The 66,415-nt window shown below is 36.3% G+C and overlaps 4 protein-coding genes, 1 non-coding gene and 2 pseudogenes across 7 annotated transcripts; 4 read left to right on the top strand and 3 right to left on the bottom strand.

Moving 5' to 3' along the window:
• Window positions 1-827: 827 nt before the first annotated feature.
• Window positions 828-2,347, bottom strand: LOC103322658 (protein RALF-like 24). 3 transcript variants are annotated; one of them, XM_089046489.1, is made up of 3 exons: window positions 1,838-2,347; window positions 1,361-1,440; window positions 828-1,250 (listed from the first exon to the last, which is right to left on the bottom strand). In XM_089046489.1, the coding sequence occupies exons 1-2, from the start codon at window positions 2,319-2,321 to the stop codon at window positions 1,394-1,396; spliced, it is 531 nt and encodes a 176-aa protein (XP_088902615.1). In that variant the 5' UTR covers window positions 2,322-2,347; the 3' UTR covers window positions 828-1,250; window positions 1,361-1,393. The 3 variants fall into 3 exon arrangements, with proteins under 3 accessions (XP_088902615.1, XP_088902616.1, XP_008222806.2); XM_089046490.1 differs by lacking the exon at window positions 1,361-1,440 and having other exon boundaries at window positions 828-1,185; XM_008224584.3 differs by lacking the exon at window positions 1,361-1,440 and having other exon boundaries at window positions 1,838-2,345.
• Window positions 2,348-11,657: 9,310 nt separating this feature from the next.
• LOC148920299 (uncharacterized) lies at window positions 11,658-13,052 on the bottom strand. The gene is made up of 2 exons (XM_089044588.1): window positions 12,536-13,052; window positions 11,658-12,004 (listed from the first exon to the last, which is right to left on the bottom strand). The coding sequence occupies exons 1-2, from the start codon at window positions 13,050-13,052 to the stop codon at window positions 11,658-11,660; spliced, it is 864 nt and encodes a 287-aa protein (XP_088900714.1).
• Window positions 13,053-18,855: 5,803 nt separating this feature from the next.
• Window positions 18,856-18,962, top strand: LOC148920300 (small nucleolar RNA R71). Its single transcript, XR_016124813.1, has one exon. It is a non-coding gene; the product is annotated as a small nucleolar RNA R71 (small nucleolar RNA).
• Window positions 18,963-24,786: 5,824 nt separating this feature from the next.
• On the bottom strand, window positions 24,787-30,011 carry AT-HSFA5 (winged-helix DNA-binding transcription factor family protein). Its single transcript, XM_008224583.3, has 2 exons — window positions 29,557-30,011; window positions 24,787-26,390 (listed from the first exon to the last, which is right to left on the bottom strand). Exons 1-2 carry the CDS (start codon window positions 29,776-29,778, stop codon window positions 25,161-25,163), a joined length of 1,452 nt encoding a protein of 483 aa, XP_008222805.1. The 5' UTR covers window positions 29,779-30,011; the 3' UTR covers window positions 24,787-25,160.
• Window positions 30,012-35,894: 5,883 nt separating this feature from the next.
• On the top strand, window positions 35,895-36,503 carry LOC148920301 (uncharacterized). The gene is made up of 2 exons (XM_089044589.1): window positions 35,895-36,138; window positions 36,286-36,503. Exons 1-2 carry the CDS (start codon window positions 35,895-35,897, stop codon window positions 36,501-36,503), a joined length of 462 nt encoding a protein of 153 aa, XP_088900715.1.
• An 18,848-nt stretch (window positions 36,504-55,351) lies between these two features.
• On the top strand, window positions 55,352-57,338 carry LOC103322656 (putative xyloglucan galactosyltransferase GT14 pseudogene; annotated as a pseudogene).
• Window positions 57,339-58,274: 936 nt separating this feature from the next.
• Window positions 58,275-60,008, top strand: LOC103322705 (putative xyloglucan galactosyltransferase GT14 pseudogene; annotated as a pseudogene).
• The last annotated feature ends 6,407 nt before the right edge of the window (window positions 60,009-66,415 follow it).

Here is a 66,415-nt window from a genome sequence, read left to right on the forward strand (position 1 = left end):
TGAAACGAAGCTTCAGCTTGCGGAACTTCGTGACTCGATCGAAAGAAATTTAGTGAATTCTGATTTGAGCTGTTGCATCATCCAATGCTAATATGTCCTCCCTAGTGTTGGAAGGTGTTTTTATGTCATCATGTACCACTAGAGAATCGGATGAACATATGTAAGAAGTTTTTGCAAATTTTTGAAAAGGAAAGGATCAAATTGAAGGAGATTTCTAGTTTGACGAGCATTCTTCCGGGGCAAATTCATGTTTTTGTTGTTCTTGCAGCACCGAGACATTAGGCCAGACATTTGGGGAGGACATTAGTTTTTGCCTGGATATGAAGCTACTGCTTCGGAAGCTATCATCCGTCTTCCAGATGCTACAAAGTACATCTGCTACTAAGGATATTTTGTAGGCTACCTGAAGTTTAGAGTGACTATTTTCGCAGGCATAGATTTTTACAGCAGATACTGATGCGGTGTCGAAAAGGTAGAAGTGGAGGGCTGAAGGGTGCGTAGAACGATCAGGCTCCGTTCCGATCACTGGACATTTAAGGACTATACTATTGCATTAGCTCTCACTTTTTGGATCCATGTAGATGTATATCGATTGCATACGGCCTACGCAAGTCAATGTTGCTCAACATTTGTTTATTGTATTCCACAACATATGAATCACATTATCAAGTTTGAGGCAACAGATTAGCTTGCACATTCAGACTTCGATTCGGACTTTGTAGCGCCAGTGCTGCTGTTGCCTGCGTGTAGGGCCGTCCGTCCCCCACTCCCGTCCCGGGGCGCTAAGGGGCTTTTGTGTGCTGGATGCGAGTGATAGGAGTTCCAAGTTTAAAATGAAAAATGCAACACGAGTTCTTCTTTCTTTCTTTTTATGTTTACAAAGCAACATTGTGGATTTTCTTTCACAGCAGAAAATTACGTCTTCAAAGTTTGCATTTACAACTAAATCCCATTACAAAATGGTGGTTTAATAAGTCATGTTCTACTACGCACTACCAAAGGGGATTGAAGCCAGTTTGACCTGCAAAAATGTGGACAATCCATCCAATATATCACAATAACCTTCTGTCCACTGATGATATCCTTCTGTCATCCACTCAGAATAACTGTCTTCCTCACACAAGTCACAAAAGAATATCCAACACTATGCACTGTTAAGCACCGACCCAAGCTTTTGGCAGAACTCTGTTGCATATTTCCATTTCTCATCTTCTCATATTCCATCAACACAAAGGGGCTTTTTCAGAAACCTAACAACAACAACTAGTAAACATTTGAACCATTTCTCTAATTAACCCAAACTCTCTTTTTTGCTTTTCTTTTTCAAACAATAAGCAAATTGCATTAGAAAAATGATTACATGAGTGTCATGAGTGGCCAATCAGGCATAATTCTATCCCACAGACAAGAACAGCTGCCTCTGGAAACAAAAGAAGCTACCTAGTAGAATTGCATCAAGAATTTTTTTTAAAAAATTTTATATTAATAAAAAATCCTAAAATCTCCTCCAAAATGAAAACATGTAATCATTGATCCCAAAATTTACCCAAAAATATAAAAAGAAAAGAAAAGAGGAAAATCCCCAGAATTCATGTAATGAGCATCAATTCCAGATTCATATGAAAAGAAACCATAGATCTCTCTAAAATTGAGGCTAGTGATACATTAGTATAGCAATTCAGAACATGGGTCTCAAATATACAATCATAACCAGAAACCCCCATCAAATACACCATCAAAATAAGAAGGAAAAAAGGAAAAGAAAATGAAATTGCTGCTTCCATTTCTCCATACTTGGTCCATGCACTGTAATTAAGTCAAGTTTTGATGTCATTACCTCTTGCACATCTTGTAATGACCTCACAGCCTCTACTGTAAGGATTTGCCGCAACAGCATGACAATTGTAATATGAAGCCCCTGGTTTTCCACATGGAACCAAGTCCCTCCTCAGTGTCTCATAGCTTATGTACTTCTTCTGCATTGCTAGAACTCTCCTGCTGGTCTCTGACTCCATTTCTGGCTCTGTCAAGCACTCCCCAATCTTCTGGTTGCAGGCCCTTCCAGCTCCCACCATACCATCAATTCCACTTCCTTTCAGTGAATTGAGGTCAAAAGCTGAAACCCCATTGCAGATTGAGAAATGGGTATGGATCAAAAGGAGGGAGAGGTAGGAGATTAGCATGGGATTGGGTCTTCTGGGTTTGGACATTTTTTTTGTTTTTGTTTTTGTTTTTGTGCCTTCTTGTTTTGTGTGTGGTGTTTTGGACTGTGGAAGAAGTGAGATTCTTAGTGGTTGGTGGTTCATAAATGGATGGACCATGAGAAATGATCATGACTTACCATACAGTTCCAAATGATATATATGTAAATGTAGGTGGCTATGATTATAGACATGTCATGTGCGATGAAGGAATAAGTGGGAACCCAACATCCCGTGAACCCTGTCAACATATTAAAAGAACGTTACTAGGAAAAGAAAGAGAATAAACTTGATCTAGAATAAGTTAATTGTTTGTCTTGACCAAAAAAATGAAAGAACATTGTTCGTTTACCATTGATATTCATATCGAATTTATACGGGGATGACAATTTCTGCTCCTAGGTTATTTTCTTATCGTATTAATATCAAATGAGTAATGCTAGGGACACTAAATTTATGCACCAAATTTAAGTTCCAAATGATATGTTGCATGACATATCACCACTTTAACTTAATAAAATTGCCGGCATGTATTATTCTAACCGTGTAACTTAGTTGATTAATCCAAAGTTCCAGTCTTTTTGGCCCTATCTCACCAAAAAAAAGATTGTCGCAAACTTAATTACCACCATATTCCACAAAAACCAGTCCCCGCCGTCGCTGCAGCTTTACCAACAACTCAGCCTACCCCAAGTCAACCTTCATAGATTCATTTCGTCCAAAAAAACCTTAATAGATTCATTTAATCAGCAAAAGAGTTAAACAAATTTTTTGTCCAGCCATTCGCTTCCCATTTAATTTTGATAAACAATAAACTCTTCCAAATCTTCTCTTTATATAAAAATTTTGATGATGGAATTTCAACCTTTTAGATTGTCTAGGATGATGGGGCGCTGTAGGTGGTTGGGGGGATATGGTGGTGGTCAATTTTGGGATTTTATTCGGTTAATTGAAGTTAACATTTATGCTTTAATTTTTTCAAAAGAAATTAATTGCTGGTAATACTAAATACATATTGGCAATTAATTGATGATGTGTCACTTGTCACATTAGTTGAGACTCAAATTTGATGTCCCTAGCAATATGAATATTAGAGCATCTCCAAAGGAGATGCTAAATATCAAAGATCAAATTTAAATTTGATGGCTGATGTGGCAATTTGACATCTTACACAGCTTTACACTCCACTCGATATGTTAAATTAAATTATTATTTTATTACATTTTAGTGTTGATTCATTTTTAATTAAAAAGAAAAGGAAAGAAAAAATAATAAAATATTCATTTGACATCTTGCTTTTGGGATATCAAAAATAACATCTCAACCTTTAGCTTTCATTCCACATCAACTTTGACATATCAGTTGGAGTGATGTGAGATGTTATTTCTAGCTGTTAAATGTCTATGTAGCACATTTGACACATCGGTTGGAGATGCTCTTAGAAATGACTTATGAACTCTAATTCAACTCGTTTATTACACTTGTCGTAACTCGTTTGACACTTATCGTAGATCACATATACAATTATTAAGTTGGAATTTTTAAACTACATTTTTATTTTCATTTTCGCGCACCTTTTTTTCCGCATGACCTTAATGCTTTAGTAACACCATAATGGTAGTCCTATAATTCTAGAAATAGTATTAAGAAATAGGAAAGATATTTTGTTTAAAAATCATATCAGTTACCTCAATGTATGAAGTTGAGTTTTAGTGGAAGTTAATGCTTGGGTATATAGTGTAAAAGAGACGGATAAAATTTTTGAGTTTCTGTTATTTCACTTTTGTTGTTAATTTTGCTGAATTGGCAAAAGGGTGGCAATCCGATATTTTTCCCAAAGAAACCATTGAATAAATTTTAAATTTTACCCATTCCAATTATTTTGCATAGAGTCTTATGAAGAAGACGTACACATTTTTGCTTCAAAAACTACTCAAAGTCTATAGGGGAAAGTGACTGAACGACTAATGCTCAGATATAGAACGCAAGGGTCACAGTCTCACCGACTCTACCGGGCTGGTATGGTCTGGTCTTGTCACTGACTTGGTGGGTATGTATGAAGTTAATGAACGGGACAGCCCATCACCAATTGATTTTTTTTTTAAACAAAGAAAGATTATGATTATTTAGATAGAATTTAAAGTTGAAATTTGTGATTTTAAATTATATGTTTATTTTCATGTGAAATTTCTAAATTTTTAAGGGGTTTTTTTTTATTTTTTTTTTTTATTTTTTTATAATTTTTATTTTTTATTTTTAAAATTTATAAATTTTAGTGACAACTATTTAGATAGAATTTAAGTTGAAATTTATGACTAAATTCTATATTTTTTCTGCTATCTAAATTTCTAAATTTATTTATCAAAACACGAGAATTGATCTATGTCAATTTAGAAATTCTAATTTTGTTCAAATTTCAAATTTATTTCGCTCATCCAAAAACATCAAGAGAACAAGCACATTTTCGTGGCAAACCAGCCTAACACCTACTTTAGTGTATAATATTAATAATTATATAATAACATAGTCGAATTGATTACTTATACAACATGACAGATGTTTTAGAACCACACCATGATAAATTAGCCGAAGGCCCATCCCAGCCTGCTAAAACAAAATTTTAACTTCACGTGTGGGCTTTTCGTGACAAGAATTGCCTGAAAACCATGTAAGTTGATTAATCCTAGTAATCAATTTATTTAATGGTGAAATTACGCCTTAACTAGTTATTTTAGTCACTTTTTGATCTTTTACGTGGTCCAAGAACAAAAATTGATCCCCTAGTTAGTCTGAATCTGTTGGCATAGGTATTGGTCGGTGGTTTGCTAAGTTCAAAATACCCATTTTAGCCGATGATTGTGCTTCGATTTGGCTAGTTTCGACTAGTTTTTGGCCGTGGTCCAAGAACAAAAATTGATCCCCTAGTTAGTCTAAATCTGTATAGGTATTGGTCGGTGGTTTGAAGATTTTGTCTCAAGGCACCCACCGCTGTAGTCGGCAGGTGGTGGTGCGTGGGCCACTGTGTTCCCACTACGTTCTAAAATGTTCCCCTTGTCGTCCTGAATACGACGGTATGCTCGAATTTGGATTTGGTTACCTTTTGACTATCAAGCGGATATTACGCCTATTAGGTGATATATGGGTTCGATAGGTTCAGACTGTCTGATCAGTCTCATTTTTAAATATGTTATTCCTTGTATCTCTAGGATCATATGGAAACCTATGGATAGAGAATCAGAGTACTACGAGTCAATGAATTTGGGGTTAGTTAAACCAGCGATCGCACGGTCGAGACTAAACCCTCGGGACTTGGTTAGTAGACATTGTTGGGCCTATAGGAACCCTCGAGTCCGGTTGACCAAAAATGGGAAGTTTGAACGATCTGTAAAACCTTAAAATTGATCCAAGATACTAGCATAGACAGCTAGAGCACGTGGATGATATGAAGATTCATACCTAGATCGACGACTACAACCTCCAGAATCACTGGGAACAGAGTCGGAAACTTCGAAAATCACTTGAAATTCCAGTCATTCCAGTTTAATTTCCTTGAGTTTTTGAGCTGGGAAAATGGGTGGGTTAGATAGAGGACATCGATATGAAACTTTTACAACCAATTTCGCTTGAATTGGACACCGGACGGCGGCGAAATCTCCGTTTAAAATTTGTTGCCGTGCTCTTAGAGAGAGAGAGAGAGAGAGAGAGAGAGAGAGAGTCGGGAAGAGATAGGGAGGAGAGAGAGAGACTAGTTTGTTTTAAAAATCCAACATCGAAAAATTTACGGTTGTGCCACTACACTTTCGTTGAGCACAACTTCTTCGTTAAAACTCTAATTTGAGCCCACTACATGTCTATGAACTCGTGAGAGCAAGCTCTACGCAGTGGTGCCACTCATTTTTCCCAAAATACTACTGGATCAAAAAGTGACTAAAGTTACCCTATCTTAAGGGCAAAATTTGTAATTTCACCATTAAATAAATAGATTATGATGATTAAATTGGATTGGGATGTTACAGCAGCAAGGTCCAACGTCAATCTATTACGATAATGTTTATGCTATTAAGCTTTCGAAAAATCCACTTTTGCATGGGATAGTCAAATTTGTCATGGAGTCATGGTTAGTGGCTGAACGTGATGGTTTAGTTATGCAGTAATTGTTCCTACTATTTAGCTTAGTTGCTTTGTTAGTTTGCTATTTAAGTTGTATTTAGTATTCAAGTTGAATGTGAAGAGAAGTTTGAATTCACAAATACGTTCTTGGTTCTTCACTTGTTTCCTTATTTGCAACATTTTGTAGCAGAAATAACACCAACAATACCAAAGACAAGTAGCAATGGAGAGCAGAAGAAACCATAGATGGCAACCGTGAAGCTCTCGAAGCTCTCAGAGAACTCAATATCTACCCTATTTTCTATCCACAAGCCCAAGAGATCAGTCTCAAAGTAACTCATAAAAAACACACTTTCTCTTTCTTCTCCTACCTTTACTCTTATATCTAATTAACTGGGTTTTTGGGGTTTCATTCAGTGGCCTCGAGGTTTACTTCTCTATGGTCCACCAAGCACGGGAAAGGTATCGAATCCCTGCTTCCTCTAAGGTTTTTTTTATTGTTACTTATTCGCTCATTGTTAAAGTTGTAACATTAGTTGCTAATTTCATGTTTATATAAAATTTTCTTTTCTTATGCTAGACAAGCTTGGTACGAGTAGTGGTTCGGGAATGTAGTGCACATTTAATTGTCATAAGGTACCCTGTTATTCTTTGATCTATGTATTGAATTTTGAGTACAAATGAAATGATGTCTTTTGCAATGTTGCTATTAACCTCTTCTTGTTTGATGGTATTTTCTTTAATGTTCTGGAAAAAGTGAGAAAGTAGTTTTATAGGAGGCTTTCTCGGAGCCTTCGTCACATGGATTGTCATCAGGCAAGCCATCAGTCATCTTTATTGATGAAATCGACATAATTTGTCCTCTTCGTGATTCTAGGTTAAAACAAAAATGCTAGAGAGAACCCTAATGTAACTCTACTTTCACAATATGATCCTTTAACATTTTACAATTATACCATAATACAAAAACATTATAAAAAAAAAACTACTGGTGTACGATGCCTATTTGCATTTCAGTTTTCTCAAATCTTTGGGCATCCCCAGTTAATAAGTTTAAGTTATGTTTCAATTGCAGAAGAGCGCAAGATCTTCGCCTAACTTCTCATCTTTTTTCTCTGATGGACTCCAACACACCCTCAACATCTGTACCACAAGTTGTTTTTATTGCAGCGACTAACATGTATTATTATTATTTTTTGTTATCTCCTAGAATTTATGATGTGATCTATCTGTGGTGTGTTATTTTGTCATGGTTTTTAACTATCTGATACTTCGTCCTCAGAAAGTTTTATGCATTTTGTTCATCTCATTGCCAGTTTGCTAATTTTCAGAAGAACTCATGGCTTTCTCATCGTTATTAATGTTCTACTTGGGACATATTTGTTACTTGAGACCATTCGTTTAGCTCTTGTATATTATTTCATATTATATTCTAAAGGGATTAATATCTGGTTCCTACATACAAAGAGTCGAAGCAGTTGATCCAAACCTAATACCGCGTTTTGATAAGGAAATTGAAGTTTCTGCACCTTCTAAAGAAGAACGCTTTCAAATTCTCAAGGTGAGAGTATGCTTTCAAAATTTTATAAGCGAGAAACTGGGCTTACTTTTTTTGTAATGTCAATCAATTCTCATCTTGCTCAAATTGACACCCATGATTCCTTTTAAACATCCAATTATTTTTCAGCTAGTTTAATAGAAATCCAAGAGATATGAGCGTATGATACACTTATGACTATGTTTATGATTGCGCAGCTGTACAGGAGAAAGCTTCCTTTGAATTCCAATGTTAACCTACAAGCCTTAGCCGCATCTTGCAATGGATTTGTTGGGTCTGACCTTGAAGCTTTATGTTGTGAGGCTGAGCTTGGTCTGCAAATAAAAGGATCTCAGATGCAAATAAAGAAGCTAGTGTGTTTAGCGTAGCAATAGAAGATTGGGAGCATGCAAGGTCTGAGATTAGCCGAAGTACAAGAAGAGGTGTTACGGTGGAAATCCCCAAAGTGAAATGGAAGATATAGGAGGATTAGAATATGTGAAGGTGTGTGTAAATTTTCTTGTTTATCTTAGTTTGAAGTCTCACAATATTAATTATACTTCACCTTCTCATTGACAGAAAAGCTCAAGCAAGCCATTGAGTGGCCTATTAAGTATCCTACACAGTTTGCAAGGTTGGGAATATCACCCTTGCTAAAGCTGCTGTTGTTAGTGTTTTTGTATTCTTGCTGGGTTATGAAATGTTGAAGAGAAGAAATAGAAGGATGAAGAAAGACAGAGTGATGAAATGCTCTTTTTCTCTCTTGTTGAAATTGCAGAGATGATTATATTTGTCTTTTATCAAAATGAGCACACAAAGCGTGTACTACATACCCGTTAGCCTTAACTGGATTCATACACAACAAAATGAATCTCAGCCACACATCTAGTTATCTAGAATCATTACACGTGGCTTATTTTAGCCATACATTTTGGAGCCTTACACCTGCCATTCTAAGAGACATTACACGTAGTTATCTAGAATCATTACACGTGCATTCACTATTATCATTCTAGGCTTATACTTATGTAATCAGCTTATTACTTATAGTTCTACACTCCCCTTTAAGTTTTGAGCTGATTTCACTCATAATTTATCCCTGAGGTAGCAGAATCGATCCTTAGCCAATGATTTAGTGAAGATGTTTGATGTTTGCTTGTTGCTCATTTGTAGGACAGTAAACCAAGTTGATGATTCCTTCTTGCAGAGAATCCTTGATGAAGTGATACCTTCGATCAATATGCTTAGTTTTCTGGTGAAACATAGGATTCTTTGTTATGGCAATTGCAACAGTATTATCACATTGAAGTGGAGTAGCCTCATCTTGAAATTCACCAAAATCTTCCAACACAAACCTGAGCCAAATTGCCTGTGCAGTTGCCTCTGATGCACTGATTTATTCTGCCTCTACAATAGAGAGAGCAACACAGTTTTGTTTAACTGAGGCCCAAGCAAAGACTCCACTGCCAAAGGAAAAGGCATATCCTGAGGTGCTTTTGATGTCATCAACTGAGCCACCCCAGTCACTATCACAGTAACCAATTAAGACTGCATTTCTTCCTTTCAAATACTCCAAACTGTAGTAAAGTGTTCTTTTGACATACCTGAGAAATCTTTTAGCAATTCCATAGTGCTTATTAGTAGGGCAATGCATAAACCTTGCAAGTAGGCTAGCAGCATACATCACATTGTGTTTTGTGGCTGTGAGATACAACAAACTTCCCACAATCTTCCTATACTATTCTTCATTTGTTGGATCACTACCATCATCTTTGCTCAGCTTTTCAGTTGTAACTAAGGGTATAGAAACAGGTTTACAGTCACTCAAGCCAAACTTACTCAACAAAGATGCAACATACTTTCTTTGATGAATAAAAATACTTGTGTGAGTTTGGATAACCCCTATTCCCAGAAAGTGATGTAGGAGCCCTAAGTATGTCATTTCATACTTTACTATCATATCTCTCTTGAACTCCTCCAATATTGGTTGACTATTCCCTGTATACACAATATCATCCACATATGTATACACAATATCATCCACATATATACACGATTAGAATTTCTGCTTCCCCTCTGGTTTTGGTATAAAGAGTGACCTCACTTTGACTCTTCGCAAATCCACATTGAGCAAAATAGGTGTCAGTTTCACCATACCATGCTCTTGGTGCCTGTTTTAAGCCATACAGAGCTTTATGAAGCTTGTACACTTTGTCTTCACTCCCCTTGACCACAAAACCATCTGGCTAGTCTACATAAACCTCTTCTTCTAACATACCATTTAGGAAAGCAAATTTAACATCCAGCTGATACAATTTCCAACTCTTCTGTGCTGCCAATGCAACTAGTGTTCGAATTGTATCAAGTCTAGCCACTGGTGCAAAGTCTCATTATAGTCAACACCTGGTTTCTGAGCATAACCTTTGGCTACTAGTCTTGCCTTATTCTTCTGTACTGAGCCATCAAGATTTAGCTTGGTCTTGAACACCCATTTAACTCCAATTATGGGCTTGTCAGTTGGTCTGTCCACCAGCTTCCATGTTGCATTTTTCTCAATCGTTGACAGTTCATCTTCCATGGCATTCATCCATGATTCATCTTTAGCAGCTTCATCAAATTTCTTAGGCTCCATGATGCAGAGATTGCATTGTGCTAGAACATCATCCAAGTTTCTCCATTTTAGTGGAGTGTGATCAAAGGCTTGAGAATTCCTCATGCTGCTACTTATGCCACTTGATGGTGCATAAGGAGATATCACTCTTGGTGATTGAATGTGATCATGACCCTCAATAGGTGCCTTTGGTGATGTAACTTCAGGTATCTTGAATTGCTCTTCATGACTGGACACAGATACAAGATTCTTAGGCATTGCCTTCCAATCCCAAGCTGCATTTTCATCAAACACTACATCTCTTGAGAGTAGAAGCTTCTTAGTGACTAGATCATACACTCTATATCCCTTTTCACATGTTGCATAACCCACAAATATCCCCTTGGTACTCTTTACATCTAGCTTCTGTCTCACCTTTCTTCGTATATGCACATAGCTCAAGCAACCAAAGATTTTAAGGGGTGCAATCCTTGGTTTTCTCCCATTGTATGCTTCAAATGGAGTCATGTCTCCAAGTGCTCTTGTAGGACATCTATTAAGTATGTAGACAGCTGTGTGTATAGATTCTGCCCACAAGTAGTAAGGTAATCATTTCTCATGAAGCATGGTTTTTGCCATTTCAACCACAGTCCTATTCTTTCTCTCCACCACTCTATTTTGTTGTGGAGTGTAAGCCATAGAGAGTTGCCTTTGACTACCTTCATCTTCACACAACTTGTTGAACTCACAAGATGTGAATTCACCATTTCTGTCACTTCTCAAACATTTCACTCTAAAGCCATTTTGCAGTTCTACCATGGCCTTGAACTTTCTAAAACAGTTCAATGTATCTAACTTGTATATGAGAAAGTAAACCTAAATCATCCTTGTACAGTCATCTATAAGAAGCATGAAGTACTTGTTACTAACTATAGATTCATTTTGCATAGGCCCACACAAATCCACATGAATTAGCTCAAGTGGGTTGCTTGCTCTCCATGCTTGATTCTTTGGAAACCACTCTTTATGTTGCTTTCCAAGTTGACATCCTTGACAGACTTCATCAACCTATTCTAAGTATGGAAGTCTATGCATCATTTCCTTTTCTTTGAGTTGGTTTAGCCTTTTGTGCCAAGTCCTTTTCAGATGTAGATGGCCTAGCCTTTTGTGCCAAGTCCAAGTAGAGTATGATACACTTGCTTTCAAAGCAATATGATCATTAGGTAATAATTCCAAAAAGATAGCATTTATTCTTCTTCATCTCCACTTTGATGACAAGACTGTCCAATGGGGAACTGTCAAAGATGTTGCACATTTTGCCCATAAATAGCAAATAGTGACTGTGCTCATCCATTTGTCCCACACTCAGCAAGTTCTCCTTCAACCTAGGTAGGTACATCACTTCTTTGATGTACTTTCTACTTGTCCTAGTGTCAATCACTAGAGTTCCTATTCCAGCTACATCCACAAGCTCTCTAGTGGGCATTTCTACCTTGCCAATCACGTTTGTTCTTATATCAACTAGCAGCTTCTTATCTCCAGTCATATGATTGATGTAACCACTGTCTATATACCATTCAACAAGTAACACTTGCTCCAGAAATGATACTATTGACATAAAACATATTTCCTGTCACTTCTACTTGTTTTACACAGTTAGCCTTCTGCACATTCTTACTTGCAGTGTATTCTCTAGCCCAATGTCCAAATTTTTCACAATTGTAACATTTAGGCTTTCCTTTATGCCTGCATTCAACAAAAAACACACTTTGCACTGTGGCTTTGCCCCTTCTTGATTCACTGATGGTGATGAACCCTGTGCAGAGCTAGTATGTTGAAACTTGGACTTTGATTCCCATGGCTTGCCCTTAGGATTCCAATTATTCTGGAATTTAGACGAACTAGACTGAGTGCCACCCTTGTTATGGCCTTTTGGACTTATAGAAAATGAGGCAAATGCCTTCTAAGTTGTATCAAGATTATGTAGCTCAAAACGTTGTTCTTGACTCTTCAATATTGCAATAGCCTCCTGCAGTTCTACAGTTTATAGACTTTTTGTATTCTTAGTCACTAGACAGATAGGATCATAAACCTTACTCGGATTAATCAGAACCTTTGGGACAAGCCTCCCATTAGAGAGAGTCTCACCAAAGGTTTTCATTTGGTTAATCAGCTCATTCAACCGAATAAGATAAACATATAGAGATTCATTGTCACGCATTCTAGTATATTCAAATTCACATGTGAGGTTTTGGAGTTTTATCGATCTCACGTGGTCACCACTGTGATATTTTCCATATAGCAGCTCCCATGCCATCTTAGTAGAATCAGCATTAGCAGTACGAGAGAAGATTTGGTTAGAAATAGAATTTTGAATTTTGCCCATAGCCTTCGCATGCTTCATGAAGATGGCGGCCATTTTTTCATCACCATCATCTTCTGAAGCTTCCTCAGTCTCCTTCTTCTTCTTTGAATCAGGGATTTGAATTCCCTTTTCAACCAGATTCCACAACCCATATGACTTGAATATGGCTACCATCTTGATTCTCCAAAACTTATAGTTCTCACCGGAGAAGATCGGAGTTCTTACTTCTGAACTTCCAGATCCAGCCATCTCTGATCTTAGGTAAGACACGAACAATCTGATTTTAGGTTTTGATAGAACTTTAGCAATTTCACAGAACCTTGATGGAGCTCTGATGTAGCTCGATTACATAGATTGAAAACGCCCAGACTCAATAGAACGAACCTGGCTCTAAGGCCATGTTAGTGTTTTTGTATTCTTGTTGGGTATTATTTATTCCATCTCTGATAGTAAATGGGTAAGTACTATTCAAGTTGTACCTAAGAAATCTGGCATAACTATGGTTGAAAATGATAAAAATGAATTGATACCTACTAGAGTTGTTTCAAGTTGGCACATGTGTACTGATTATAGAAAGCTAAATTCTGTAACCAGAAAAGACCATTTCCCTTTGCTTTTTATTGATCAAATCTTAGAAAAGGTCATGCAGTTTATTGTTTCTTAGATGGATACTCAGGTTAAAATCAAATTGAAATTGCCATTGAAGATCAAGAAAAAGCTACTTTTATAAGTCCTTTTGGTACTTTTGCTTTTCGTAGAATGCCTTTTGGACTATGTAATGCTCCTACTACTTTTCAAAGATGCATGATTAGTATTTTCAGTGATATGGTTGAGAAATTTCTTGAAGTTTTCATGGATGATATTTCTTCTTTCGGTGATTCTTTTGATAATTGCTTGAGTAATTTGGAAAAAGTATTGGTTCGATGCTAGGAGAAAAACTTTGTTTTAAATTGGGAGAAATGTCATTTAATGGTTTCTTTTGGAATTGTTCTTGGTCATATTGTTTCATTCTCTTCCTGCAATATTTGAAGTTGGTGTCGGTTCTTCTCTGCTTTCTTTGCCCTATCCTTTTTCAATCTTTTGATGGCACGCTGATAATCATCAACCAAATTCCTCTCTGCCGCCAATTGAGCTCTCAGTACTTGCACCTCATGAGATTTTTCAATGAGGCGATCCCCCACACTTGTGATAGATGCTGCACTTTGCACGCTCAGTGCCATGGCATCGCTCACTAACTAGTTGTCATCCCTCGTTCCCAGGACGTGCACATCCTTGGGAGTCACCAAACTCCTAGCAACTCCAATAGCAACTTCGTTGTAAAGGAGTAATGAATCATTAACTATCCATTAGACCTCGTGAGGAACCAAAGTAGAGCATCCAGACAGGTGCATCTCCTTGCCCCCATGTCTATATGGGTGGAGCTAGGTTGAGATCTAGAGATGATGGGAACGAAGATGCCATTATATTTCTGATTTCTTCTTCTTCTCTTTTCTCTCCTCTTCTTTTTTCTTTTTCCCCTCTCTTCTCTCTCTTCTTCATGGTTGTGATTTTATCATGCGTTCATTTTTTTTAGACAATTATCATTAGTAGAACTCCCTCAATCACGCGTTTCTCTTCTAACACAATTCCCTCGAGCTTCACACATAACTTTCTCTGGACGAACTTTCAACAAAGTTGTCATGACTTCCCAAGACGCAATTATGTTTGCTTGGGATGCATGCATGTGACTCACCATAAACAAGAAAGTTGTCGCTCTCCTATTGTACTCTCTTGGATTCACTTTGCGTCCCAAAAAGCATCGTTTTTGTCACTAAGGTCAAGGGTAAAGCGAGCATCTGTTCGTAAACAAATTTTAATTTTAATTTAAAAAAAAAAAAAAAAAAAGAGCAAATTTTCCCCACACATTTATTTTATTTGGTTTTTTAAACAATTTGTGTTTCCATTGAGATTTTTATTTTATTATTGAGTCTTTTTTTTTTCCCTTATTCCCCTTGGCAATTCCATATATTATATCTTTTGTGCTTCATGAATGGAATACTTTCAAGGTGAAACTGGAAAAGCATTTTTCAGGTAAGAAGTTTCTTTATCCTTTCTAAAGTTTTGCATTTGTTATGCTTTTATTTTAAATAAACATATTGAGGACAATGTGTCATTCAAGTTGGGGGAGTGGAATTAGTTATCGCAATTTGTTTCCAAGAGAGTCTCCCAAAAGAGAAGTTCAAATAATAATAATAATAATAATAATAATAAATTCTACGCTTGTTGTCATCACAATATATTTGCATTAAATTGAGATTTGATATTCATGCATGAATTTAAAATTAAGAACACTTGAGCGATACAATAACTCATCCAGTCTGTCTACACATTAGTTATTGTTTATTGTATCGCTCAGGTGTTCTAAATTTTAAATTCATGCATGAATATCAAATCTCAATTTAATGCAAATATATTTGGATGACAACAAGCGTAGGATTTTTTTTTGAACTTCTCTTTTGGGAGACTCTCTTGGAAACAAGTTGCGATAACTAATTCCACACCACCCCACACCACCTCCCCCCAAAAAAAAAACCTGAATGAAACATTGTTCTCAATGTGTTTATTTAAAATTAAAGCATAAAAAATGCAAAAATTTAGAAAGGATAAGACAAAGAAACTTCTTACCTGAAAAATGCTTTTCCAGTTTCACCTTGAAATTATTCCATTCATGAAGCACACCAGATATAATATATGAAATTGCCAAGGGAAAAAAAAAAAAAGGAAAAAAAAACAAGACTCAACAATAAAATAAAAATCTCAATAAAAACACACAAACAAATAAAACAAACAAAATCAAAAGGAAACACAAATTGGTTAAAAAAAAACAAATAAAATGAATGTGTGGGGAAAATGTGCTCTTTTTTAAAAAAAAATTAATTAAATTTTTTAAAACAAACAGACGCTCGTTTTACCCCCAACCTTAATGACAAAAATGACGTTTTTTTGGGACGCAAAGCAAATCCAAGAGAGTATAGTAGAAGAGCGACAACTTTCTCATTTTTGGTGAGTCACATGCATGCATCCCAAGCAAACATAATTGCGTCTTGGGAAGTCGTGACAACTTAGTTGAAAGTTCATCCAAAGAAAGTTATGTGTGAAGCTCGAGGGACTTGTGTCAGAAAAGAAACGCGTGATTGGGGGGTTCTACTGATGTTAATTGTCTTAAAAAAATGAACGCATGATAAAATCACAACCACACAGAAGAGAGAAAAGAGAGGAGAAAAAGAACAAAGAAGAAGAGAGAAAACAGAAGAAGAAGAAATAAAAAATATAATGGTGTCTTCCTTCCCATCTTCTCTAGATCTCAACCTAGCTCCGCCCATACAAACATGGGGGCAAGGAGTTACACCTATCTGGATGCCCTACTTTGATTCCCCACGAGGTCTAGTGACAGTTAACGATTCGTTACTCCTTTACAACGAAGTTGCTATTAGAGTTGCGAGGAGTTTGGTGACTCCCAGGGATGTGTGCGTCCTGGGAATGAGGGATGACAACCGGTTAGTAAGCAATGTCATGGCACTGAGCGTGCAAAGTGCAGCATCTATCACAAGTGTGGGGCATCGCCTCATTGAAAAATCTCATGAGGTGCAAGTATTGAGAGCTCAGTTAGGGACGAAGAGGAATTTGGTTGATGATTATCAGCGTGACATCAAAAGACTGAAAAAGGATAGGGCAAAGAAAGTAGAGGAGAACCGACACCAACTTCAAATATTGCAGGAATGGAATTAAAAGCTATCAAAGATGGTTAGTATTTATTCTAAAGACATTCCAAAGCAGTTGGAAGTCTTGGAGAACCGAGGAAAGCGCAAGCGAGATCACAAGAGGAGTTCAAGAGAGAAGCATTTGATCTTAGGAGGCTCAAGTGATGAGCCCCAAGAAGCGATGTGTGAAGACCCAAGAGAGGATCTTGAGAGGGCCAAACTGAAGTCTCCTGCTATGGAAAAATGAAGCTTCGATTTCGATGGTTTGGTGTTTTTTTTAAAATTATAAATAAATAAAAGTTTAAATTTTAGAAACTAAAAATTGCGAGAAATGATTCCACTTCCACCCAACATGAATGAAACATTGTCCTCAATATGAGCATGCATAATTCATTAAAGAGAGACAAATGATTATAATTGAGCAAGAAGAGATCACTTGAAAAAAAAAGAAACTCTTCAAAATATATCCTACATCTTGTTAGTATCCATAAAACATAAATAAATAAATAAAACACAAAAGGAAAAAAATAATAATAATACTAATACTAATAATTAAACTAAATACTCAACTAAAGATAGTTAGAAAATTCAATCATGATAAACAAGATTCTCCAAGTACAATCGTGTTATCCTGCAAAACAAAATTCTCCAAAAATGGTTTAAGGCGTTGACCATTAACTTTAAAACATTACCATTTTTTGGATCCTCAATCTCTACTGCTCCAAAAGGAAAAACTCTTGTAACCACAAATGGACATGTCCATCTGGAATGAAGTTTACCAGAAAAATATGCAATCTCGAATTATATAAGAGAACTTTCTATGATGGTTCAAAGTTTTTCCTTAAAATATTTCTGTCATTAAAAACCTTCATGTTCTCTTTGTAAATTCGAGAGTTTTCATCAGCATCATTCCTTATTTCTGCCAACTCATTCAACTGAAGCTTTCTATTCAAACTTGCATCATTTAAACCAAAATTAAACATTTTAATTGCCCAATATGCCTTATGTTCAAGTTCAATTGGCAAGTGACAAGCCTTACCGTAGACAAGTCTGTATGGTGACATCCCTGTGGGAGATATATATGTTGTACAGTATGCCCATAAAGCATCAATTAATCTCAAAGACCAGTCTTTATGGTTAGGACTCACAGTTTTTTCCAAAATTTGTTTTATCTCCCGATTAGCAAGTTCAACTTGACCACTTGTTTGTCGGTGATATGGGGTAGCGACTTGATGAGTGACACCATATTTTTTCATTAAAGCCTCAAAAGGTTTATTACAAAAGTGTTTCCCCCCATCACTTATAATAGCTCGAGGTGTTCCAAATCTTGCGAAAATGTTTTCTTTTTAAAAATCGCAAAACAGTTTTATGATCATTATGTCAACTTCAAGTTCAGCATGATCTAAAAATGATTTGACATCTTTAACAGTTTTTGGAACTGGCAATTTTGAAATCAACTCAATTTTAGCTTTATCCACTTCGATTCCTTTAGATGAAACAATATGACCAAGAACAATTCTAGAAGAAATCATAAAATGACATTTCTCCCAATTTAAAACAAAGTTTTTCTCCTGGCATTGAACCAATACTTTTCCCAAAATTACTCAAGCAATTATCAAAAGAATCACCAAAAACAGAAATATCATCCATGAAAACTTCAAGAAATTTCCCAACCATATCACTGAAAATACTGATAATGCATCTTTGAAAAGTAGCAAGAGCATTACATAGTCCAAAAGGCATTATACGAAAAGCAAAAGTACCAAAAGGACATGTAAAAGTAGTTTTTTTCTTGATCTTCAATGACAATTTCAATTTGATAATAACATGAGTATCCATCTAAGAAGCAATAAAATTCATGACTGGCTACCCTTTCTAAGATTTGATCAATAAAAGGCAAGGGAAATGGTCTTTTCTAGCTACAGAATTTAGCTTTCTATAATCAATGCACATGCGCCAACTTGAAACAATTGTTGTAGGTATCAATTCATTTTTATCATTTTCAACCATAGTTATTCCAGATTTCTTAGGTACAACTTGAGTAGGACTTACCATTTACTATCAGAGATGGAATAAATAATACATGCATCTATTAATTTCAACACCTCAGTTTTAACAACATCTTTCATGATTGGGTCTCAACTGAACTAGGGACAATCCATTGATGAGCTTTTTCAGCAATTTCATCCAAAAATTATAGGGCATCATCATGGTCTTTTTGCATAAAATTTTCCTTACACATAGGCTCAACAAATTGGCGATCATGAGGGGGAAGTCCCTCATAGATATGACTAGCAAGATGCTAGTTTTCAAAGCCATGGTGTGGGCACAAATTCAAAAGCTCTTTAAAATTTTCCCAAGTTTGATATAAAGTTTCGTTTTCCTTCTTAGAGAAATTGGAGATTCTTTTCTTAAGAGCAATTGTCTTGTGATTAGGAAAATATATGCTAAAAAATGCTTGAGTCATCTCCGCCCAAGAACCTATTGACCTAGCCCTTAATGAATATAGCCAACTTTTCTCTTTTTCTTTTAAAGAAAATGGAAAAAACTTTAACCTTATGAAATTAATCATATCAAGTTGACCATTGTAAAAGTGCCAACAGCCTCTTCAAATTCCCTAACATACACGTAAGGATTTTAACTTTCCATACCATGAAAAATTGGTAGCAATTGGATCATTCCAGGTTTGAAATCATAATTTGGCATTTTATGTGGAAACATGATGCATGAAGGATTTGGTGCACGAGTAGGATGCAATAATGTCTCTAAAGTTCTTGGTGCAACTACTTCTCTCTTATTTTATTATTCACAATATGAGCATTAACCTCTCATTCATTATTCAGAATTTCTTGTTCATTATTTACAATTTATGCCATGCTTTCAGATTTGTCAGATGTTTCAGTTGAAGAAGTTGAAGTAGAATGTTCTAAATTAACAATTTCAATCTTTTTAACAAATCTTCCTAGATGATCTCTAGGTCGCATAAAGAAAATTAAAAAAATTATATATATTAACAATGAGATTAGTTTGGAAAGAGTGTACCAGATGTGAAGAATTTCACATAACCAGCAAACCTCTGACCAAGAGGATATCTGTACTATTTGACAAGCCGCTCCTCGGCAACAACGCCAATTGATTTGTATCACTTTGCCAAGCGAATGTGTCGTATAGCAGTGTAGCTCGAAAGTCCAAGTGTCGTATCCACATAGAGCGGTGTAAATAAAATAACAGAGTTGAAAAAGATCAATTGTGATTGAGAAATAGATTTAAACATGATTTGATTTAAAGAAAATTTAATTCATTAAAACACTAAGGCATTGGGGTTCCACTTTTAACATAAGCATGCAACTCTTATTAACTTGACCCGCAAAATATTTTCCATTGTAGTTGTTCAAAATTGCTAAAGCTCTTTTTAATTTTCTTTAGAAGTATTCTAAGCATAACTTGTACCATTGGCAACAAACTATCAAAAAATAATCTTCATCGAAATTCTATTAATCTTAGTAATTATCTCCTCTTTTAAAAGCATGAAAGTTTTTACTACACAATGGGAAAAACATGATTGAACCCATGAAATAGATTATCAAACATTCATCAATTAATTAAAAAGAAAAAAACTACAAATTCCATTTGAACAAAAACTACAAATTCACATCAAAGCTTAAGTTTGGATCAAACTGTTCTCATATTAAAAGCTTTCTCCCTAGCCTTGGTGTGTGTTTTGAAGCTTAAAGACTTCTCTATTTATAGGGCTAAGAAGGAGAAACATCATGATGGATTCCAGCACCATCATTCCTATTTTAATGTAATACCTAACTCCCCCTTCATCTTGCCTATGTTGGTGTGGTTGGCCACAATTCCATTGTTGAATTTTTTCTCTTTTTCTTCCTTTCCTTATGGCTTTCATCCTCTTTTTAGTTAATTGGCATTGAATTTGAGCTTCTTTGGAGTGGATGACACCTCACAAGCATGTGAATTCAATTTCTTCTTTCTTGCTTCCATACTTCTTTTGGCAGTGTGGCACGTCATGCATTCTTTTCAATTCTTTTCTTCTTGTGCTAGTTGCACTTCTTCCTTCATCATCATTGCTTCATAGATATGTTGAAGTTATTTAATTCGCCACTAGCATATTATCTTTGGGTGACACACTTCTTGGCATGCAAATTGAGTTGGTTTTCATAGCACACAAGCCTACATAGGAAGTCATTGATCAAAGTTAATAAACTAACATTAAACCAATTTGACCAAGTACAAATATAAATGCATAAGATTATTTAATTACCCATTATAATTGCTTTTAAAATTAAATGTTAAGGGAAATAAACATGTATTATTGTAATATTATCATGAATCTTAGCCACATATCTATCTATTCTAGGATCACTACACGTGGCTTATTTCAGCCTTACATTTTGGAGCCTTACACTTGCCATTCTAAGAGATTAAGTGCATTCACTATTATCATTCTAGGCTTATACTTATGCAATTTGCTTATTACTTACAGTTTTATAGCTGTACATGCTGCCCAAGCTTTTTTTTTTTCTTTGGGATTATAACTTCTTTGAATCAGTCTATTTCAGGGGCGGTCCTATACCTAGGGCAAGGTAGGCTGCTGCCTACCTCAAAATTTTCAAAAATAAAAAAATGCCCCTATAGAATAGGCCAACCCATGTGAAACATTCAAACCATTGCCCACTCAAAAAGTAAGCCATATGTATGCATAACCTAAAATTTCTCTTCTCTTTAATTATCTCCTCTTTAATTATCTTCTCTTTAATTTCCTACCCCCAAATTTTAAGATTTTGTATATGACAACATTGAATTTAATATATTCTAAATAGGTTAGAAAATGTGTTCTAATCTATTCTAGAGTTTACTTAATAATGAATTATAATTTGCTGACTTTGTTGAAATTAATTAGGTCTTTGGTTTTTGGAATTTTATTGAGATGTTTGATTTGACATTGGTATTGTTGAGATGTTTTGATTTGCTGTTGGTATGTTGATGTTTGATTAAAGGCATTGATGTTATTATGAGAATTTATTTGATTTTTTGTTGGGATGTTGGATTAAATAGGTTATCTTTTTGTTATGTCAGATCACAATCCGAACCCCAAGAAAATAAAAAATTTGTTGGAGATTTTTTTTAAAGAAAAAGAAGGTTTTTTTCTTTTTTCGCTATACTTTTATTTATATATATAGAGATGCATTTGAGGGTAAGACTTATTATGCCCTCCTACTAGGTGTATATTTTTATGTTTATTAATGAGTTCACTTATAACCTCGAGTTTTTAATGTAAGTTTCGCCCAGTTGGATTTCAAATCTTGGATCAGCCACTGGTCTATTTAAGCCTAAAGTACATTGAAAGTTCTACAATTATAATTAATCTGTTTGACAAAGTAGAAGAGATGCATGCCTGAATTTCATAAACTTTGAAACAGTTATACAGATTTGTTTTCAATGTATGTTGGAGAGGGTGAAGCTTTCCTGCGCAATACCTTTCATATTGCTCGCGTTGCAGCACCCAGCATAATATTCATTGATGAGTTTGACGTTGTTGGTGCCAAAAGGTTAGTAACTTAGCATGTTGCAGTTTGGGATTAATCCGCATATTGATGATTTGTTAATTTTGTGTATTGGAACAAGTACACTTAATCTAATGAGAATTTCCATGATGAACTCCTACTTACATACAAGTCCCATAACTTTTTCGCTTAACTTAAATGGGCAGAGGTGGGAGTTTAACAACAGCAGTATCGTCGTTGGAGAAAGGATTTGTGGTTGTGAGTCTTGGGCAAGTGTGGAATTTGCACTACTTTGAGAAGCAATTTTCCGAAACTTGGAAAATATTGTCTCTCTACAAGGACTTCTCATGCACAAAATGCAGAACAAACCCAACACCAATGTATACCAGCCAGTAGCTACTACTGTTGGAAAAACAACAATCAGTGACTAATTAAAACAATTATATAAATAGAATTTATAATAAACCGTAATACAGAATACAATATAGACAATAAATGAAACTGACTTGAATTCGAGATAGAGACTTGCAGATTTGATGCAATGTCCTAAAGACAGTAATTTCCCCATTCTCGGTGCTTGAAGTTTTACAGGTGACTGCCTCCCAGAAATCAACTATCTGTATTCTAAGCTCTAGCACTCGGACTTAGAATATGGCGAACGTTGTTTGTTTTCCTCTCAGACAAGATGAAATGCTTGTGAATGCTTTTTCTGTTTTGAACGTATGAAGCCTTGTTTGATTTAAATAAACTTATGAAACCTTATCAGAAGAGTCACAACTGTTAGAAAACAGTTAATAAAACTAATCCGAATTAATAAAAAATTATTAATTTGAAACCCAAAAAATAATTTTAGATAGTATCCCAAGGCCCAAGGCCCATCTTTTTTACCATTAAATATTATATATTTTTATATAATATTCAAAGCCCAAATCGTTTTTGAAGCCCAAATTGCTTCCACTTACTTACTTCCATTTATTAAGTGTCACACTTCCACACTTATAAGGACCTCACTCTTTCTACTTTCTACCAATGTGGAACAAAGGTTCTTGAATTTCATTCAAACTTCCAAACTACCTGAAAGAGTTGGGTTTAACTAAGTAGCTGGTGTCTTGAGCTTTAGTTTTCTGCTTTAGGTTAATTTGTTTCGTGATGAAAATAGTACAATTATTTTTGGGACAAAATTATGCACCATACAAGAAGGTTTTAGGACCATATTATTCGTTACTGCGTATAGAGTTTTTTTAAAATAAATTTCATGTTCGTCTATATAATGAAAATAATAGGATTAAATATTTTAAATCGAAACCTTACCCTATATGATTAGATGATGAAGAGCCCATTATGTAGCTCAGCTCGCTGTAGACGTGTTTCAGGTGAAAGTCTTGTGGGAGGAATCTCATTGCTTTCTGCTGATGTGATGCCCTCAAATGCTTGTGTGTGAAATAATTTTACTTTCCATTCAATACATAAATTAGGTTTTTACAAATAAGTCCATTTTATTTTTTGCATGACATATCTATATAGAGCCTGTTCGGAGAGAAGAACTCAAAAGTAATCACTTGTTATTTTCTAAGAACCAATTAGAGAATGACAAGTGATGAGCAAAAAAAGAAGAAGAAAGAAAATGACAAGTGACTGATTTGGGTTTTTCTCTCCAATTAGACTGTATAATAGTTTTTTTGGGTATAATATACCATGTTAAAATGAGCCTATTTTTAAAAAGCCCTAAATAAATAAAAGGCTGTGAAAGGGGAGATGTGGAACATTTTTGCGTTAACCTTCTCTCCTCTACGAATGTATGCACGAAGATTTGCGAAAAATGACTGAAGGACACGAGGCTTTGTTTTAATACTTCGTTTCTATCATTAGCTCCCAAGCTCACTAGTACGAGATACCCGACAATTGAAAGCTTTCTACAACATCGAGAATTTTATAGTAAGACATAGGCCCTTATCTAAGGACCATATATAACCATATATAACGCCCTCACACGCATCCAAATTGTCTTATCAGATTCGAGTGTACCATTTTTCTTAGCTGTCGACTCCAGCTCACATGAAATTTTAATCGGAAGAAGATTAGATACCAGAGGTATTCGGAGATGACAGATTTGAATACTGTACCTCGGGTTATTCTCTTAACCAACTCAACTCTAAGCGTGGACGAAGATTTGAGGAATTGTTAAGAGATTGCAAAATCTAGATAAACCATAATATCCAGAATCGAAATTTAGACAACGAAAATTGAAACTAATCAATACAAGCGGGGCATTTTATTTTACTTTTAATCTTTAAAAAAAAAAAAATTGTTTCATGCAGTCTAGGTTGAAGTGGGGAAATAATGGAGCTTGAATATAAAACACAATGCCTGCCTGCATAACCGTGGAGAAGAAAATTATGGAAATGGGGACATTTTAATCAGTCATTCATCCATTGCACCTCACGCAGTATTTGCATCTATAGTAATACAATGTCATGAAAGAAGTGAAAAGCTAATGAAGGAAAGTAGAGCAGAGACGACAATAAAAGTAATACTAAAACTGAAAACAAAGATATAATTGATGGATCATTAAAACTTCAAATTTTAGCATATCCTCAATATTGTTTCCATAGAAGCCTAAACCAAAAAATGGATTCAGTATGAATTAATAGATCATCTCAGATCACCAACTTTCAGATAAACTCGTTTTTCTAGGACGCCACTCAATGTAAGCAAAACTTTAGCACCCGAAACAGATACATCTAGCATAGAATAACAGGTTAGTACGCTTCTTTCCAACAAGTGCAGCACTTAAATATACAATCTTATGTCAGATTAATTGTAAATTGCCTAACTAGTTACAAGTTAGAAATCTATTACCATGGAAGAAATGTGTGTTGTTGCAAGTTACAACATATGCATTAACATCACACTGCTAACGCAGCCAGTGATGACTAAGAACTAATTGCATTTTGGCATGAACTTATCCAAACCAGTAACAGGCAAGGTTATTTCAAGTTTCAGATCTTCTGAAATCTGAATCATACAAAGCATGGGAAGCAAGGGGAGAGCTTTTTTGAACCTGGTTCAGGGCTTCACCATAACTGCAGTACTCAAAGAGTGAGTGTTTCAGCATCCTTGGCACTTCTGGACATTCCGTGGCCTAGCCTTCCATCATCCTGCTCATCATATGGATTTCCCCTATAATTAGAACTTGCTTCTTCATTTTCTGAACAGCCAGGTCTTTCAGTTAGGAACTGTTCCCAGAAAACATCATTTACTCTAACTGGAGCAGGTGGAGGCCCTTGATTGTTATTTGTGGCTTCTTGGGAGCAAGTTTTATGCATGTCTTCATCAGCTGGATTTTTGTTTGTAAAGGCTCTTATATCTGATTCCTTGCCAATGGCATTTAATCCTGATGCTAGGGATTTGCTGATATCCTGACCTACTTGGGGTATTGTAGCAGAATGAGGACTACTATTGACTTGCAACGGGGAAGATGCTAGAGTGAGCTTTAATTGGCAGGATATCTGGCCATCACCTTCTTCGTTAGAAGACAAACCTGGCTGCAGCGAATGAAGTCTCGGGTTCCCAACAGTTAGTGCTTTTCGTGATAACAACGAATCCATTTTGAATGCAAAAGATGTTCCAGTATCTGAAAGTTCTAAGGTTTCAGGTGCAAATAAAAGGCCTTCTGTTCTTTTCTGTACACCTTTAAGTTCTTCAGATATTTTCCTAGTTGGACTATACCCATCTTCATTAGAACTCTGTGTGCTGCGTGAAACCAGGTTAATGTCTGAAACAGCTGGTGATAATTCTAGTCTCAGTTTACTTGAAAAGTCTTGGTGGAAAATATTCCCAAACTCAGATCTGGAACTACTTTGGTTATCCACAAAACTATTCTCCACAACTGGCTGTAGGTGATCAACATCAGGCAATCGCCTTTTCTTATTACATGCTGAGAAATCCATAGCTTCGATTTTTCTAGTGAGATGTTCAACAAAAGTAGGGTTCTGAACATTCTTATCTAAGAATTTCAGCAAATCCTTCTGCCGTTGTTCCATGGAATTCACCCGCTGTGTTAGGTCTTCCAACTGCAGCTTTGCATCAGATCGCTGCTGCTTGAACCTTGAAATATTTGCCTCTAGTGTGGCTTTATCATGCGAAAGCTTCTCTATTTCGTCATCAAGAGCCGCTCTCTCCGGATCTACCATAGAACCTTGAGGATTACTGTGGCTGTGGATGGGTTTTCTGCGGTGGATATTCTTAAGAAGATGCTTTTGATCTTGTATGAAGTCTTCATTAGCAAATTCCCATCTCTCTGGATCAATCTTTCGAAATCCCTGTGACAAATTTATGTCCCAACGTATTTAGTTACATTATATTGAGACTCAGTTCCGCCATGTAAAAACAGCGATCAATTAGAGATGATACAAAATTATGCACAATGTATTTGAAAGTGGGTGAGCGGGGGGAATATTGAAAATATGATTCATGCGAGAGATAAAACTCAATGAACAAGAAATGAATTCCTCAATTATGAGTTGCTCACCATAAGCCATGGAACATATCAAGAAAATTCATGCATTGGAAAACACAACCGAGGAAGGCCCTATAGTTAAATCAAATATATTACCTCCATGAAAAATACATCTCTTTCGTTAATACATGCAAATCCACATTATAAAAACAAAGAAATCAGAGGACTTCAATAAATACAATGCAATGTAGCAACTGCACAGAAAAAGAAAAAAAGAAAAAAAATATACTTTATTTGAGAAATTGTAAAAGGGTGCCATTTGGCATTATGTTGGAGCACATTTTTTTGCTGTTTGATGTTAAATATGACATAACATGAAATTATAGAAAAACACTGAATATGCTCTAAGCAAGAAAGTTGTGAAACTTTAGATCTGTCCCTGCACATAAAATCTTATAACACACACAAGACTCAATTCTAAAAACTGTTTTGATTCAGACTCCTAGGGAAATAACCATCAAAACCATAACACTCGTCATCCATTGTCACATTCCAGGCCTAAACGTTAAAAATCCTAAAATTGCAAAATCTAATAATTTGAAAGAAAAATATCAACGTTCTGCCTTCAACTTGGTGCACAACCCAAACGCAACTATGGATGGCCCTAAGAAGGTAAAGAGACTGAAAACAAAATCATCAAAGTAATATTTAGCAACAGTTATATCAATTAGATAGTACTTGCTTTTAAGTTCTCAAAAGACGATTTCTGCTCAAAATTCCACTTTCGGTGATTTGGTATTAATTAATGCTGACTACGAAGAGACTATAATATGTTCCTAAATGTCCAAAGTACCATGGAGTTGATGGTAAATAGGATTGACAAACAAATTAAAGGTAGTGCTAGTAGTGGATAAAACAGGAGGATCATACTACTTTCAAGTTTCATAGTCAAATAATTCTTAATGGTTAAGTGGACACATTAGAAGCAATTGAAACTTCAAAATATTGTTCAAGCTCATTGGTTAGGTATTCAACTGTAAGAAAACTGGTCAACTAACTATATACAAATTGAGCATTAGTAATCTCACATGTAGGAAAATACCATTCATTTTATTTTACAAATAAATAAATAAATAAATAAATATACTGTGCAGATGTCCGGACGTTATTACTGTGTAGACGCCATGTATTTTCTACTACCCCTCCCTGTTTTCCTCCCTATTTACTATGGAATCTGCGCAGTAATAAAGTGTGGACATCCGGATGAGAGAAAATAAATATATATATATACACACACATATGTATTGAAACTTTTGCCACAATGTAGCAATCAACCTAAAGCAAGGTCGTTCATATGTTTTATATGGAAACACTTGGATATGAAAAAACGGTGCACTGCATTTTGTTTTCAGACTAAAGATGGCCTGGCACATTTCACAAGCAATGCATGTCGAAAAAATACTTAGAAAGCTTCATAACACAAATGTTTGATGAGCAAGACTTTCTATACATATCGAAACAAACACAAATTAATCACTAAAAACAGTGAAATCTCTTTGTGAGGATGCTAATTTTTTATTTACTTTAATTGACTCTTACTTAAATTAGGGCATTTTTCAAGGCATCAAGACACTCATCTTTCAAAACTCCTTGCCTTTAATCAAGGTCAGTTAAGTCAAATTTGCCTCTTATTCCAGTTAAAATACTTCCCTAGCAGCAAAAAACAATTGCTTCAAAAAATTTCAGCTCCCATCCTAGTGTCATGGCCCATATAGTTTTCCCTTGCAATACCAGCATTTTAGAAGATACATTACCTGAAGTCTTGTCTCATCTTTCAATGTTGGATATCTAGGATATGAAACAACAGAGTACCCCAAGCCCGTCTGCACATTTTGTTGACACATTCCTGATAGCTCCACAGTAGCCCTTCCTCCAGTATCCAATGGCTTACCATCATGACCATACATAATGATGCATCATAATCTAGCCTACAGGTCGACCCTTTCCTGGACTCTAACCTAGTTGCATGGTGAAAGTGCTCTGATACCAAATATCATGCCCTAAAACCTACAAAATCAAACTGCAGGGAAGGCCGCCCAAGAGCTCATATGTGGTCCCAAAATGTTCCACTTTTCAATGTGGCACATTTGGGACATGACACCTTAGCCACAGCATGGCCTTCACATAAGCTCTTCTTGCTTGAAAACCTCAACAGGCAGCCAAAACCCCTTCAATAATCCAAATTTCATATGTATCGCTAAAGATTTGGTAAAGGTTTTATGGTTGAAAGCAATATCTTTTTTCTCAAACTGGAAAAAGAAAAAGAAAACCAAGAACTTTCTGTACAGTTTGGTTGAGCCAGACTAAGAAATTCATTGAACACTTTGAATGAGCCCCACCTAAAAGGTCCCTGTTTTTTCTTCCATATTAATGAAAAACAAATTTTTATTGGAACCAATAAGAAAATACAAATTACATTCAAAATTGGCAACATATTCACTATAAAAAAATTCAGCTCAAAACCATAAACACCATACAGGAAGGGTTAAAAAACAATTAAATACAAGCTAAAAAAAACTGCTTGACAATCTGCAAAAACAGGGAAAAAAACATGATCTCCCTAAACTCAGAACTACCGAGCACCTGGAATTTCTTAAAAATGCTAGTACTTAGAAACCGAAAAAAAAGAAAGAAACCAAACAATGATTCAGCTTAACTACGGAGTCTTCTAAGTTGATATTCAATAGCAATACTCAACTAATATTAAAAATTATTAATTTTTTCGGTGAACTACTAAAATTCAAAATTTGCGGTTGCTGTAAGTCATCTGTATGGATTTTGTTAAATACTATGTATACCAGTTTTTGAACCGGTAATTTACAATCACCCAAACACAAAATTAGTAAAACACGAAAATTTTGCAGGCTACATCCAAACAAAGGAAATTGGGAGGAAAATGCTCGATGCTTTCAATTTTTCAAGAATTTAACAATTCACCTAAATCAAATCTTAAAAGGGAAGAAACTTACGTATGTATTGAGCTGACGAATGAAGCTAGAGAAGTTGTTGTGCTTGAAATAAGTGGGGAGCAGAAGCCGAGCGAACTCCGGCGGGTTCCAAACGATGAAACTCTTCTTGTTCGTGCTCCACGACACGATCTCGTCTGTCGCTGAATCATCCACCATGTCGTACGTCTTCAGCAAAAACGGCGCCGGACCGCCTCCTCCGCCCGCCGTCGAAGCTCCTTCCATTATGGGCGCTCGGGGTCAGGGTTTGGGCGGACCCGAATCCGATTGGAACGTTCGAGAGAAATAGGAAAAAAATTGACGACAGGTGGATGAAGCGAGAGTCTACGCTGGAGAAAGAGAAAGAGGAGAGAATTTAGAACGCTCGGGTCGAGACGCGACGGTTGCCAGAGTTGACTTGAAAACATACGGCCTTAAAATGTTCGTTTTCGGTAGCACGTCAGCATTCAAAATACAGCAAATACTGTTATACTTACATACCCTTGAAATATTAGATGTTTCATCATCTAACGGTTATAAATGCGTTGGGTTATTAGGAGCAATAGTCCTTGAATAATAGCCCGAATTGTATTTTGACTCTTCAATTTCTAAAATGGTTGTTGTGGCCCTCTCTAAATTTGCTTTTGTTAACAATTGAGGTCATGTCGTAAATTCTGTTAGTTTTTGTGTTAAATTTCTTAGTAAAAAATGAAAATTGCTTGGTTTTTAATTTAGCTTGATTTTTATCTCTTTTCACCACCACACCGCCCAACCACCCATGGCCATACCACCAACCATAACCCACACACTCAAATCCACAACCCACCCTAGCCACTATCTTCCCCGACCCAGCACAACCAACACCAGCTCTTACAATTTGATGTAGAATACATGGTCGAGTTGATCGAGGCTCAGTTGGATAGGCGCGCACGTTGTTGCGGCAACAAAGTCCAATCTGTGCAAGTATGGGCTCCGAGCTCAGAATCGGACCCATAACCTATCGTTTCGAAGAGAACTATGTGACAAGTGCAACTCAATCAGTTTCAACATTTAGCATATTTTTGGAAACTTTTGCTATTTTAGCTAAATTCTATCATTTACTTTGACTTTTCAGCATTTAAAGTTTTTAGAATATTTTTGGAAACTTTTGTTATTTTCCTTTTTGTTTTCTAATTAGCTTTCCAAGCAAATCTAGGGGTTTCTCATTAGCTTTCCAAGCAAGTCTAGGTTTCTGTTGTATAAAAGGAATGTGTTGGAGTATCTTGAATCATTCATCTTATTTTCTATCAATATATTTGAGGTTTATTTAATTTCTCTTGCAGATTCCAGTTTGCTAGTGGATTCTAACATGTTACTTGTAAGGTTATTATTCGATCTCTCTATTCCCTTATATCTCGTTGCTTCAGTTGGTATCAGAAAAGGCATTGCCTCACTCGAAGTGCCTCCAATGGTGCGTTTAGATGGAGAAGATAAGATTCGTGGAGACGGAGAACCAATCACTCTTGATGAATTCAATACAGCCATCAAGGGTCTACGTCAGATGATCCTGAACTTGGGAAACCAAACACGACTAGACGAAGATAGAGGAGAAGACCGGTGTAACAAATGGCGGCCCTTACGACACCCTTGTCAGGAAGATAGTGATGTAGAGTCGGAGGAAGAAATTTCTAATGATCACGCCCAACCTAATAACCAACGCCAAGAAGACTATCGCATAAAGACTAAAATTGCATATTTCAATGGGCACCTACAAGTTGAAGATTTCTTAGATTGGGTTGTTGAAGTGGAGAAGTTCTTTAAACTTATGAAAGCCCCCGAGGAGAAGATGGTGAAGCTAACAGCTTTTCATCTCAAAGGAAGTGTTGCAATGTGTATTAGATGTATGCCCTAAAAGCCAATCATTAGATGAAATCTTTCATGGAAACTCCGTTTAAACCAATTCTTTAGGTTAACACAAAATGGCAAATAAGTCAACATAGGTAACGGTCCATGCCCGACCATTGACTTATTTGACAAGTCCATGGATTTATGAGATAAGGAAAGTGATCTAAAGAAGTTAGATGCAAAGGGACCTTTCCTTATAACTCAAAAAAAATTTGTTCTCAGTCATAGGATCGTTCAATTGGGCATTGACAAACCTCAAAGATTAGTACACACTCTATCTACTCAACCAGAAGAATGACTAGTCTCGAGTTATTTGTGTGTAGACATTGAAGTAAGTTCGTAGGTGCTTACTAGGGAGTGAGTTCACTAAACGCGATCAAACTAAGGAATCTTGTATGAAGTTCCACTTGCATGTCAAACAAGATTTCTTCGGTTGTAATAATGCAAGGTTAATCCTTAGATTTAAGGCACCATGGTTGCCTTATAAATGAATAGTCGGTCTTTGATTGTATCATAAGGTTGAGCTCATCCTTGGGCTCGTTTCAAGGTAACGTCGGGATCTTCGACAAGTCCATAGAGGCAAGTGAGTGTTCGATAAAGGATCTCAACTTTTAGAAAAAAGGAAGAGAATGTTCTAAGATATGATTCAGGAATCTCTGATTGGAGTCAGAGTGCAATTGAGAAATAATCTTCCAATTATGCTCATTGAATCATATAGCCAATAGAGATCACGTTAGGGATTTGACAGGAAATTCCGTATCCTATTAATGAGATCAATAACATTGTGAAGAGAATGATTGAATTGCATTGTAATTCCAACTAAATGGGTTCTCCTAATATATTCTATATTAGCTTGGGTAACTGTAATATGTTGCTAGACGTCACTCACTGTTTGTGGAAGCCTTGAGGACATTCCGTAATTGGGTCCTCACAAAGGGAGAATTAAAAATGGGAGTTTTTAATTCACAATCGATAAAAGAAAGAGTTCATGATCGGCCACCACGGCCTCATTAATTAGAACCTAATGGATTAGACACCTATAAGCTTATGTTTTGGATAATAATGGAAGATGACAAGATCAACAGTTAAGTCAATTAATTAATTTGATTAATTGATTAAGAGAATTAATTAAAGAGTTAATTACGTTGAAATAGAATGGGCCTAATTATAGTTTAAGAAACTAAAGGCCCATGGGATTTTAGCAAAGAGGTCTTGAGAAGAATCAAGTGGGACAAGTTGGACCAAGAGGCCCAAGAGAAAACCCAGCCCTCTTATGTTATCCAAATGGAGAGAGAGGAGGAGAACCTTAGGGTTCTCCCATGTTTTCTATATATTCACCACTTAGCTCATCTTTCTCCTTATTTAAGTCCTGCAAAGGTAAGGAGGAAGTAAGAGAAAACATCAAATCTCTATTCTTAAGATAAAATTGATCCCAAGAGAAGTGTTGCTAGCACCACATACTTCTATTGCGTATCATCTTCATTCCAAAGAGAAGGCTTGGTGTGGAGACTTTGGAGGCCACTACTTTGTGGCTTGGAGGAAAAGCAGAAAGTGGATCCTACCACCATCACCGAGTGGAATACTTGGGTTGGCCTCAAGTTGCACTCCAAGGGTTAATTTGTAGTTATCTTCCACTCCTTAATTTCAAGTATGGTAGTTTGAATACACATCAAGTCTTTGAACTTTAAGATCCTTCGTAAGGTTTTGGTTTTAGGCTCTAGGATTTTGTTTAAAGTCTTCTGTTGCCTATCAAATGAATTTTGATAACCTAGATATCTAAATAAACTTGTTTTTGAGAAAAAAAAAACACAATATATCCTTAAGTGTGGTGGGATTAATTACAGAAGACGCGCCAAAGGCAAGGCAAAGCTCCTGTATAGACTTGGTGATAGATTAAACAATTCATGATGGACAGATGCCTCATGACAGACTTTGAGCAATATTTGTATCGCCTTTACCACAATTGCATCCAAGCCCATAGGAAGGTGGCATAGTATACATCTAAATTCATGCACCTCGCAGAATATTACCTTGATGAAACCAATAGTCAATAAATGGCAAGGTACACGAATGGGCTTAGATCTTCCATCCAATATCAAATTGGGTTGCAGACTTTCTGGATCGTGCAAGAGGCTAATAGCATGGCACTGAAGGCAGACCTTATAGAGAACAAGAGATGATCGAGTTCTGGAACTTTTCAGAAGAAATATACCGATTCTCTTGTCCCTACAAAAGACAAAGGTAAAGAAGTTGAATAGGTTCTTGGGAATAATAATACTAACAAATGGTAGGGCACAAAAGGACTAGCAGAAAGTAGTAGCAGCATTGGGGGTATTTGTTTCTAGAGACAAAATCCTTATGCAAAACTTTATGGAGATCACTGTTATCGTAAAGGCAAATTGGGCCACAAATCCAACGATTGTCCAAATCGTCTGCAAGTTAACCTGGCTGAAGCAGATGAAGATGACAATGAGGATCATGGTGCTAATGAAGAGTATGATGGAGCTGATTTCGCCTATGAGGAAGGTGACGAAGTAATTAACATAGTCTTGCAATGGGTGTTACTCGCACCAAGACAAGAAGAAGGGCAGTGGCATAAGATTTGTCAATCTTTTTGTACCATCAACAACAAGGTGGGAAATTTAATTATCGATGGTGGCAGCTACAAGAATTTCATATCCAAGAAAGTAATGGATTGTTTAAAGTTGCCAACATAAAAGCATGAATCACCTTATTCCTTGAGATTGGTGAAGAGAGCTTATTCAGTTCATATGACAAGTTTGCAAGGTATCATTGTCTATTGGTAAGCATTACAAGTTCGAGGTTCTATGTGATATTATTGATATGGATGCTAGGCACATTTGTTTGGGAAGACCTTGGTAGTTTGATATAGATGCTACTCATAAAGGACGTGATAACCTATATGTTTTCAATTTGGGCTCTCACAAAATTGTCATGGCTCTTGTAAATGACTCAGGCAAGCTTAAGAAACTAGACACGAATTCCAGTTTCTTCACCATAACTAGCAATGAACGTGATTGCTTAGAAGCCATTAAAGATGCAGAAACAATTTATCTTGTGGTGATGAAAGGGTTGTTAGTTGTTGTACTTGAGAGAGTTGAAATCCTAAATGAAGTGCGGAAAATCTTGCAGGGGTTCAAGAAGTTGATTGACGATGACCTACTCAACCAACTGCCTCCCATTTGGGATATCCAACATCATATTGATTTGGTGCATGTAGCAAATCTCCCCAATCTGCCCCATTATCAAATGAGTCCTAAGGAGAATGACATTCTACGAAAGAAGATAGAAGAGTTGCTACAAAAAAAGGGTTTATCCGTGAGAGCATGAGTCCTTGTGCAGCCCCAGTATTTTTAGTGCTCAAGAAAGATAAAACAAGGCATATGTGTGTTGATAGTAGGGCGATAAAAAAATTTACTATTAAATTCAGATTTCCAAAGACACGGTTAGAAAACATGTTGGATGTGTTGGAGGGTTTTAAGGTGTTTTCGAAGATGGACCTTCGAAGTGGCTACCATCATATTCGTATCAAGTCGAGTAATGAGTGGAAAACTGCGTTAAAAAACAAAGATGACTTGTACAAATGGCTAGTGATGCCTTTTGGCTTATCAAATGCACTTAAGCACCAAGTTCTTCATATTTTTATTGGTTATTTCGTTGTGGTGTATTTGGATGATATTTTGATTTATAGTCGAACCAAGGAAGAACATTTGGAGCATTTGAAACAGTTCCTTCACGTTTTGGTGGAAAACCAACTTTTCATCAACTTGAAAAAGTGTAATTTATACACCAATAAATTACTCTTCCTATGTTATGTTATTGGTGAGGATGACATTCAGGTGGATGACGAGAATGTGTGAGCTATTAGTGATTAGCCTAGTCGGAGAACAGTAAGCGAGTTACAAAGCTTTCATGGGCTGGCTACCTTTTATCGAAGGTTTGTTCGTGATTTTAACACCATTACCGCACCCATCATTAGGTGTTTGAAGCAGGGAAAATTTCAGTGGAGTGATGAGCAAGAGAAGAGTTTCACACTTATTAAGCACAAGTTGTGCATTGCCCTGATCCTAGTCCTTCCTAACTTTGAAAAGATATTCGAGGTTGAATGTGATGCAAGTGGGGTGGGAATAGGTGTTGTTTTGTCTCAAGAGAAGAAACCAATGACCTTTTTTAGTGAGAAACTTAGTAAGGCTTGCAAAAATGGAGTACTTACAATCGTAAATTTTATGCAATGATTCATGCTTCAAAACAATGTGAGCACTACTTCATGCAACGTAAGTTTATGCTATATATAGATCACTAGACCCTGGAGTTCCTCAACAGTCAGAAATTCGTGAGCAAGATGCATATAGGTGGAGTACCTTCATGCAGAAATTCCCTTTTGTGATCAAACATAAATCGCCACCCTTAACCGTGTGGCAGATGTCTTGAGTGGAAGAGCGAACATGCTAGTTACCATGGCTCAAGAGGTTGTCGGATTTGAGTTCTTGAAGGAGCTACATGAAACCGATGAAACTAAAAGGAGATTTGGTCCAACTATGTTTGCAACCAAACCTGTTACAGAGTTTCACCCAACTAATGTTTATTTGTTTAAGGGCAACAAACTTTGTATTACTGAGACATCCTTGAGGAAGAAGTTAATTCAAGATTTATATGGAGGCGGCCTCAGTGGACACTTGGGAAGAGACAAAATGATTGTTGGTATGAAGGAACGATATTATTGGCCACAATTGAAAAAGGACATGGGAAAGATCGTGTAGAAGTGTTACACTTGTTAGGGGTCTAAGGGTCAGTCTCAAAACACTAGGTCTTTACATGCCTTTGCATGTACCTAATGATATTTGGTAGGACCTTTCTATGAACTTTGTGTTAGGACTCCTTTGTACGCAAACATGAGTAGATTTTTTTTTGACAAGTTCTCCAAGATGGCTCACTTCATCGTGTGGAAGAAGATGAATGATGCTGCAAGCATAGCCAAACTGTTTTTCAAGGAGGTTGTTCATTTGCATGGAGTGCCCAAATCCATCACCTCTGATCGTGACACCAAGTTCCCCAGTCACTTCTAGGTTACTTTGTGGAATCTGTTTGGAACCGCCCTTAATCGCAGTAGTACTCCACAACCCCAAACTGATGGCAAGACAGAAATTATCCAATAAAAATTTGGGTAACATGGTTCCGTAGCATCTTGTGGAGACAAATCCAAACAATGAGGATAACGCATTGCCTCAAGTAGAGTTTGCTTATAACATCATTATTCATAGTGCCACATCACTTTTTGCTTTGGTTTACATTTTAGTTTCTAACCATGTGATTGATTTGGTGAAGTTGCCTAAGGCCCATGTCTTAAGTATCGCAATTGAGCATATAGCATAAAATGTTCGGGCCGTGAAGAATGAGGTTAAAGAGAGGTTGGAGAAAACCAATGCTAAAAATACAAAGTCGTTGCTGACAAACAAAGGTGAGTCAAGGTGTTCGATGAAGGCAACTCTATCATGGTCTATCTAAAGAAGGAGAGGTTTCCAATGGGTACTTATCGCAAGTGTCAACCCTGCAAATATGGTCCCTACAAGATTTTAAAGAAGATCAACAACAATGCTTATGTTGTGTACTTGCGCTCTTCCATGAAGATTTCAAGCACTTTCAATGCTGCTGGCCTGTATGCATTCCATGAAGATGATATGCTCTATCTTGAAGATAACTCAAGGTCAAGTTCTTCTGAAGTGGAAGGGACCGATATAGAATACATGGCCGAGTTGATCACGGAACAACTGGACACGTGCGCATGTCGTCGCGACACCAAAGCCTAATTTGTGCAAGTATGGGCCCCGAGCTCAGAATCAGACCCATGACCTATTGTTTAGAAAAGAACTGCATGACAAGTGCAACTCACTGAGTTTCAACAGTTAGCATATTTAGGGAAATTTTCCTATTGTAGCCAAATTCTATCGTTTGCTTTGACTTTTCAACATTTAAAGTTTTTAGAATATTATGGGAAAATTTTGTTATTTTCCTTTATGTTTTCTAATTAGCTTTCCTAGCAAGTCTAAGGTTTCTCATTAGCTTTCCAAGCAAGTCTAGGGTTTCTCTTGTATAAAAGGAATGCATTAGAGCATCCTGAATCATTCATCTTATTTTAAATCAATATATTTGAGGTTTACTCAATTTCTTTAGTGGATTCCAGTTTGTTGGTGGATTTTGGCGTGTTACTTGTAGGGTTATCGTTCGATCTCCCTAATCCCTTATATCTTGTTGTGTCACAATTACTCAATGAACCCAACACGCCAACCCTTATCATGGTCTATCTATATGATTCCTAGATCTTGTTGCTAAAAGGGTAGGATGTTGCTAAAAAGATGTTAGAATGGAGGTGGAGGTGAGGTCCACAAAGAAAGGTGAGGAGAAATTGGTTGGGATTAAGGTGATAATGGTGAAAGGAAGAGTTAGGATTGGGATGATGAGGGTGAGGAGGGGCTGATGGTTGTGAAACATGTGGTTTAGGCTCGGTTGGGTTGTGGTTGTGGCTAGGAAGATGAGAAGAATGTTTTTGTTTCTTTTTGGTGAAAAGGAAGAAATGGTTTCAAAATGATAGGAACCAAAAATAACATAAAGAGACTATTTAATTGTACATTTAATGGAAAAGAAAACAGAATTGACCCCAAGACCTCTATTGCTAAAGTGAAGTTGAAAGACTACATCGGTCAGTTTAGAAATTGAAGCACCAAAATGCAAATTGGGAAATAATTGAAGAACTATTACTCATAATATTTTTTTTATTTTATTCACAGCATTAGATACATTTGAAGCATTTAAAAAAAAAAAAGTAAATGTAGTTTCCTTAAACTTTTATTTATAGGCCACTAGATGAATTTTTTTTTTTTTTGGTTGAAAAATTCTGAGATTGCATTCATAATTCAACCAAAGAGTCACTAGCCACAAAGGACCACTATAAACCAGCCACAAAGGGTCCATTACAATAATGGAGCGGTCTAACATCAAAATGAAGACAATCTGTTATGCCTCGAGTAATGATTATGCAGGATCAAAGAAACTCTAGCATATGTATCCCAACTAAGATTGCAAACTCAGAATAATCAAAAAGAGATAAAGCTTGAAAAAACCAAGCCATAACTATAAAAATAAAACTCTCACAAAGGAAAGGGATAAAAAGCTCTTACAAAGGAGTGGTGAAAAACTCTTACAAACGACAGGTGAAAACTACACAGAGAACCCAAAGAGTCTCAGCAACTTATTCCAAACATAAAGAAATCACAAAAAGGATGGTGGTGGAGATCCGATGTAGAAACGCATATGGAGAGCCAATGCCGAGATGTAGCCGCCTGGGATGGTTGGAGGAAAATCATAACGAAACAAAGACAAATAGGGGAACCCTTATTTATTTGAAAATAAGGGAAGAGTATAAGGGAGGAGAAGAAGAGAGGATAGGAGAGGAAGAAAAGTGGCTTCCTCCCTTTTAAAGTGAAAATGGCTCTAAGAGTATTTTTTGAGAGAGCGGGGGCTAGGGTTTCTCTGGAGGTTAGACAAATAACTAGACCTGCCTTCTAAACTGCAAAACATTAAACCTGCATATGGTTTGAGATAGTGTTCCTATTTGGTACACTAAATAGAACTTTAAAGGATATTAGTGAAGATGATTTTGTCTTAGAAAAATGGTTGATAATACATGATAAAATTAAATGTAATTACAAAAGCACAATACACCTCACTAGATGTTCATGCATCAATGAAAAGTTATCTCATTAAAACATTTGCTAGGAAGAGAAGTGGAAAAAAGTTTCAATGTACTTAATGATGCCTCATTAAAACCTTAGCAAGAAAAGCCAAATGAAGTAAAAACATGATCGAAGGAAAAATAGTACACCATACATATGTCTGATGTACCATACTTTTAGATGTTCCGCTGATCAGAATAAGTTTCAAGTTGATTTTCTTGTAAAGTCATCCCATTCCAATATCATATACCAATTTCTGGAATATAGACTTCAACGGAGTTTTGGTAAAGAGATTTGCCATATTATATTGGGAAAAGTTTTATTTGACTTTGATCTCTTGGAATAATTTTTTTGTTTTTGTTTTATGTTGTCAATTTGGTGATATATGTTTGGTTTTATCGACATTGAAGAACCCTTCTTTACAATGAGTTATACAATTAACAATGTCTTCATATATGATCATTTGAGCATTTGTTGTGAAGAAAAATCTCATGTGTTTTAGATATGATGGACTAGATATATTAATCAAGCACATTCCCTACTCGCTTCACCGAGGTCATCAAGAAGCTCATAATGATTAGAGGATGTAGTAACCAAAGTTTATTTGGTAGATCATGAAATTGTTGTATTCCCTCAAGTAAATACATACCCAAGATATGTAGAACTTTCATACAGGGTGGGAAATGGTTCGGTTCTATCCGCTTCATGGACAAAACCTAAATGAATAAATTAATGGTGTGTTTAATAATTAGGAATTGAATTCCATTTGTGGAGGATTCATGCGTTTACTTCATATCAAGGAATTGAATGTAAGTGGCACCCACACAAAATTAGGAATTGAATTCTTGATTTTGGAGGAATTCAATTCTTGGGTGAGAAGTGGTATTCTAATTCATGGAGAACTAACCCATTAGGAATTCATCTTTTTTACCCATTATATTCTCACACAATTTTCAAATTTTCAAATTTGCCATCTACTTTAATCAAACAACAAGGACATTTTAGTAATTAGTACCACTCATACCCCAATTCCATATGGTTTTAGTAAACAACTTCAATAGGAATCCAGAATCTAACTCTCTTCATTTCATATGGTTTAGTAAACAACTTTAATAGGAATCCGGAATCTAAGTCTCCTCAATTCAATTCATCCTCAATTCAACTCCTCTTAATCCAATTACGGATTAGCTAACATGTCATAATTGATTTAGTTCGGTTTCAATTTGCTCCAATAAGTTCTATTTGATTTGGGCCTCAACCAATTTGATTTTTCTTTGTTGGGTTTGTCCCATCATCACTTGAACCCAAGCCTAAAATCCCACTCCCCTACACGAATCTATCAAAGTGATCAATAGAGTAAGAAACATGCTAACAACTTCATATTTAAAACATGAATTAATTTAGGGTATTCGACATATAATATTTCTTTCAAATTTTTTTTTCCAAGTATAGTAATCTGTTTTTTTGATACGAAGTATAGTAATCTATGTTGCAGATCCCACAAACATAGTTCCCATCTTACAATTGTTGTAACAACTTGTCATATAACTTTCAACTTGATCTGGTTCTGTTCAAAAAGAATAGTTTTGGTAAGTGATCATAAATAGTTAATCCAGATAGTGTTCATTTTTGTTAAATCTAATGAGAGTCGTGCATCATCCAATCTTGATCTAGAAAGTCTTAATGTTACTACTTAGTTTATCTCTTGTATTCCTCATGTGTACTTGTCCTAGAATTACAGTTCCTTAGCATGTATACCTATTTATCATGTAAAATGTAGTTATCTCCTACTAGTGTAGGATTCTTGTATAGCATTATATAATCAATATCAATACACACGACCTCTGTACAATTCCATAGGCTTATAATATCTCTTCATGGTATCAGAGCTTTCTAATTAACATCAAAAATTATTTTTATCCTCTTTTTCTTCTCACCCAACCTTCTCTATGGCGACCTCTGCTTCTGGTTCCAACTCCTCCTTTGTTACTCATATGCCCAACGTTTCCAACATGTTAACCGTCAAGTTGGAATGTAATACCTATCCTTTATGGCTTGCAAATTGTGCCACTTCTTCTCAACCGCTCACTTATGAAGTATGTTGACGGTACCAGTATCTGCCCTCATGCCTTTCTCTCTGATGTTGTTGGTAAACCAACTGACAAGGTGAATCCGGCTTTTGAGGACTGGATTCAATAAGATCAAATGGTATTGTCCTGGCTTAACAAGTCTCTCTCTCCAGCTGTGCTTGCCACAGTTGCTCATTCTATCTTTGTGCATCTCACTTGGTTATCTCTTGAAAAACGTTATGCTTCCCAAATTCAAAATCAACTCCTCTAGCTTTGTTGTGACTTGTTGCAAACTACTCGCGGTGATCTCTCGATTGCTGACTTTCTTGATAAAGTGAACTCTCTAGCTGACAACCTTGCTCTTTCTGGGTCCCCTTGCGAGTGACTCTAATCTTGTTGTTATAATCATGAACAACGTGGGTCCTTTATATGAGACTGCTGTTAACTCTGCCTAACCTCGTAATTCTCCCATTACTTATGATACCCTTGAGGCTATTCTTCTTAGTGTTGAAACGTCGGCTCCAGTCTGTCCAACTTCCTAGTTCTGACCTTGGAGGTACTTCTATGGTTGCTTCACATGGACATGGTGGTTTTCGTGGCCGTGGCTCTTTTAGGACAACGTGGTGGTCCGTGGTTTTTCTGGCGGTTCCTTTTTTCATGGTGGTCGTGGTAGTTTTTATTCTTCCACAACTGGTGTTCTTGGTGTGGCTCCATCTTCTTCCAACGATGTTTCTTCTTCTTTCTCTAGTGGTGCTTCCTCATCTTCCATGGCTCCTAGTCCTGCTGCCTTTTCCTTCTGGTTCTCAAATTCTTTGTCAAATTTATGGCCGTGGTGGTCATGCCACCTTAGATTGCTATAACCGCATGAATCTTGCCTTTGAAGGTCGCGTTCCTACTCAGTGCTTATCTGCCATGGTTGCTTCTTCCTCTCAGCAACTTGGATCCTCATCTTGGCTTATGGATACTGGTGCCAACTCTCATATTACCCCATATATGGGTGCTTTGAAAAACCCCAAAGAATATCGTGATAATGACTCCATTGGTAGTGTCATTGGTGGAACAGGTTTAACTATATCTCATATTGGTAGTTCTAATATTGTTCATGATTCCTCTTCTTATTCTTTGTCTAACCTTCTTTGTTGCCCTCAAGCCTCTACTAAACTTGTTTTTGTTTAACCGTTTTTCTCGTGACAATGACTGTTTCTTCACCTTTTATCCTACCTATATTTTTGTGTACAAGATTTGAAGACTAGGAGGATGCTTTTCTGCGGTCCGAGTATTAATGGTCTTTACCCTTTTCCATCTTCATCAAGTCCAACTCCTTCGGATTTGCGAGTTGCTTTCTTATGTGTTCGAGTCAACAACGATGTATGGCATTCTTGGCTTGGCCGTCTTACCTCATCCATTTTGCATCATTTGGTGTCTTCTCAGCATTTGCCTTTATTAGAACCAAATTTTTTTGTTCATCATGTCCTTCGGGCAAAAGTGTTAAACTTCCATTTTCCTCATCTACTTTTATTGCTAAGTTTCCTTTGGAAATCAGTCATTTAGATGTTTGGATTGCATCTAATTCTTCAATTTCTAGTTTCAAGTATTATGTATTATTTGTTGATAATTTTACTCATTATTCATGGGTTTATCCCATGCAAATGAAGTATTTTCTATTTTTGTTAATTTTAAATCCCTTGTTGAAAACATGTTTACATCTCGTAAAGACGTTTCAAACTAATGGAGGGGGTGAATATACTAATAAGGTGTTTAGGACCTTCTTAAAACTCATGGGATTAATCATCGCTGTTCATGAACAAAATGGTTTAGCTGATATATTGTTTAATGATTTAAACACTATTTAACAAAAATGTATTGACAATACGCAATCGTTACTAGAGCTTTCGATATGTTGTCGTCGACAATGTCACAGCGCATTTGTGCATAAACTTGAGGCCTTAATGACAATGTGCATATGTGTGTTGTTGTTTATGTTTTAACAACAAGCTTTGCATGTTGTGATATTAATATTTAAAAATATAAAAAAATCAGAATCACCTCCTACAGTTGGTGCATAAACTGAAAATTCATGAAGTTTTCTTCCTTCCCAATCATAAGATAACCCATTAATAATGAGTTTTCATTCAAAAAATAACTCCATACATATCGATAGATTCATTATCAAGCTACATTTATTCATATGGAAATAGCATGGAAATTGTAATATGCATAGTCTAATAACACTTCAAAATCCTTGCATGATCTAAAAACTTGATTAGTTGCATTTCAAAGTCTTCGTCCAATTATGGAATATTACAATGTCAAACACTTTCTACAAAACTTGAAGTTCCTGAAAAGATTAAAGAACCAAAGTTACTGTGATTTCAAAGAAATTTCACATATACATTAAGAAACATCTTTTATTAAGTATGAAAACATCTTCTATTAAGTATGAAAGTAAAGATAATACTCTTAGAACCTTATTCACTTTCAAATTATATATGCTTAGCTTGTGAGATTGCAGTTACTATTTAATGGGTTATTCGGAAAAACCAAGTAAACCAATCCTCTTGTCACCTAACATCCAAAAGAATCACAAAAGAAAAAGTAAGTTAGCTGAGATTTATAACTATGCAGTACATTATTTAATGCCATGCTAGAATAAAAGAACCATCAAACCATATAGCAGCTGGCTTGTCACAAAAGACCTATAAATAATAATAAACCATGGCAGCCAGCAAGTCCAAGAAAAGACCCCTCTGAAAAGAACAAGAAAAAAGAAATAGGAATTTAATGGAGCCATAGATATATATAGGCATCAATTCAACGTGGAATACACATTTTCTAATATTGATTGACCACCTATAGTTTTATCCAGGGTAATGTTCTATCAGATCTATCCAGATTTGTTCTCTCCAGAGAAGATAAAGTTCAATACATTGGTTAGTTCTTGAACTACATTCATTGCTTTTGGACTACTATATATATATATATATATATATATATATATATATAGAATACACACCTCTCATGTACAACTCTAGTAAGAAACTTTCACACATTTGGACTACTAGCATCAAATATTGAATTTTTACAATCCCAAATATTTTATCCATTAAAGCATAGCAATGGAAAATAAAATAGGAAATAAAGAGCCAAAATCTTAACAATCAATCCCTGCTCATTAACGACCCAAGTATACTTATATATATATATATTAATTATGCCCAAAAAAAAAAAGACAAAGAATGCATAATTGTCAAGGCATAACAGATCCGGGATATCAAGGAGGCTCAATGAATTATACCTCATCATAGTTGGTGCTTAATTACATAACTAAACAAATGCATCTTAAACCAATAGCTAAATAGCAACTTGAGTATAAAATCAATGAAAGCACCAGTGCATGAGAGAATCAAACATATACATAAATAATAATAAAAATTCTAAAATCAAAGTAAACCAACCTGTCAAATTGCTGCCTTCCTATTCATCATCCATAGCAAGAAAACAAGTAAACCAATCCTCTTGTCACCCAATATCTAAAAGAAACTTTGAGGCAATACCAGAAAAGAAACATGATTAAATTTGAGGCAATCTTCAATTAATCCATAAAAAGAAACATGATTAAAAATATTTGGATTACCGACAACAATAGCAAAGAGAAGCCAAAAGGGTCATATGGTGTGTCAAGTGTGTTCACCGACTGCAATAGCAGACAACATTTCTTAACAGCAAAAAGAAAACCTAGAGTTAATCCACATATAATTGAACTAACTAAACATGTCTTGGATTAAAAGCAGAAATTTATAAATAAAATATTAATTGAATATCTACAAATAATGCCGCAATCGCCCACAAAAGATTAAATTGAAAAAATATAAACAATAACAATACCTAATATCACCCATATTTAGCCCCAAATTACACTTCGAACGAAAAATCTTAAAACCAATACTTAGAAGCTCTGCCATGGAAGAGAACACACAAGCTCAGCACTTAAATAAACCAGATTTGCCATGGAATAGGAGGGGAGAGAGAGAGAGAGAGAGAGATGGCTGGGATGGAGCAAAAGAGGTAGGGATATTGGATTTTTCCCTAGGTTTAGCAGTGTGAGAGTGATGGGCAAAAGAAAGAGGGGCTGTGAAATGTTATTCAGAAAAGAGAGGGGTTTTAGAAAACTTTCGAATGTTTTAACATTTTGAAAGAGAGGGAGTTCTCCTGCATAAATTTTGGGTATATTTCCTTTTTAAAAAAAATGAAACAATTTGACAACATGCTTTGCACGTTGTTGAACTTAAAGATATCACAACATACATGTTTGCATTGCAAAATTTTCTCTAAATTTCATTTGGACAACACGCATTAAAGGAATGTTGTTATAAGTAGTGTACTACAACGTGCACTTGGTGTATGTTGTCAAAAGTATACTTCAACAACGTGAAACAGACGCGCGTTGTTAGTGGCATGTTGTCAAAAGCTATTTTTCTTGTAGTGTCCCTTATTGGGCTGAGGCCGTTCACACCGTTGTTTATCTTATTAATCGTCTCCCTTCACCTCTCCTTGAATTTGTGTCGCCATATCAAAAGCTATTTAATAAACCTCCACAATATGATTTTCTTAAGATTTTTGGTTGTGTATGTTTTCCCTATCTTTGCCTTTATAATAACAACAAGTTGCAATTTCGTTCACTTAAATGCATTTTCCTAGGCTACTAGCTAAATCAAAAGGGATATAAGTGCCTTGATCCATCTACGAGTTGGGTCTTTCTCTCCCAACATGTTGTATTTGATGAAACCACTTTCCCATATTCAACACTTCATACTCGGACTATGGGGGTGTCTTCCTTGTCTTCAGGTACTACTCCTATAATTTTTTCTCCTGCTACACTACCACTTATAGTGGTTTCCTCCTCTCCCCCAACGTCATTTGCTACCCATGCTGCTCCTCCCTTACCTGAACCTGTGAGCAATATTACTTATGCTGCATCTCTTAAATTTGCTTCTCCAATGCCATCATCAATGGCCCCCGCATCACCTTCTCCTTTGCAGGTTGTCCCTACCACTCATCCTATTGTGACTCGAGGGAAGGTAGGTATTCATAAACCAGGTTCCAAATATGATTTGATTATTAATGTATCTCATAACCTTGTTGAGCATAGTAGTTTCTCTTAGGATAATAAACAAGACCATTGGCACAAGGTCATGCAAGTTAAATATACTGCTCTACAGCAAGCTAAAACATGGACTTTAGTTCCTCACACTCCCTCAATGAATGTTCTTCCTAACAAGTGGGTATATCGTATTAAGCGTAAGTCTGACGGTACAATTGAAAGATATAAGGCCCGCTTGGTAGCTAATGGTTTTCATCAACAACCCGAGTCGATTATGGTGAGACTTTTAGTCCCGTGGTTAACCAATCCACCATCCGTCTCATTCTTGCTCTTGTCGTGCATCGTAAATGGCCCATTCATCAACTTGACGTTTAGAACACCTCTTTGCAAAGTTATTTATTCGAAGATGTGTACATGCGAACAACCCACTAGTTTTGTGGATTCTCAATTTCCCAACTATATGTGCAAACTGAATCATTCACTTTATGGGCTCAAACAAGCACCGTGTGGCCTAGTTTCATTGTTTCTTCTCTCATTTGGAGCATTTGCGTTTTACTGCATCAATGGCGGATTACTTCTTTGTTTACATATTTTCATAGGACCACTGTTATTTATCTTTTAATTTATGTTGACGACATTCTAATTACAAGAAATGATCCATCTCATATTACTCAACTCATTCATCATTTGGGTCACTCCTTTTCATTGAAGGACCTTGGCTCGCTTCATTATTTCCTGGGTATCGAAGCCTCTTGGACAGCCAATAGTCTTCATTTTACATAGTCTAAATATGTGCTGGATCTTCTTAAACGCACGAACATGCTTGATGTCAAGCCTATTTCCACGCTTGCCCTTAGTTCTAAACATTTGAGTCTTCATGATAGTGACCATCTCCCTTATGTTACTAAATATCATAGTGTTGTTAGGGCTCTTCAATATCTCACAATCACCTGTCCAGAATATCTCCTTTGCTATCAATCAAGTTTGTCAATTCGTGCATCAACCCACTAACATTCATTGGATCGCCGTCAAACGTATCTTGCGTTACCTTAAGGCTACTTACTTTCATGGTTTGTTTTATCAACCTAGTTCATTATGCTTAACTACCTATTCTGACACCGACTATGCTATTGATCCCGATGATCGCCACTCCACTGGTGGTTATTGCATTTATCTTGCCTCTAATTTGGTGTCCTTGAGTTCTAAGAATCAGAAGGGTGTCTCCCACTCTAGCACGGAAGCCAAGTATCGACAGCTTGCTCAAACCACAGCCACTCTTTCCTGGTTCCCCTCTCTTTTTCGTGATCTACGGCTTCCTCTAACATGCCCTCAGCTTTGGTGTGATAATGTCAGCACGATTTCTCTAGCCTATAATCCAGTCTTTCATTCTCGCACAAGATACGTTGAGGTAGATTTTCATTATGTACCAAAGAAGGTTGTTCGTCTTAAGTTACAAGTTGCTTACGTTCCAACTCACGATCAATTGGCTGATGTTTTTACTAAGGGACTTTCCACTGCTTAGTTTCTCTACATTGTTTCCAAGCTTCCTATGCAACATTGCCCCGTTAGCTTGCGGGGGTGTAATGAGAGTCATACATCATCCAATCTTAATCTAGAGAGTCCTAATGTTACTACTTAGTTTATCTCTTGTATTCCTCATGTGTACTTATCCTAGAATTACAGATCCTTATCATGTATACCTCTTTATCATGTAAAGTGTTCCTATTGGTGTAGGACTCTTATATAGCATTATATAATCAATATCAATACACACGACCTCTCTACAATTCCAGAAGCTTATAATATCTCTTCAAAATCTTGGTGGACAACATAAACTTTGAAATCTAACAAAACATTTTAACACAATCTTGAGTTAGAACTTCATACCATATCCAAAACTTATGCTTGTTGACTTAGCACAGTCAAGAGTACAACTATACGTAATGGCAAGTGTATATTCCAAGCTGCTTGATATATCCTTATGGACACAAAGTGAGAACTTAGGACAATTCACTATACATCAAACACAACGTGACCACTTCTTTGCAACACATGTGTTGAACATGAATTTTTTTTTTAAAGTTCAGAACTTAGTCTATCAATTGAAGGTATGATGACAATGGGGGCGAGATAGAAGGATAGGTAGAATGATCTCCTTGTGCTATAATCGGGATCATGAGCATTAAGAGTCGTATCATCATCATCATCATAAATACTTTGACACTAATTTTAACCACAACTTTACTACCGATTTCTTCCTTGTTATTTTGGGATTTAGAAGGAATATTTAGGATTAGTGGGTTAAGAAATGTTTTCAAAATAAGATATACCAATTTAATTTTTAATATTTTAAAACTATGTTTAAGAATGTGACTTTTCAATTTTGATTAAAGTCATGTGTTTATTGTTAAGGTCAATTACTAATTACAGAGAGGAACTATCATTTCATTGGGTTCTTAAGTGTGCCGACTTATGATTTAACCAAATGGTTGCTTAGTAACAATTGACAATTCTTGATATTCTCTATATGTTGAAATTGTCTCCTCATTACTGTACAACTGTAATTAAACTACATGAGGTTTCTACTTTCATATTTGCTATAAAGGTGTTCAAAATATGTATCTGATTTTTTTTTTTTTGGAGGGAAAGTATGTATTATGGTTCTTGACAACTTGACAATACAAGGGAAGTTTATTCAATTAAAAACTAAAGTTATATGGGGCCAAACCGCGGAACCTCACATTCACATAAATATACTTCCTAATATGAAGTCTAGCAATGGGAAGTTAGCGGGCGTTTGGTATTCTATTCAAGTATGGAACTCAAAGACTTTAATTTTTCTTAAAAACAAGGAGCTCTCAAATCCATTTTTTAAGGTTCAAAAACTTGTTTGGTATGCAACTTGAAAACTATTTCTAAATCTTAGAAGTTTAAAAACTTGTTTGGTTGAATTCTTGAAAACTATTTCTAAATCTTCAGTAACAAGGACAAAAAGGGAACTCAAAATTACCTGATTGCAGACATCGGAGATGTGCAACTCCATATCACGACGAGCCAATGGTGTGTGACTGTGTGGTGGCGTGTGACATCGAGATTTTGACTGACCGAATCACAGAGACGAGAGGAGGTAGCGAGGGGGATCCTCAGATGCCCAACCCTTAAAGCTAGTGATGAGAGAGAGAGAGAGAGAGAGAGAGAGAGAGAGCGCAAAAAAGCTTCAAGCTTCTGCCATGGAGGCTTGAAGCTTGAACTCGACCAGAAGGAGCTCAGAGCAAGTGTCGCTTGAGTGATGAGATGAGTAGAAAAAAAACTTCTAAAAAATCGACTTTTTCTGGTTTTTAATTTGTTGGTGTATTTAAGTTTTTTTGTGGTTTGGGTTTTTAAAAATGAGCATACCAAACGGGTTTTTTCTGATTTTGGACTTAAAATCTGTTTTCGAGTTTATAAAATTGGATTCAAATCCAATACCAAATAGGCCATTAATTTCTAAGATGTTTGATTTTCGTTATATATATATACTAGCCTCTCTGCAGACCTGCAAGAAGTTTTTTTTTTTTTTTTTAAATTTAAAATTTATTTTAGAATTAAAAAAGATAATAGGTAGTTTGTGTTCCATAAAAATATGATATATTATCTGATTTTTCTTTTAATTTTAATTTTTTTTAATATGAAAACATGTGAATTTACCATATTATCCTTATTTAATTAATAATTTCAATTTTTAATGTTTGTATGAACCAAGGACATTTTTTGATATTTTGAATGTTTTAACATTCTCTGCCTTTTGCTTTATATATGTATAGTTGGTAATGTACCGTTAGTTGCTTTATATATGTATAGTTGGTAATGTACCGTTAGGTGTGCTCCCAAGTATACTTCGATAGCCTCTATAGTACATCGTGTGTGTAGATTTCTAGTTTTACAATGTGAAACCCTAAGTTGGAAGCAAATTTTGGTCAAAAGGGTGGAAATAGCAGCACTTGAGGTCTACAAATGGTCATATAACTGTGTTGATTAGTTGAAAATTTTTCAAAACTTGGGTCATATAACTGTGTTGCTTAGTGAAAAGGGGAGTTTCCATTTTGATATTGGAAAATGCCAACAAAAAATTATTACATTTTGTTTTCCTACATTTACTAACACACCAGTATTAAAATTATTCCAAACCAGAGCAATGATTATGAGGTGTCCAATAATGAATTTGTTCGGTGGTCTGGACTGAATTATTAAGATGGGACTTATAATTTGGATTGGGCTGGACTTTAAGAGGTAGTTTCCTACTTTTCATTGTTAGGTATAATGTATAGGAGAAAACAGTAATTGGTGTTTTTGGTTTTCAAAAGGCTTGCGATGATGGAGGAGTAATTTTATCGTCGGATGTTTCATTATTTGGTGGGCCTTTCAGATTGTTGTACTTGAGCCTTTTTCTGCGCCCCAAAAGTTGCATTAACAGTAATTTTGACTCATATTGGAGACATAATTGGTTTTATAATTATTTTTGTAGATTTATGTTTAACGAAGAAAGTTTGGAAACAAGTGATTGCGACAGGCATCCTTTGGGAATATTAAATATATCATGGTAAACCTACTTGCATTATTACTAAGTACATAATTTCATATGCACAAGTGTGATTCACATGCATCTCTTAATCATAATGTAATTTTATTTTTTTTGAAATAAAAGGACGACAATTAAAAAATGATAACAAGTAAATGAAGAAAGATCTTGAGCATAAGCATTGGCAACACATGATGGAATATGTGACCACTAGTAATAAGCATCATAAGTCGCACCAAAATTAACCAAGGCATCAGCTGCACAATTACCCTCGTGAAAATTATGGGAGATAAAAAAAAATTCATATAAGGAAGTTTCCATAAACAATTATTCCAAGCAACCCGCGAATATAGAGGAACATCCGAAGTAGATGAAAGATAATGAAGTACCAAAGTGAAGTCAGTCTCCAACTAGATGTGATACCACTCACGAACCCAAGCAACACAAATAGACTCAATTACTGCCAGAACATCTGTTGCAATTGAACTAGGAAACTCAACCCAACCCACAAAGCAAAAGCACCCAAAATCTTTCCGTGACAATCTCGAAAAATGCCATCAAAACCCGCTCATTTATAAGAATTAAACAAACCATCATTGTTTACCTTAATCCACCCTGAATAAGGAGGGCGCCAAATAACAGGAATAAAACGGAGAACAGAAGCCAATAAAGGAGAAGCTCCTAAAACCACAATGGCAAAGAAGAAGCATAACCCAAAACATTTCCATGACAATCTCTTAATCATAATGTATGTTATACTTTATCGAAGAGTATTTTGTGTTTTGGACAAGTGTTGCGTGCATGATACAAATATTCTCTTGACAATGGTAATTGATTATGTGCATTGAAAGGAAATCATTGACCAACGGAATTGATGGGTTTGACCATCATCCGCATAACCCGCATAATATTAATGTTCATGTCAACAAAGAAAATGCTTTAGAATTCAACAAAGACAATAAAAACGTCAGGTTTTTTTTTATTTAACATTTCCCCATCATTATACAGTTATCCATGCCCTTTCAAATCCATTTAGGGTCAGGGTTTGAATAATTGCATAATCTGATTAGGTGTGATATGGACATTGAGTCATTCCTACCTTCCAAACCTTCCAATGAGTCAGACAAGTAGGGATGTTGTAGGCTAAGTTAGTTGGTCAGGATGGTGAGAGGTAGTCTACTCTACTCAGCTTAATCATCTTTCTGTAAATAAATAAATTTAAAATAATTTATACTATCATTTGTATTTTAAAAATAAATTAGACAAACATAAAGGCCCAACACATATGTGTGATGAAAGTAATGAGTGCTTGTTTTACTGTTTTTCTTTTCCTTCCTCTGATTAGATGAATTAATTTGTAAAAAATGTTTTTGGGTAAAGTGGAGGGCAAAAGCCCAGCAAAAACACAAAGGAACAATTAGTCTGGTTCACAGCAACAGAAGCAACATTCCAAATATGAAGACCCGAAGGTTTGGCGACTCCGATAATAACAGCATATCAACAACATAATTACTTTCTCTAAAAACTTGTTGAATGCGGCACACACCACCAGTCATTATAGCTTTGTAATTAGAAATAAGATTGAATAAAGGGTAGAGAGGGTCACAACAAAAGCACAGTCACAAGTTCCACAACTAAATGGGAGTCAGACTCCACAATCAATGGAAAACAGTTAAGACGGTTAACAAGACGCAAGTCATGGAAATGCAGCGTCAAATTTTCTCTCTCAATATTCATAATATAATTATATGCACACATCCCTTAAAATATGCATATATATATAATTATATTATGCCTGCATTGGTTTATCATAATAATTAGAAAATTACGAACATGGTAAAATTGTGTCGAATAAAAACATCCCTAAAAATTTAAACAATTTTAATTATATTTTTTTGAAGGATAATGCTTCTCTCTTTGCTTATAAGGAGGAATTCGTCTTTGACTACTGATATGGCTCAATCACAATCTGATACATGTCTCTCTAATTATGAATAATTAAAGTGAAAAATAAACGCATCTTTGAAAATTAAAAAAGAAGAAGAATAAATGTTAATTTGCAGTTGAGCCATGTTAATTGATAGGGAGGAATTCCTTCTTATAAGCAAGGAGGTAAGCACTATCTTTTTTGAAGACTAGTGGAGACTAGGGGTGGGCATCTCATCCGAATTATCCGCGTACCGACCGTATTGTACTAACTGGTTTGGTTTGGTTTGGTTAAATAATTATTTTGTATATTCCGATCCAATCCGTACCGAGATATTTGGTTTGGTTAACGGAACAATATTTCTAACTCGATGGAAACCCGTACCGATCCAATATTTATACTTATTCTATTATTTAAATACAAAACAAGAAACTAAAGATAAATACAATCAGCACTTTGTATCACTCATTTATCTTTATCACTTCTTTATCACTATGCTTTATCACAATTCTATCACTTCTATCTCTTCTTTATCACTCGGGTATTGTAGCACTTTTTGGTCAGAGATGAATTTATGAATTTCTTATGTTTTCCAGTTTCGACCTTTGTCCCCTTTTTTTACCTGTAACTTTCCAACCGTTGATCCAAATTATATTTTCTTTATATAGTTAGATTCAGCATGAAAAACTAAAGAACCCTACACGAAACAAATGTCAACATCATTTACATAAATGTAGAGAATTCAGTAAAAATAACACTCAAATGTTCAAACAACAAAAAAAGTGGCTCCCATTACATCTTGAGTATATATTGAATGATATAGCGACTAAGTTATTTGATTTCATACATGGATGAATTAGACTATTGGATTTTTATATTTTACAAGGATAATTTGGTGTATTTGTTCAAGAACTTATGTTATGTGAAAATATTATAAATTGTATTTTTATTAGTATGTTTTTATTACGGTACTACCGGTGTACTGAATCAATCCGAACCAATATTAAGTTAATCGATCCGAAGTCTACCGAAGTTTTTAGTTTGGTTAACGGAAGAGAAAATGGTCTGCCGAAATTTTTGGTTTAGTTAACAGAAGAGTCTTCTACCGTTCCAAACTGGTCTGTGCCCATACCTAGTGGAGACTAGTGTGGAATGATGTAGAAGAACCATATCACGTGAGGAATCTTTAATTTGAAGATCCCGATCCCACACAGTACGAAATCTTCTGTTGCCTAAATTTAGGGGCCCAAACTTCTTTCTTTTTCTAATACACGTGGCACATGAATGGGTTGATTCCGTCGTCACCCAATGAAACGCCACCGACAACTTCCCTTCATATCTCGCTCAAAACCCTTCCGTGTCACAAAGCTTGACTGTTTCTGAGATGGCAGAAGGGCCATCAAATGTATTATTTAATTAAAAAGAAGCATTTCACGCCTAAACAAAAGGATGAAAATTTTGACTTTTTGTTGACGTTCAAAATTGGACATAATTAGGATGCGTGTATGCCTCCGGCAAGTAAGTGCCTTTGGCAGGCTACTGTCTTCAGCGTTTCGCATTTGAGGTATCGGTTCCGTTAAATTGACATATCGGTTGAAGATACGTTAAAAAAAATTATATTATTATGAAGTTAAATGAATTTTGAGTTTTATTAAAATAGAAATTGTGTTTTTCAAATTGGCTATTGCAGATATTATTGATGTGTTGTGTTTTTTATTTTTATTATATATATATATATATATATATAGGATGTGTTGATCTATATGTACTGCAGAAGTCAATTTAATGGTAGTATTATATGTACCACATGCCAAATTTTTTGGGCTCTAGTCTTATTTTGTTAAGCAGATCATTGGTGCTTTGATGCTTGCTTGAGTTGGAGCTGAAGCATCTATATTTATCCTTAAATCACACGATTTGGCTTTAAATTGGAAGATAACAAAGTAAAGCAAAAATAATTAAGTGATACATAAGTTAATGAAAAGCAACTTCTATAAAAAAAAATAAAAATAAAAGGCCATATGGTGCATAAATAACGTGACAAGATTAGGCTTTTGCTTTTACTTTTTCTTTGGAAGTCTCCTGGTATGCCTCGCCCTGAAACGAGAGAATTATGCAGATTAATATCTTTTTTCACTTTACTATACCCTTTACCTTATATCGCATTTTGTGAAATAACTTAAATGATTTTTAACTGCATTAGGAAATAATCCCTCAATCTCATCCGCTTTTGTAGGGTACAAAGCTCTCCCTATGCATGACATGTGTAACATGAGTGCTTCAATCACCCGACAACGTAACGGACGTTCCTCGCTCACTACAACTTTTTTTTGCACAAATCCAAAAGCAACCCTCATTTCATCCGTCATCGTCCAACCAACAACCCTTGGATGCATGCATCGCGCATCAAACTCTCTCTCTCTCCCCCTCTCTCTCCAAGTCTATGATTTTCTCTAAAAGTAAATTCTGTACTTGCTTATATTTGCCACATTGGGCCTAACAGTACGTATTTCCTATTATTAATGCCACACATGGGTTTCTTTCTTTTCTCTTTTCCTTTTCCCCAAACAAATTATTTTTCTATCTTTTCTCTTCTCTCTCAGTCACACCCACACTCCTAGGTGCTCTTCTGCTATGAGACTTTGAGCCACTGCAGATTTTGGTTTGCTCAGCCCGGCAAGCAAGACCAAAAATGGAGAAACTTCCCGCAGGAAAGTGCTCTCAAGAACTCTGGTTTGGCGTACTCATCTCCTTTGCTATGTGCTTTGTTTTTCTCTGCTTTGATTTTTCAACTTTCTGGGGCGTCAACAATGAGGCCAATCTTTTAGTCACCAAAACAGTTGATGCAATTGGCATTTTGAATTTTAACCAAACAAGAGATTCATGCTCTGATCGTTACATTTACATCCATGAGGCTCTTCCTAGCAGATTCAACTATGATTTCCTCAACAACTGTGAGTCTCTGAGTGCAGGAACCAGTATCAGCAACATCCCATGTATGTGTCCTCATCTTGTGAATTTAGGTCTTGGCCCTGAAATTAACAGTTCTGAAGGGGTTTTGTCAAACAAGAGTTGGTTCAAAACAAATCCCTACTTGTTAGAAGTCATATTCCACAACAGGATGAAGAACTATGAGTGTTTGACAAAAAACTTCACTCTGGCTTCAGCCATTTATGTGCCATTTTATCCCAGCATGGATGTTGGTGTCCATCTGTGGGATTCTAACCTCACTATCAGAGACTCTTCGGCGAAACATTTCGCGAATTGGCTTTCGGGGCAACCCGAATGGTCGAAAATGTGGGGGAGAGACCATTTCTTTGCTTCTGGGAGGATTGCTTGGGATTTCAGGAGGGAAAGAGACGAATAGCTCTGCTTGGGGTAGTAAACTCAGGTTCTTGCCTGAGTCCATGAACATGACTATGTTGACCTTGGAAGGAAGCAGGTGGAAAAATGACATTGCAATTCCATACCCCACGAACTTTCATCCTGCAAAGGACAGTGAGGTTGTTCAATGGCAGAACAGAGTTAGAGAACAAGAAAGGCCTTATTTGTTCACTTTTGCTGGGGCACCAAGGCCTAACCAGAACGGTTCTATCCGGGGCAAACTTATTGATCATTGCCAAGCTTCAACTAAGTGCAAGTTTCTACATTGCACTGAAAAAATATGTGGAAATCCCGTTACTGTTATGAGGGTGTTTCAGAGCTCAGTTTATTGCTTGCAGCCTGAAGGGGATTCATACACTCGGAGATCAGCTTTCGACGCTTTTCTGGCCGGTTGTATTCCAGTTTTCTTTCATCCAGCTACTGCCTATACTCAATATTTATGGTATTTACCAAAAGATCATACCAAGTATTCGGTGTTTATTCCGGTGAGGGATGTAAAAGATTTGAAAGAAGGCCAAATTGAGAATGTGTTGCTTGGAATTTCGAAGGATCAAGAGGTGGCCATGAGAGAGGAGGTTATAAAGTTAATACCAAAGCTGGTATATGCAGATCCTAGGTCAAGATTAGAGACTCAAGATGCATTTGATATAGCTGTGCAGGGAATTTTGAGAGAATAGAGAATGTGAGAAAGGTGATTAGAGAGGGGAGAGATCCTAGCATTGGTTTTGCAGATGAGGATAATGGTAAGTTCAAATTTCCTGAGACAATAGACTCATAGACTTGGTTGAATGCAATGGATTGTTTATATACACAGAGCAAGTATAGATGGAAGAAGAAGAGGGGAGATATACAAATCAAACCAAAAATTTGCAAGTTCTGACGGATCGCAAAATTGTTGCTCTCACTCGCTTGCTTGTACTGTGATCAATATAGTCCTAGTGTTTGAATGGAGGAAGCTCTTCCTTGGCCTGAGCCTTGTAGAAAATATATATATTTCAAATTCTCTTGCTTAAGCCTCGTGTTCATATGTATTTGAGTTGCACCTCTGCTTGAAATTTCTGGTGATGCAGACAGAGTAGCAGTTCTATGTTAAATTAATCTCTAAAGAATAAATACTTCTATGTTAAATTAATCAACTAGTCTCCTAGATTCTATGTTTCAGAGTTATCTGGGTTCATGGTTTAATCTTTTATGTTTAATAGTTTTCGATAAATTTATGTTTAATATTTTATCAGCAGACCAAGGTTGTGTTGTGTGTGTGTGTATGTTCTTTCCTTGTTCCTGGGTATTTTAGAAAACCAACAACAGAGCTTGGAATTTCACCACTGCAACAAGTAAAATGGAAAAAGATCCTGTAATCCTTTACCAAAAATCTTTTCATTAGAAAACCTAGAGCAGAGGGACAGGATTAAATCTCAAAGAACGTTTATGCAACATAGAGGTTATTTAAGAGACTCTTGTAAGGTTCACTTTGCATTGTATTTTAATGATTCGAATTGTCTATTTTTTAGTTATACTCTCGAACATCATTCTAAAATCCACTAGAAAATAGAGATTTGTCTCAATAATGTGTGGTCCTCTCACACTTCCAATCAATTAGTGTGGTCCTTAATCTTGTCTGCGCATCAATTTGGCCCCTCTCAATACATTCCATCAACAAGGTCAATAATAATTTTTAAATTTTTTTAATAAGATTACAAATACACTATATGTTGACTTAAAATAGAAAATAGAAATTTTTTAAATTAGTAAGATATCCTAGATTTAAAAATATTTCTAAAACTTAATTAATAAGAAATATTGTAAAAATCTAAACTAAATAATGTCAAGAAAATAATATCCTAATAGACAACTTATTGGATTAAAAATATGCAAGAAATTAAATATAAATCTTGCCAAAAAGAACCTTTTTTGAAATTTGCTCAAGCAATCCGAAAATGCCAAAAATAGCTTCATCTTCCTTTTCCTAGCGTTATGCTTGATTCTCAAGGGCGACTTTCCATCTTTGGTCTCCACTTGCCTGATTTTACATTGTTTCTTTTTGTACATTTTCTCCGCAGGTATAAACCCCATGTTTTCCTACAGCACTACCACTCTGAGGTTTTCTCCTCACACACACTCAATGCCTTCGTCTTCCTTCCACTTTGAGACTTGAGTGAATCAGTAACTGGAGATGTTCTACTGTAGAGACCTGCTCAGAATTAAAGACCAAATGGGAAAACCACTTGCCAGAAAGTCCTCCCAAGAAGTCTGGTCTGGCATACTAGCACCCTTTCTTATTTTGTGCCTTGTATTGCTTTGCTTGAGTTATTCAACACTATTGGGTGTCACCAATGGGGTCAATCTTTTGGTGATTAAACAAGTTCACACAATTAACATTTGGAAGATCAACCACAACGAAGATTCGTGCGCCAATCGTTACATTTACATCCATGAGGGTCTTCCTGCCAGATTCAACTATGACTTCCTCAACAACTGTGAGTCTCTAAGTGCAGGGACTTGTAATTGTAACACACCAAATATGTGTCCTCACCTTGTGAATTTGGGGCTTGGTCCTCAAGTTAACGACTCCGAAGGTGTTTTAGCCAACAACAGTTGGTTTAAAACAAATCCCTACTTGTTAGAAGTCATATTCCACAACAAGATGAAGCGGTATGAGTGTCTGACAAAAAACTCCTCTCTGGCTTCAGCCATTTATGTGCCTTTCTATCCCAGCATGGATGTTGGTGTCCATCTGTGGGATTCTAACCTCACTATCAGAGACTCTTCAGCTAGAGATTATGTAAAGTGGCTTTCGGGACAACCCGAATGGATGAAAATGTGGGGGAGAGACCATTTCTTTGTTTCCGGGAGGATTGCTTGGGATTTCAGGAGGGAAAGAGACAATAGTTCTGAATGGGGTAGTAAACTCAGGTTCTTGCCTGAGTCCATAAACATGACCATGTTGTCAATTGAAGGAGGGAGATGGAAAAACGACATTGCAATTCCCTACCCCACAAACTTTCATCCTGCAAAGGACAGTGAGGTTGTTCAATGGCAGAACAGAGTTAGAGAACAAGAAAGGCGTTATTTGTTCTCTTTTGTTGGCGCACCAAGGCCTCACCAGCAGACTTCAATCCGGGGAAAACTTATTGATCATTGCCAAGCTTCAACTAATTGCAAGTTTCTACATTGCGATGAAAAGAAATGTGGCAACCCTGTTACTGTTATGAGGGTGTTTAAGAGCTCTGTTTATTGCTTGCAGCCTGGAGGGGATTCATACACTAGGAGGTCAGCTTTCGACGCATTTCTGGCTGGTTGCATTCCAGTTTTCTTTCATCCTGCTACGGCTTATACTCAATATTTATGGCATTTGCCAAAGAATCATACCAAGTATTCCGTGTTTATTCCGGTAAGGGATGTAGAAGATTTGAAAGAAGGCCAAATTGAGAATGTGTTGCTTGGAATTTCAAAGGATAAGGAGGTGGCCATGAGAGAGGAGGTTATAAGGCTAATACCGAAGTTGGTATATGCAGATCCCAGGTCAAGATTAGGGACTCAAGATGCATTTGACATCGCTGTGCAGGGAATTCTTGAGAGAACAGAGAATGTGAGAAACGTGATTAGAGAGGGGAGGGATCCTAGTATTGGTTTTGCAGATGAAGATAATGATAAGTTCAAATTTCCCGAGACACTAGACACATAGACACGATTGAGCGCAATGGATAGTTTCTATGTAGAGCAAGTAGAGATGGAAGAAGAAGTGGAGATATAGAAATCAAACCAAACAAATTGCAATTGACTTTTATTATAGTCGTAACTTTTAATATAACCTCTTGTTCATCTTATTAATTTACGGGTGCATTGAATTGGTATTTTAATGAATATTAAAGCAGTTACTAACTCTTTTGGACTCTATGGGTTTTAATTGACTTCTATAGGCTGCACATAGACTGTTACTGAATTTACTTAATATCAGGAATGAGGGAAGCAATGAATTGCGGAACTAGATATGGGTAATCAAGAAATTGGAATTGGATCGACTACTCCTAAATGATCTCATGCTTAATTTTAAGGGTATTTGATTACTGATTTTAACGTGGAACCCACATAATTTTTATTCCTTAAGTAAATGTAGGGGAAGTAAGAAATTTGAATCATTCCAGTACCCATGTGTTAGTACACTGTAAGACCCATCCTGATAAACAAACATGCCAATATATGTAGATTTTATTGGAGCTTTTTCCGTTGAGTTATTTACATTAACACACCCTGAGGTTTTCGGTGTTTTCACAAACCTTGGAGGTTTCAAAAATTACACAATACCCTCCTTGAGGTTTCAAATTATTTTCACAAAAGCTCTTTTTGTTGATTGTTCGTGCAAAAATTGATGATTTCATTTATGGTTTTTAGCCGTTTTACCTAATGAATTATGACGGTTGTATAATTTAACCCCCTGAGATAAAAAATCAGCCAATTTAGTACTCCGAACCCATTAAAACATTCAATTTAGCCTTTACCGTCAAAGTTTTTTAATTTCATCAACTTTTCCATTCAAAAAGTCACGTATGCTTCACGTGACTTATTATTTGAGCGTATTTTTTTTTTAAAATTATTTGAGTTTTTAGATATTATTATTATTAAAACCTTAACATTTAAAAATTAAAAATATTAAATAAAAAGGAAAATAAAATCAGGTGTCATCCTCTACTGAAGGCGACAAATGTTCAAAGTTGGACTTCTTGAATTTGTCTTTTTGTGATTTGTTTACCATGTGACTTTCCTCTGCTAAGGAATGAATATTTCTCGAACACTTCTTTGAATGAAAAATCAAACTTGCATGATGTTTGGGTGATTACATTGCTTTATTGAAAGGAAATAACTGGATGAATGATTTGAAACATCAACAATAATTTGTCTTCAGTGGGAGTGGAGTAGACTTAGTCATCTGCTGGGGACTGAGTTTATGATGAGAAGCTTCAAGGGTAGTACTTTCGGAAGTGATAAGCATTCCACTGCCTTGAAATTTCATTTCCCTCCAAAGTATCTAGTGTATAGCTTTCTCAGCCCCCAGTGTCTATTGACCACGTTGGGGCTTTCCCAGCTAGGCTTCATCTTTCTTTTATTTTTAATCCTTCTTTAGATGCTGTGGTGAAGGCTTTTCTTAGCAGAAGGTCTCAAGTTGGAATTGTCTGGCCTTTGCCTTTTTGTTGCAATAAGACATCACTTGCTAATGATAAGCCTCAACTCGTACAATGACCTTTTCTCGTTTCTCCTAGAGTAGGTCAAGGTTGACCTTCATTTGCTCGCAGTTTTGAATCAATGTTGCCCACCTCGATGCTAATGGATGAAACAGTGATATGAGGAGGAATGATTACTTCAATTTCATAGGCTAAGGAAAAAAGGATTTCACCTGTTGATCTCTTTTTGGTGGTGCAATAAGCCCATAGTACTTAGGGCAACTCATCCACCCATTTTCCCTTGGGGGCTTCCAACCTTTTTTTCAGGTAGTCCAACACGATGTTGTTGGATACTTTGCTTGACCATTTCCTTGTGGATATCTCGGAGTTGATAAGTGTTGCTTGATACCATATTTCACAAGGCATCTAGTGATCTACTTTGCCAATGAATTGTGGTTTGTTGTCGGTGACTAGCGATTGTAGGCAGACAAAGTGACATTTGATATTTTTCTAGGTGAATCGTTCTATGTTAGCTTCTTTAGTACAGGATTGAGTTTCGGCCTCGATCCATTTAGTAAAGTAGTCAGTGGCTATGATCATCATTTCCTTCTTGGCAGGTGCCGGTGGCATAGGACCTATTAAGTCAATTGCCTATTGCATGAATGGTCATGAGCTGTTCTGCCGGCGGTACACTTCTGCAAGTAGACTAGGAATTGGATTATATCATTGGCATTGATCACATCTTTTGATATACTCAATGGAGTCATGACGTATAGTACGCTAGAAGTAGCCTATGCTGAGAGCCTTCTGGGCTAGTGGCATGCCCCCAAAGTGATTTCCAAATTCCCCATCATGAATTTTGTAAAGCACCTTGAGATTTTGAGGGTACTTTATGCATGTGGGATGAGGACCAAAATAGGATCTACGAATAAGCTTGTTGCCCTGCATGTAGTATCTTGCAACTTTCTATTGGATCTTCCGAGCCTTCGATTTCTCTCTTGGCAAATTTTCATTTACCAAGTAGTCGATCATAGAGTCTTGCCAACTGGGATCCTTATTAATCTGCATTAAGTCGATCTGCCATGCATCTTCAAAACTTTACTAATCAAGGTGCTTGACTGGGATTGAGCGCCTAAACTGGGTGTCCAACGCCAATTCTAGACTTGCTAGTGCATTTGCATGAGTGTTCTTTGCTCAGGAAACTTGTTGGACGGTGAAGGTTGGAAATGCCTTCAAAAGCTCATGGACTTTGTTGAAGTATTGGATCATTCTTGGTGTTTTGCTATGTACTCTCATAAGGCTTGATTAGTGATAAGCTGAGAATCTAAATGTTTGGGCCAAAATTTGGCGCACTCAGCCCAATACTAAAGAGCCTAGAAATAACAAAAGGCCACTGTGCCCACATCCGACTTTGCAAACAGGAATCGAAGGCCCAAAAAACCAAAAGGACCCAATCCGAATCTATCAAGACATAACAAAACTTGGGCCTCGAAAAAACAGAAGAGAGAAATCAGCCCATAGCTCCATATCTAGATCGGGCCCGGCATGATAGAAAAGAAGGGAAGCCCAAGACCAAATCAAGGGGCCTATGAATTTTTCAAAATGGCAAATCAACCACTAAAGCTGATAAAAAAGAAAACAAAAATCTTTTTGGAAAGCCTATTTTCAGAAATCATGTGGCTACCTGACTTAGAAAAAGTCAACAATTCCAACTATCATAGAAGAAGTGATTGGGAATTAAATAAAAGCAGGTAATTAAGCAAAAAGACTTCTCTGGAAACTCTGGGGCTAAAAGATCAATCCTTTTTTATATAGTTTCGCATCAGAGAAAGGTGATCCTTCCAAGAGATAAGCAGGAAAACATGGAGTTGTTCTAAACTGGAAAATCAAACTAAACATCACGGTTTGAGCTCTCACAAAGGGGCAGTTGGAATTAAAGAGGGGTTAGGTTCTCTTTCAAAAACAGAGAAGTGATTTGTCTTTAAAAAAACTGATTATTGAGAGCCTATCTGCCAGAATTGATAAGACTCATTCTTCTTTGTATTTAAAAAATGAAAGATCTTTTGAGAATTTTGTCACCCATTATTAAAAGAAAGAAATCCTACTCCAAAACATTTCTTATAAATATAGGAAATGGTGAACAGAGCAAAAGGCACAAAAAACTCAACTCAACAATCAATCAAACAATCAAAAATCAACCAAAGGCAAACTCAAAATGATCACTTGATCACTGAGAACCTTCAAAATAAATTGAAGCAACCAAAAGCTCATCTGAGCCTCAAAAGAAACCAGCTATAGATCACTAGTTCCAAGTTCAGACTTAGAGAAATAAGTCATTCAAAACTAGACTTCTCTCGTTACAAATTTGGTTCAGCAAAAGTCAAAACAAGCAGAGTTTGAGTTTTCACAAATATGAAAACCTCAACAAATTTATGGAGAGTCCCTGATCAAGCAAAACAGGTATCATAGTGCAGTTATGGCTCAGTAATCCTTAAGTCCAGCCATTTCGCCTGCTCGCACTAAAGAAGTTTCAGCTTTTGCCTGCTCAAAAGCCTTCCAGTGGCTTGGAGTAGATTAAAGCTATGGCAAAATTGAACTTTGATATCGATTTACAGCTTAAGCTAAGCAGTTGAAGTTGTTGACCATTCAGTCCAGCATAGATACACCCAGTCTAGCCGGATAAGAAGCTTCTATCGAGGTAGAAATGGAATTTTAACCATCTTTTGTCTTTCTAGAGTTGATTTTTCCCTCTCTAAGTTCTGTAAAAGGCAGTTCTGCATAAACAGTCCACTTTATTATCATTTATTCTGGCAAGAACTACCAATCTTGTACTGAGATAAATTGTGAAGTCCTCACAAGTCTAAGACAAGAAAAGAACTTACTTGGGAGATATTCCTCACCCAAATTCACAATCGCTTGTTTAGAAATCAGTAACTTGAGGCGCAAGTTATCCATTTAGAAGAAGTCTGCTATGGTTTTCATTGCTAGCAGTGGCACGCTTACACACCAAAGAAAGTTGGCTTGTTGACTAGTCAATGGTTTTCAAGGCAATGGGGAACTTTGCCCTTCCATCACCGGAGCAAACATAAAAACGAGTGTACACTAAATAGATGGCTAACGTCTTGATTGACAATTCTTTTGCTAAGCACAATCCATCAAGCAATGCCTCGTATTCTGCTTCGTTGTTTGAAGCTAGGAAGCCAAGTGTAATGACCTGCTCCAACATGGTTCTGCCTAGAGTGATTATGACGACACCTGCTGCAGCTCTTTTATGATTTGATGCTCCATCTACTCACAACTGCTACATGTCGTTAGGTTGGTCAAGTTCGTTGAAGGAATCCTTGTTTGCTCTCGAACCATTCATATTTTTGTTGGCTAGCTTCCCTTCTTTGGCTGAGGAGGGAATGAATTATGTAACGAAATCTACTAAAACTTGAGCTTTTATAGCAATCTTCGGCCAGTAGACGAGGTCATATTGACTCAATCCGATGGCCTATTTCATTAGTCTTTGGGAAGTGTTGAGGCTGTGAAGAATTGATCTCAAAGGAAATTCTATCATGACGATTATCCGATGAGCTCGATAGTAGGGTCTTAACTTTCTCGCTGAGACTACAAGGGCCAAAATGAACTTCTCCATTTTCGGATAGCGAGTCTCCGCATTGAGGAGAGCTTTTGACATGTAGAATACTGAAAGTTGTGTCCCCAGCTATTCTCGATGAGAACTTCTACTACTGATTAAGCCACGACATCTTGTTTCTTGATGACCATGAAAATTTACCAGACCCAATTGTGGATAAGCCGTTTGGGATCAAAATGCAAAAGGGAGTTCAATAAAATAAGTCTTTGGTGAACTTGGGATCGGAAAGCAAGCCACGAAAAGACTTGCACACGCACTGGAACTGCATGAGTTCCTTTATTGGGATTTTGCAGATCTTCACTATTATGTTGTTTGGCAGATGGAGAATATAAGGCTTCTTGTTTTGTTTTGCAGGTCTATCAGATTCATTGGTCTTTGGGGAGTGGCTGGGAGCAGTTTGGTTTCTTTCATGCTTGCAGCTTTGGAAAACATTTAAGAAAAAAAAAATCTAAACAGGAGCGAATTAGAGTAGAAAGCTTTAGAAAGAAGCGAGGCTCAAGGTTAAACCTATTTCTTAAGTATACTTAGGGTGATTGCGGTTCGGTAACCTCGAATTTTTGCCCAAACCACAAACCGACCAACTATTTGCGGTTTGGTGATTTTTCAAACCGTGAACCGACCGCTTTTTGCGGTTTATCGCAAAGAGCGGTCGGTTACCGCGAATTAGCAGTTTAAAAACGCAAGTTCTCAAGCATTCACAAAAATATAAATTCATAACCTAAATAAATAAATACACAACCTCAACTTCTCAAGCATATTATAAATTCACAATCTCCTTCAAGCAGCATAATATTCACAAGTTACAATTCCAAGCATTCAATTAAAGTTAAACTTCTAAAGCATTCCAATTTCAAATCCTTTAAAGTTACAAACCAAAAGCAGAATGCAAAGCAAAATGAATTAAAGTTACAACCAAAAAGAAAAATCCTATTCAAAGTTAATTAAAGTTACAAACTAAAAGGAAAATGCAATGCACGAATGTTACAAACTCAAGTGTTGATGGTGAGTGGATTTGAAGAATCCCCGTTGTGTTGTTTGAGCACCAATGCTATCTACAAATAAAACTTTATTATAAGAAGAAGCATAAATAACATTAGCATAAATAAACTAATTACTTACAAGTTGTCATATGTTCCATTTCCTTGTAGAATTCAACCACATCATCCGTTGGTTCCTTGTAAAAGGAAAATTCGTCCGCTCTAAGCCAATCACTAGTACACACTAATGCTTCTACCATTTTAGGATGCAAAGAGCTTCTAAAATGATCCACAATCCTCTTGCCTACGCTAAAAGCATTTTCACTAGCAATCGTAGAACTTGGAATTGCAAAGACTTAATTATAGAGTATAGCCGTGCAGGCTATACTTTGAGGTTTGCGGTAATCGCAATTTCTGAAAATCAAATACCGCAACC

Source organism: Prunus mume, linkage group LG2 (assembly GCF_029339155.1).
Source record: "Prunus mume cultivar Tortuosa linkage group LG2, ASM2933915v1, whole genome shotgun sequence".
Taxonomy (NCBI): Eukaryota; Viridiplantae; Streptophyta; class Magnoliopsida; order Rosales; family Rosaceae; genus Prunus; species Prunus mume.

Bases quoted from the DNA above. Each gene is read 5' to 3' on its own strand.
- LOC103322658 (XM_089046489.1), bottom strand. From the start codon at position 2,321: ATGGTCCATCCATTTATGAACCACCAACCACTAAGAATCTCACTTCTT. The intron at 1,441-1,837 runs GTAATGACATCA...CAATTCTACTAG, and splicing joins CATTACAAGATGTGCAAGAG to GTAGCTTCTTTTGTTTCCAG.
- LOC148920299 (XM_089044588.1), bottom strand. From the start codon at position 13,052: ATGGCTGGATCTGGAAGTTCAGAAGTAAGAACTCCGATCTTCTCCGGT. The intron at 12,005-12,535 runs GTAAGGTTTATG...AATGGTATATAG, and splicing joins AAAGGTTCTGATTAATCCGA to ACAGTGGTTACATCAATCAT.
- AT-HSFA5 (XM_008224583.3), bottom strand. From the start codon at position 29,778: ATGGAAGGAGCTTCGACGGCGGGCGGAGGAGGCGGTCCGGCGCCGTTT. The intron at 26,391-29,556 runs GTAAGTTTCTTC...AATTTGTCACAG, and splicing joins TTCGTCAGCTCAATACATAC to GGATTTCGAAAGATTGATCC.
- LOC148920301 (XM_089044589.1), top strand. From the start codon at position 35,895: ATGGCTCAAGAGGTTGTCGGATTTGAGTTCTTGAAGGAGCTACATGAA. The intron at 36,139-36,285 runs GTATGAAGGAAC...GATATTTGGTAG, and splicing joins AAGAGACAAAATGATTGTTG to GACCTTTCTATGAACTTTGT.